At 42.2% G+C, this 60,948-nt stretch overlaps 1 protein-coding gene and 1 long non-coding RNA gene across 2 annotated transcripts; one reads left to right on the top strand and one right to left on the bottom strand.

The window, feature by feature from the left end:
• Positions 1-18,586: 18,586 nt before the first annotated feature.
• LOC119239863 (zinc finger CCCH domain-containing protein 15-like) lies at positions 18,587-19,989 on the bottom strand. The gene has a single exon (XM_037504285.2). It carries the CDS (start codon positions 19,876-19,878, stop codon positions 18,604-18,606), a length of 1,275 nt encoding a protein of 424 aa, XP_037360182.1. The 5' UTR covers positions 19,879-19,989; the 3' UTR covers positions 18,587-18,603.
• A 37,243-nt stretch (positions 19,990-57,232) lies between these two features.
• Positions 57,233-59,712, top strand: LOC119239795 (uncharacterized). The gene is made up of 3 exons (XR_005124008.1): positions 57,233-57,358; positions 59,101-59,246; positions 59,664-59,712. It is a non-coding gene; the product is annotated as an uncharacterized LOC119239795 (long non-coding RNA).
• Positions 59,713-60,948: the final 1,236 nt, after the last annotated feature.

Genomic DNA, 60,948 nt, shown 5'->3' with positions numbered 1-60,948 from the left:
GGGGAAAAATGAAAGAATTCTGTAAAGTGAAAAATTCTTCACTGTTCACATATATCCTAAGTTAGAGCATTTTCCCTAAACTCTCCTCTATAGGAAAATCCACAGCATGTATGGATGAAGGTCGGCAGGGAGAGATGAGAACAAAGTGGGAAGGGAGGCCAATGGACTACAGAGGAGGGCTCTGGGTGTTTTGTTGGTGAAGGTGGCGTGTTAACGACACCTGAAAGGGGAGATCCTAAACATTTAAAATGCAATCAAAGTTGTAAATCAAAGTTACCTCAAAAAATGAAAATTAAAAAAATAACGATGTGGGGAGCACATATTTATTTAGGAGCTGTGCTGATCCTTGGCTAATTGAATATATTCTTCCATTCCTTGCTCTTTTCCTACAGGGTTCTTTATGGCAGATTGCCAACCTCAGCAAGCTATTTCTCTCAGACTGATTTGGGCCAGTGGGAAACAGTGGTGGAGATTAGAGAGACTAAGTCAAAAGGTAGGAAAACTCTCCTCTCTGCATTACAGGTGCTCTAGTTCCCCATGTAGGCCAGTGACTCTAGTTACTACCAGGTAACCAGAGCCATGGATCATAATATACCCACTTCTTCATTTGTCCCTCAGCCTTTGGAGGAGCAACTTCCTGTCACTAATTTCTAGCTTCTCTCAATACGCTGTTTTCTCAGCTCTGGGGATGAAATTCCCTGCATTATTAAAGAAATTAGAGTATTTTCTCTTTTCCTGTTTGGATTTTGCTTTATGCAGGACTTATTGGTATATGTAGATGTTTGCTGAAGTAATTGAATGTGCTTTGAGAAACTAGATGAGGACTGAAAATTGCTGACTGGGGTGGTAACAAGCTGGTGATCTTGATAAGAGCATTTTCAGTGGACTCATGAGGATGAAAGCCATTTTGCATTAGACTTGAAAAATGACTGAGAATAAAGGAAGTATTAGTGCACATTTCAGGTGGATTTTTTTCTTCAAGAAATTTTACTATTGAAGGAAGGAGTGAAGGAGACAGGATAAAGAGATTTTAAAGAGGGCAAAGACTTGGATATGATTAAAATAAAAGATGGAAGAAATAGGGATTAAGAATGGTAAGTGAAAAACACGGGTCCTAACTTTAGAGAATGTCTCCATAAAAGGGGGAGGCGCTTCACAGCACAGTGAATGGGTCCCATTTTCCCCACCTCCACTTAGATGCTATGGTCTTGGATTATAGGCCCCAGAGTGCTATGAATCAGATTTCCTGAATTGGGGTGCTGCTTGAATGGGGGGTGTGTGTGGAGTTGAGTGGTGCATGAAGCTATATAACACAGAAGACAAGTGGGCTCTGGGGCTTTTGCTTCTCTGACATTAATTTGTACCCAGGAACTTGAAGGGGGGGACTTGGAGGAGAGACATGTAGAAACACTGGAAAGAGAAAGGTAGGGAAGCTGGCAATGGCTGCTGTTATCTCGATGTGGTATTTCTTTATTATCCCAGTACTTTGGGATACATCTTACCACTTTCTTGGTATTCCCTGTGAGAAGGTGCCTTAGACTTGGGGCAAGCTTTTGGACCTCATTGGCCCTACTTTGTGCTGACCCTATTTGACTGGTCATTTACCCATGAGGGATGGGGGTTTTATTGGGAAAATGTTATTAGGAATCTCTTCTCTTCCTTCTCTATTACTTTTGTATTAAAGTTTTGTTTTTGTTTTTGTTTTTTTTTTACAGTAAGAGCATGCTTTCTTTGTCTTTGTATACACAGATGTTTGGATCCCATTAGAGTGTGCACTCCTTAACAGCTTGGTTTCTTTGTGCAAAGAAGGATTTTGGAGCTCTGTTTTATAACCTGTTTTCTCAGGCTTTTCATGATAGGGAGTAGGTTTGGGCCAGTTAGTGCTGGGATGTCTGGTTTGGGACCTTGACCTTTGACAGAGAATGTGTCCTGGCCCTGCTTCTGTACTCGTGATCAAAGTGATCAGTCTCATAACCTGGTTCCCACAACAACCTTATCAATTCCCTTTATCTATTTAAGCTTCCTAAACCTTCCTGCTGGGCAAGGGCTGGGGGCTCAGATTGAACCTTATTAAATGTACCCTGACTATTTCAGAATTCTGCCCCAAGTGCCTCAGCCCTTTCCCCATTGCAGGAGATTACTCTGAGGCCCAAAGGCCAGGTGTATTCGGCCTGTGTGTTCTTTAGTCTTTATCCAGTCATGCTACAGCACATAATACTTTATCACCAAAGATCATTCTTCAGGAAAGAGGCAAATGACTTGTATTTGGGTTTATAACATTTCTCATTATACAAGAGTCTTCACTCAAAAGCTTAACTTTGAACAAAGAAGGGAAAGCAATTTACCTCAGATTTCTTTTTCCTGAGATTATCAGTGCTGAATGTTGCCAGAAACAAGACTTCAGATACCACTTTTTTGGAGGAGCCTGGGGTGCCTGAGCCATCCACTCCTCCAGGCCTGAATAGCTAGCATCCCCCCTACTCAAGTTGGATGCAAATCTTACTGCATTTCCTGCCAGGATTGTAACAGTATGATAGCCATAGAAAAGGGAGGTTCCTGGTTCCCTGCCCCACCCACTGAAGGGTGGAGAGAGACATGTGAAGAAGAAGCTATGCTTTCTTCTTGGCTTTTGGACTTGTACCAGGGACTTGAGGGATGTGGAAGTGTAACAGGGTGGTCCCCTGGAAAGGGAGAGTTTCCAGGTACCCTGCCCCACCCAAAAAGAAGGGTGGAGCTGGGCAGGGAGGAGAAGAAGCTGTAGAGGAGACTGAGAAGGAAAGAAGCAGGATGGAGAGCCAGAAGGAGACCTGGAGGAGGCACACGGAGCCGAGAAACACATGAAGAAACTGTACTTGCCTTTTGGTTCTGGACTGGTTGACGCAGATGTGGGTGAGAGACCCGTGGGGAGGTGACAATGGCGGTTTTTGTCTTGATTTTGATTTTGCTTTTTTCCTTCCAGACTTGTCTGGTGGTTTCTGATCGTTTTCTGTGGGTCCCCCCTGGAAGGTGCTTTAGACTTGTGGCAGGCTTTGGGGCCTTATTCTGGGCCAATCCTGCTTGGGTGGACTTTTACCCACGAGGGTATGGGTGACTGTGGGTACTTGATTTAGAAACTATATTCTTTGCCTTTCCTGTATTGTTTCCTAATTGTATTGAAGTTCCTTCCCACTAAAGTCTCATTTGTTTTGTGTTGATGCAGCACATGGCAGAACCCTTTTAGAGTAGACAGGTTTGCAGGGTCTGGGCTGCCCCTCTCCCTGCCCTGTAACAGAAGGAGATACTTAGAAGAGATGTGAGTGAGAGGCTAGTAGGGAAGCTGACAATGGCAGCCTTTGTCTTGACTTGTGTTTTTATTTTGCTCTTTTATTTCCAGACATGCCTCGCCACTTTCCTATGGTTCCCTGCCAGAAGATGCCTTAGACTTGTGGCAAGCTTTTGGGTTCAGTGGACCTGCTTTGGGCCAATCCTGTTTAGCTGGTCATTTACCTAGAGGAGATGAGTAACTTTGGGTTTTCATGGGGAAGCTATTGTAACTACATTTTATCTTTTCTCTATATTTCACACAATCTCTCTGCACATTAATTTTATTAAAGTTATTTTCTATTGAAGGTCTTATGCACTATACTATGTTTGTCTTTATGTAGCAGATGGCAGGATCCATATAGAGCTTGCAAGTTTCAGGGTACTAGGATGCTCCTCATTCTACCTACTAACTGACGACCTGACACTCCCCATGCTGGAGGGCACATCTGCACAGTATCTTGCTCTGAACTCAGTTCCTGATGTTCTGGGGTGGAAGGGGGTGGAGCACAGTTGCCATTTTGGTAATCTTTAAAAGGCACCAGTGCCTGAGGGCTTGCTCTCTTTAGAACTATTGTGGATAGCAACAAGTGTGATGGTGGGGGGGGAGAGCTAGCAGCAGCAGCAGCAGAGTTCTGCCACACCTTGCTGCCCCTGTAGCTGTAGCTCCACCTCTCAACAGTGGTCAGTAACTTGACCTCCCTCTCCTGCTGCCCTGTTGGTTAAAATCAATCATTTTCTGTTTCTGCACCAAACCCCCCCCCTTTTTTTTTAAAATATTTATTTATTTATACAAGTGCTGGGTACAGTCAGAAGCGTGGGATGGTGAGAGACTTTACCAGAGCCAGAGCGGGGAACAGAACAGGCAGACTGACGAAATACACTGCTAAGGGGAGCAGCGGGCACTCCAGGAGAGGTCTGCGCGCCATGTAGGACCATCGCCAGCGGCCGGGGATCTAACTGGCGCTGCAGAGGCTGCCGGCAGCTTCGCAGCCCAGAGCTCAACCGCTGTGCCACCAGGGGAGGCCCAACAACGCCCTTTTATTTGCCTTTGCGGTGGTGGGTTGCTGGGCCCAAAACTCATGAGAGAGTCAGACCTGGTAACAGTCTTTAGACCCTTTTCATCCACAGCTCCCTCCTGTCATACAGCTCCCAGATTGCAGAATTTCCTGAGCCATTGGAGCAATGAGAATATCTTTTGTCATAATATTTGGTCTCTTGTCCTGAGTTCCTGAGAAAACTTCACGCTATAAAATTTAAACAGGTATCTTGTTATTCTAAAGCATCTATGTTAATGAAGGTAACTTTTGAAAAATACCTGAGGGTGGGGTCAAGGAAACAAATAAAATAGAGCCCCTACAGTGGAGAGGGGCTAGAGGTGAAGTTCAATAGCCAATGGCCAGTGATTTAACCTCTCATGTATACCTAATGAGACCTCCTCAAAACCCAGCAGAAGGGACTTCGGAGAACTACCCCATGTGAAGACTTTGGGGAGAAGAGCGAGCACAGAAGCTCCGCACCTTTTCTTCACCCCCAGTCCTATCTCTCTTCCATCTGTCTGTTGATTCATATCCTTAAGTGTTCTTTGTAAACAGTGATGTAGTGAATAAACAGGTTTCTTAGGTTCTTTGTGCCATTCTAGCAAGATACTTGAAACTGAGGCGGGTGTGGTAGGGAACTCTTATTTACAGCTAGTTGGTGAGAAGTACAGATATTATCTGGGACTTGTGACAGACACATGAAATCTGAGGGGGACCTATAGCTGGTTGGGCAGATGCATGGGCTTGTCTGGGGCTTGCAGCCAGCATCTGAAGAAAAAGATGGTCTTGGAAGACTGAGCCCTAAGCTTGTGGAATTTGATGCTATCTCGAGGTTGTGTCAGAATTGAGTTGAATTCTAGGTCACCCTGCTGATGTCAAGAATTATTTGTTAGTGTGGGGAAGCCTCAGGATCCAAGCTTGCAGAAAACTGGCCTGCAAGGACACACCACCAACAGAACATCTTACAAAGCAAGATCATGTGTGATCATTGTGTGGAGATCGAGATCAGCAAATGAAATATGCACCCCAACAGGTTGCCAGGTGCTATGATTGCTGCTGATCCATGTACCACACTTTCATTTATTTATTTTTTTTTAAAAAGATTTATTTATTTATTTATACATGCACTGGGTACAGTCAGAAGCGCGGGAGGATGAGAGAATTCACCAGAGCCAGAGCGGGAAGCAGAGCAGGCAGAAGGACCAAAGTACGCTGCTGAGGGGAGCAGCGGGCAGCAGGAGAGGTCTGCGTGCCATGTGGGACCCTCGCCTGGTGGTCGGGGAAAAGCCGGGGATCGAACCAGCACTGCAGAGGCTGTGGGCAGCTTCGCAACCCAGCGCTCAACTGCTGCACCACCGTGGAGGCCCATGTACCACACTTTTAAAAATAAAAAACATATGCAACAAACTTGTCCCTGAGCAGTGTCCTCCTTCATACCTTCCTATTCTTGACCCTGTTACCTTTTTTTTGCATTAAAGAAAGCCAATAGGATGCTTGCCTTGGCTCCAATCCTCACTTGCAGGACAATATCACTATAACATGAAGCACCTGAGAGCCAAGGCTTCCTTTTCCCCACTCCCAGCAGTGTGTGCTATAGTTTTCAGTCTCTCTGAAAAATGTCTGGAGAATGTTTGTGGAGTGTTACACTCTAATTTTGTCAAAATGTGAAGGGAATTGCCCCCTATCAGGTTTTAAGCCAAGGCTTTCTGTGCCTTGCAGACTACATCAGGGTCATCAGCATAAAACGTGGTTAGCCACAGACAACAGGAAGGGCTCCTATGGTAGTGACTACAAATCTGGGCATTCACTGTTTAATTTCTGCCCTGTGGTATTCAAAGGGAACGGGAATAAGATCCAGTTCTTCTGCTGCAGCATTGAGAGTGCTTATGTATTCCTGTGGGTCATGGGGGCAGGGGGTCATGAAGAGGAGAAATTCCTGAGAGATATCTCATCTTAAAGGTGTATGCTATGATCTGAATGTTCGAGTCTCCCTAAATTTCCTTTGTTGAAACCTAACCCCTAAGGTGATAGTATTAGCAGGTGGGACCTTTGGGTGGTGATTAGGTCACAAGGCCAAAATTCTCAGGATTGGGATTAGTGTCCTTGTAAAAGATGAATGAGACAACGCTCTCACTTCCTCCACCACATAAGGTTACAGTAAGAAGACAACAGTGGGCCTCACCGGACACTGAATCTGCTAGTGCCATGATTTAGGACTTTACAGCCTCCAGAAATTGTGAGAAGTGTTGGTCGTTCATAAGCCACCCAGTCTATAGATCTTTTGTATAGCAACCTGAACAGACAACACAGACTGTATTTGTGTGTCTGTGTGTGTATGTAAACTTCCATTTAGCCGGATCGACTTGGAACACTTTATTTATTTATTTATTTATTTATTATTAATCTTTTTTTTAAACAACATTTTCTTCCCCCCACCCCCTCAGGTTGTGTTCCCCATAGAATTTCCTTCCCCAAGGCACCCATGCACCATCACTAGTCTCCTGTTCTCCCTCCTTCCCTCTGATCCCTCTCCCACCTCCTCCCCTGCATTATGTCTTTGATTTATAATTGTTTGTTTTTGCTTGGTTGTGTTTTGTACTGTTACTATTTTTTTTTACACTGATGTCTTATTGAGTTCCCCTATATTCCTGTTATAAGTGAAACTATCCAATATTTTTCTTTTTCCTTCTGACTTATTTCACTGAACATAATTCCTTCTAGCTCCATCCATGTTGCTGTGAATGGCATGATTTTATCTTTTTTGATTGCTGAATAATATCCTATTGTGTATATATACCGCATCTTCTTGATCCAGTCATCTGTTTTTGGGCATTTGTGTTGTTTCCAGGTTTTACGTATTGTAAATAGTGCTGCAATAAACATAGGTGTACAGGTGTTCTTTTGAATCACTGTTTTTGTGTCCTTTGGGTAGATCCCTAGGAGTGGAATTGCCAGGCCATATGGTAGCTCCATTTTTAGTAGACTGAGGAACCTCCAGACAGCTTTCCATAGTGGTTGGACCAGTTTGCACTCCCACCAGCAATGTAGGAGAATGCCTTTTTCATCACATCCTCCCCAACAGTTGTTGTTGCTAGTTTTTTTGATATGTGCCATTCTCACTGGTGTAAGATGGTATCTCAAGTGTGGTTTTGATTTGCATTTCCCTGATTATAAGGGATGTTGACTGATAATTCTCAGTCCCATGATATTCTCCTACTGCTGATTCCCTGAGTAAAATCATTAATGCTCTCCCTGAGAATACAATCATCTTGGAAGTATGACCCACTCAACAGCTATGCTTCACCAGTACCCTACCCAGAAGTTATGTGATAGGTTAAGCACGCTCTTAGCAGTTCTTTAAACTCAGGAGAAAGGTTTATGGGAAAAAGTGGGGAGGAAGGTGTTGGGTAAAAAATATGGCAGACAAGGGACCCTTGTGACGGAATTGTTCTGCATCTCGTCTGTGATGGTACTCATATGAATCTACACATGTGATAGAACGCCATAGATCTAAAGACACACACACACACACAGATGACTGCATGTAAAACTGGTGAGATCCAAATCAGGTGTATTGGATCAATGGCAATATCTTGATAATGATATTGTGCTACTATGACCTAAGAAGTTACCATTAGGGTGTTGGGTGACAGGCATATAGGATCTCTCTGTTATTTCTTACAACCACATATAAATCTATACTTATCTCAAAAAGAAAAAAAAGCGCATCAGGGAGGTCAGATCTGGCTGAGGTGAGAATTCAGAATTCTGCACATCTGTGGGAAATCAGGAATCCAAAGAGGAGAGGACTGAGAATTAAAGGGAATATGGGGAGTGATCTTAAGGAAAACTTATTCTTTTCCTGCCCTTACATAATATCACAGGGAGAATATAGTCTCTCACCAAATCACAATTTCTAGATGATCATCCAGCAGCTGCTGAAAGCAACAATAATAATAGCTGACACTTATTAAATGCTGCCAGGTGCCATAACTATACATAAGTTATCTCCTATGATTCTCTCAATTGTCCTATGAGATAAGTTCTGTTACTTTATCCAGTTTACAGATGAAGAAACAGAAAGATGAAGAAACAAAAATGGCTAAGTTGGTAATTTTTTAACAGCAGCAGCCTAACCAATACCCGGTGCTTCGTATATGGTTATAATGTTTTTCTTTTCATGAGGAAGACGTGTCTATATCTGTAGGGTAAGGTAAAAGTATCAGGCTTTTCTGCCCTTTTGCCATTAGGATAGATGACAGAACCCTGTGGTCCCGAATGCATGCCTGATGGTGGGCACTGGAGTAGGGTGTGGGCATATGTAGATGGGATTCACCTGGGCTAAGATTGGGCTTTTAAGGGTGGCATCTCGGGGACACAGGCGGAAGCCGAGAGAGAAGCAGAGAAGCTGAAGCATAAAGGACCATGAGAGAAGCAGAGAGAACACCGGAGAGCCCAGATAGAGTGAAGACTTGCTGGGGGCTGGGAGGCCTGCCTGCCATGTGCCTGGTAAATCCCTATAAAAGCCTGCAAAAGTGACTGAGGGCTCTAGGACTCTCTCCTTCTTTACCCCGTCTGCATGGAATCATAGAAAACCTGCTCAGTGCCATTTCTGCCACTACAATATCATTCTTTAAAAGTTTTCATCATGTATTGGCATCACATAACTAAATTTATGTGTGTGCTTCTGATGTGTCTGGCATTGTGTGTAAATTAGCTCACTTAATCACAATAAATCTAAAGAACAATTCCAGATATATTGACTCCACTTCATTAGTAAGAAAAAAGAGGTGTAGAGAACTTAGCTTCCAAAGTCACATAAGCAATACACACACAGGCAATAGAGACACTCAGGTGGGCTGACTGAGGAGCTATCATTCAACCTCTGAGCTCTACTGCCTTCAACCCAGAAACCACGAACTCAAAATTGTTTAATTTTCCCCAACACCAGATGCTTTTCAATCTCCTATCCACCAACCAGACATTGAATCTGTTTTGTTTTGTCTGCTGTGCAACAGATATAGATATTGCATATTCATCTTGCAAAGCTAACTCAGGGAACTTTCTTTGCTATGTTACTCTATCACCACCGAAGGCCCAGACAAGTTCTTTTTAGTAACATGGTTCCACACACAAGGTGCACAATTCAGTGTTTAAGAGGCCCTCTTCAACCATGGTGATGACATTTTGCTTGGCAGGTCTGCAGGTAGCAATCAGTGTCTCTAACTTACAAGTTATCTGTCTACCCCTTCAGTTGCTTTCACTTTTGTTTCAGAGCACCCCATAGGGATCCCAGACTTCGATGGTTATCTGCTGGGTCCCCTCAGTTAAGGGGACACATCTTCTGATACTTACTGCCCTGTAATCAGAGATCGCACAGGCAGGAGTTGAAAGGACAGAGGAATTTCCTGTTGGCTGATGGAATTAATCAAATGAATTCATAGCATCTAGCCGCAGGCTTCGGGTTACCATGGGATTCGCTCCTCTGCTGTGGGCCTCATACACTTTCACTTTTGGGGTGCACGCCCACTCCGAGCAGACTCCACGTCCTGGTTTTCCCGCTTGCCTGCCTCCCGCGGGCAGCCGGCTGCCTGTAAACACACGGGGCTCTCAGAAACCCCGCAGCCGCGATTGGAGGAGCCCAGCCTGGCCTCCTCTACGCCAAGCTTTGGAGCTGTCAGTTACTTGTACAGTGTGAGCTAGATTTTGGCGCCACAGCTGGGAGTGAGGCTTTTGTTCCATAACAAAAACAAGCGCCTGAATGGCAGGGCTGCCAGCGCCCAGCCTGGCGAGGCAGGCAGAAAGGAGCCCGCCTGGTGAATGTTTGTGACCTGTCATTAGAGACAGCTCCCTCTGCTTCCAAACGATCGCATGGAGACAATGTGGCAAATTATGTGTGTACCAGTGAGCTGCCGACACTGCTCAAGTCAAGCAGGTGAAAATCATGCACCCGGTTCTAATAACTGGCCTGTTAGCTCAGGTGGAAATGCGCATTGTTGGTAACAACTGACTCATTTCCAGCGCTTTGGCCTCCTCTGTCAAAGAACTTGTTTTCCCTCTGCGACTGAAAGGCTGTCCTAACTGAAACAAGTTAAATGATGGGTTCGTTTATTCCAGGAGGAAAAGCTAGGTATTAATGTCATCATGAAGTTCACTGGATTTTGTGGGCTCTGGTAGTAAATACATAAAGACAGTTTCTACTGTATGATTTGTTTGAATTTGGTAAATGTGGTGCTAAGTTAGAGCACATGCAGATCCGGTTGTCACCTGCTTTGAGAAGAATATGTGAGAGTCATATGTGAAAATCAGAAACCAGATAGACTAGAGGTGGGTATTCTCATCTCAGGAAGTGATTCTTTAACTTTCAAAAGCATTCAGACCTTACCACCTCCCTTCTCCTGGTGGGGTGGGGAACCCACTTCAATCAGCGGTACTGATATCTAAAGTGACACAATTAAACATTTATTCCTTCAGTTTTAGACTCAGTCTTGTTTGAGGAAAATATGAGATTAAAAGATAATCATTTACACCTCAGTATGAATGAGTTTAATCACTTCCAGAGAACAGGTTTTCAAGAATAGAGACTAGTTGCAGCTTAATTTCTGAAAAGAGAACAATATGGGTGGCAATAAATGCAGAAAAAGAGAGTCTGGGCGCCTTAGAAACAGGTGTTTGTTGTGTCACATTTCTGGGAAAAGACAGCTTTTTGAAGAGAAGTGTTTTTCATTTTGTTGTTTTTACAGTACTGTCCAGCAGGCTTTTCTGTGATGATGGAAATGTTCTATATTTGGAGTACTGTCCAATATGTAGCCACTAACCACATGTGGTTATTGAGCTCTTGAAATGTGACTTGTGTAAATGAGAACCGAATGTTTAATTTAACTGTAATAGCCCTGTGTTACTAATGACTCCCATATTGGGTGGTGCAACTTTTAAGTCATGTTAAACATTGAATATACCCACAAATCTTCAGGAATAAGCAACTTCAGCAAACCCTCTTCCTGGTATTCATGATCCTGAGTGAGATCCCTGCCACTGAGCATAGGCTAGACCTAGTGTCTTCCTTCCAGCAACTGAATATGGCAAAGTGATGGGATGTCTGTTCCAGATTAGGTTGTGAAGAGGCTGTAACTCTGTCTTGAACACTCTCTGGCTCTCTCACTCATCATGCAGTTTTATATTGGGAAAGTCAGCTGCTCTGCTGCAAGTTGCTCTGTAAGGAGGCTGCTCTGGCAAGGAAGTAATATCTCCAGCCCATGGGCAATAAGGATTTGAGGGCCTAAGGCCAATGACCCTCAAGGAATACCTGTTGCCAACAACCACAGGAGTGAGCTTGGAAGTGGATCCTCTGCTAGATAAGCCTTGAGATGAATGCCACTCTGGTTGACTCCTTGACTGTAGCCTGATGATTCTGGGGGCTAGAGATCCCCAACTAAGGCATGTCGAAATTCCTGACCTACAGAAAATATAGCATAATAAATATGTGTTAAGTCACTAAGTCTGGGCATAAATTCCTACAAAGCAGTAGATTTTTACATGTTTAGACTTATTTAAAAACACTTAAGCAAGTTAGGAGATCACTAGATCTGCAGAAGTCTCCAAACAGCAAATGTCTGAAAGCAATAAAAGTTCTGTTCTTTTAACAGTTCAATGTAGACATTCTTCTCAAGGTGAGTCAGGAACTTGGCCCCTTTCCTTTTTGGCTCTACCATCTTTAACTTACCGCAACAAAAGTTTGCCCAGGAAGTCATTTTAATTGCAGCTGTCTGGAAGGGAAAGTAGCAGAGTAGATACTGTGGGAGAGTATCTTGGAGGGGAACAGACCTGGAGAGGGAAGCATTTTCACTCATAAGCTTTCAGATCCCACCTAACTGTAAATCAGACTGGGAGACAGTCTAACTGCATATCCAGGATGAGAAGAAGCAGATTTGGAGATATCAGCTGGCAGACTTTGCTACAACATAGTATTCTTTTGGGTGGTAAGCTCCTTGTCAAAAACAGTCCTTTCGTGTCTTGCCAAACCCCAGAAGCATGCAGACAAAGATCTCTTCACAAGTAACAGTAATGGTGATGACAGAATGGGAAAGATTGGGATTCACCAAAAGTTTCAGAATGTACTAGTCCTATATATGTCCATGATTCAGCCAAAAGTTAACAAGATCAGACTTGCTTAAAGAAAGCATACGCATAGGGCCTCTCCGGTGGCGCAGCGGTTGAGCGCTGGGTTGCAAAGCTGCCCGCGGTCTCTGCGGCGCCGGTTCAATCCCTGGCTGCTCCCCGGCCACTGGAGGAGGGTCCCGCATGGCGCGCAGACCTCTCCTGCCGCCCGCTGCTCCCCTCAGCAGTGTACCTTGGTCCTTCTGTCTGCTCTGCTCCCCGCTCTGGCTCTGGTGAATTCTCTCACCCTCCCGCGCTTCTGACTGTACCCAGTGCATGTATAACAAACAAACAAAACAAAATAAATAAATAAATAAAACATGCCTCTATTAAAAAAAAAAAAAAAAAAAAAAAAAAAAAAGAAAGCATACGCATAGTTCTGGAAATAAGTATAGAAGAATCGGGAAAAGATATCGGTGCATGTTCAGAGGGAACTTGTGAACTATAGAGAGGGACTCAGGGTGGAGTTCCATGAGCTGAGATATCCCTCAGACCTCATTCCAGCGCTATCTGACCAATCTCTTATGGTTATATGGCCAATTGATTTTTCCAGCTGCTGCCCCCAATGTTGCTATCAGTCCTATGGTCTATAGATAAAGAAATGATTGGTCTGCTTGATCTTGTTTTATTTTTTTATTTTTTTTATGTTTTTTTTTTTTAATAGAGGCATGTTTTATTTATTTGTTTGTTTGTTTTGTTTATACATGCACTGGGTACAGTCAGAAGCACGGGAGGGTGAGAGAATTCACCAGAGCCAGAGCGGGGAGCAGAGCAGGCAGAAGGACCGAAGTACACTGCTGAGGGGAGCAGCGGGCGGCAGGAGAGGTCTGCGCGCCATGTGGGACCCTCCTCTGGTGGCCGGGGAGCAGCCGGGGATCCAACCGGCGCCGCAGAGGTGGCAGGCAGCTTCGCAACCCAGCGCTCAACCACTCCGCCACCGGGGAGGCCCCTGCTTGATCTTGTTTTAAATTGAAGTGTTATTGTTCATACATCAATACATTTTTTTAAAATGTCACTTCTCCTTTCATCTCCCTCGCCCCTTCCACCCACCTTCTTAGAACTTAACCTGTGAGCTTGTTCTCCATAAGTAAGTCAGTGGAGATAGGGACTTTAACATAATGAGCACGTATCTGTCAACATTACTTAAATAATGTTTTGGCATCCTGAAGTAGTCAATAAGAAATGTGGGGACAGTGGGTGGGGGGTAGGGGTTAGGGAAAGAAACAAAGAAAGAAATGGGGAGGAAGGGGGTGAGAGAGGGAAGGAAGGTAAAGAAAAATCTTCAGAGCATAACCAAAAGCAGATTTCCTAGGGCCTCCCCTGGTGGCGCTGGCGGTTGAGCGCAGCTCTGTGAAGCTGTCCGCAGCCTCTGCAGTGCTGGTTTGATCCCCGGCTGCCAGTGAGTGTCCCACATGGCGCAGCAGACCTCTCCTGTTGCACCTGCTGCTCCCTCAGCAGTGTATTTCTTCAGTCTGGCTGTTCTGTTCCCCACACTGTCTCTGGTGAATCCTCTCACCCTCCCGCACATCTGACCTGCGCCCCTGTTCTTGCATAAATAAAATAAATAAATCTTTTTTTAAAATCTTAAAAAAAAAAAAAAGCAGATTTCCTAGGAGCTAAGGTAGTTTAAGTTTCAAGGGTCCTGACTTTCAGGAACCCATTCCTAACCTGTGTGCTATCTCCTAGAAAGGAGAAGCAGCAACTATTATAGCATGTGGCTGCATCTAGGAGTGTTGCTCTAGCCTGTATATTCACAATTTTCAACAGATTTATTGGGGATATAATACAAAACAACATAAAACAACCTCATTTAAACTGTACATTCTGTGTTCTTTAGTATATATATGTCCAACCATCACCAAATCTAGTCTTAGGACATTTCTATCATTCCAAAAAGAAACTCTGGACCCACTAGTAATCTCTTTCTATTCATGCTCCCATTTCCTGAAACCCAGGAAACCACTAATCTACTTTCTGTCTCTACAGATTTGTTCATTTTGGACGTTTCATGTAAATGAAATCATATGGGTTTTTGTGATTGACTTTGTTCAATCAGCATTGTGTTTCCATATTGTAACATATATCAAAAATCTCCTATTGTCAAATAATGGTCCATGGTATGGCTCTGTTACAGTGTAATCTCCATAAAAAAGGAGGTTCCAAGTTCCTTGCCCCTCCTAATGAAAGGTGGAGCTGAGCTGGGAGAAGCTGAGGGAGACTGGGAGAAGGAGACTTGGAAAAGACTTGGAGGAGGCACGCGGAGCAGAGAAACATGTGAAGAAGTCTTGCTTGCTTCCCAGCTTTGGACTTGCTCTGAGGACTTGGGGGCCATGGAAGGAGACACATGAAGTGAGACACCGAGACATGGGTGAGAGACCCATGGGGAGGCTGACAATGGCAGCCATTACCTTGATTTGTATTGATACTTTCCATTCCAGACTTGCTCGGCTCCTTCTGCTCTTTTCTTATAGTTCCCCACCATAAGATGCCTTAGATTTGCAGTAAGATTTTGGGCCTCATCAGCTCCACTTGGGCCAATCCTGTTTGGCTGGGCACTTACCCATGTGGGGATAGGTAACTTTGGGTGTTCGCTGGGAAAATGTCTTTTTTTCTTTTTTCTTTCTGTGCACATTAATCCTATTAAAATTCTTTCACACTTAGAGTTTCACTTTGTCTTGATGCGGTGAATGGCAAACCCATTTAGAACATGCAAGTTTGGGGGTCCCAGGGTATTCCTTAGCTCTGCACACTAACAGATGTATCACACTTTGCTCATCCTGTCATCAACTGGTGCACTTTTAGGTCATTTGTATACTCCATTTTGTAAGTGCCAATGGTCCTAGAGTTGTGGGTAGGATTAGTAGACTACCTTCACATCTCCCTGGCCCCTGTGACAATTTGCCTCTGGCAGTTGTCAGGGAGCATTTGGACCTTATCTTTGATCACTGTAGAAAGATCTCAATTTCAGGCCTCTCTGTGCCCTGCTGAGGGCACACAAAGACCCAGCCTTCTAGGAGTCTTCCTCTAATCCTAGAGCCAGAATAATATGAGCAGGAGTTGGGAGAGAAGAAGAGGTGCAAAGACCTGGCCAAGCCTACCCAGCTGTTAAGGTGCTAGTTGCAAGGAGCCACACCAATTAAGATCAAAGAACTGGTATTCTCTGAAGGCTTGTTCTAGCAAGAAGCCCTGCCTGCGCAAGAAACTGGAGGAACTTACAAATGTGGTATTGCTCATAGCTGTAAAACATTTTCTAAACTGTCCATTTTTTTAAGTTTAGTCACACATGCTAAAGGAAAGACTGAATTACCCTTCTATTTTTCCAATGGAAAATTATATTTCAAAATTGTCATCATATAAAATGCTATAAGAAAATATAAAAAGGAGTTATGGGCCTCCCTGGTGGTGCAAGGGGTTAAGCACCGCACTATGAAGCAATCCACAACCTCTGCAGCACAAGTTCAATCCTTGGCCGGCCAGGGAGCAACCCACATGGCACGGCAGACCTCTCCTGTCTCACCTGCTGCTCCCCTCAGCAGTGTATTTCAGTCAGTCTGCCTGTTCTCCTCCCCACTCTGTCTCTGATGAATCCTCTCATCCCTGCCTCCCACCCCCCGCATGTCTGGCCTGTACCGCAGCTCTTGTATGCATAAATAAATAAATCTTTAAAAATACATATATAAAGAAGAGTTAGATTATGAAAATGGTACATAAATATTGCAAATATTCGTCTCTTCATACAAGCAAAGAAAAAATTGACAAACTGTCAGAATCAACCTTTTCAGAGTCCTGGAAATTAACTAAAGGCTTGCAGCAACCTGGGAGTGCTTATTCAAGGAAAATGCTGAATCACAGTAAGAACTGTGAGCTTTGTGGCATTTTAACTTAGCCCAGGCACATAGCCTATACTCCAGCTCAGAGATAGCCTTGAAAAGAGCAGCCTGCATTCCCATTACTAGAAGGACAGAATGGACTTCATTTGCAAGAATTAAAATTATTTTCTTTTTACCTGGTGGCCCTATGGAAGATCAAATTAAAAGGCTGGTCTTTATTTGCCCTGATTTAGAACTGCAACAGTTCAAAAGCTGCTGGAAAGGAGGGAGAATTTGTCCAAAGCATTTATGGGGAAATGTTTCACTGCTGTCTGGGCTACAGATAACAGCATAAACCAAAAATCTTGGGAGTAAAATCTGGGAAATGGGATGACCGTATAGCCTTTGAAAAGCTCACACATATTCCTGGGATATGCTCACAAATGACATGAAAAAAATCGTAGGATTGACCTCAAGTGACCTTCAGGCTCTGCCCAAGAAGAAAAGCTGTGCACAAGAAGGCTAAGGCAGAATTGTGAACTGCCTGGTTGAGTGTTGAAGGCATGCCTCAACACACAGACAGCCCCTTGGCAAAAACTTTAAAATATTTCTGGTTCCCAGTATCTAAGGAAATATCTGTCCAATGATTAGTTGACCACATACCAGCAGAAAGGTACTTAAATGGTAACACATTAATAATACAGATTTCATAAAATTTGCTCATAAAAAGTCATTAAATAAATAACAATAAGTTAAAACAAGCAGCAAAACAAGTAACTGGAGAGAGGAATCTAATTTTCAGAGTTGTCACATTATAATATTCAAAATGTCAAATTTTCAATAAAAATTATGAAGCATGCAAAGAAATAAGAATGCATGATCCAAACACAAACAGAAATATGTAGAAGTTGTCTATTAAGTCTATTGAACTTAATAGAAAAGACTTCAAATGAACTATTTCAAATATGTTTAAAAACTAAAGAGGATGTCTCCCTGGGGGTGCAAGGGGTGAAGTCTCAGCACAATGAAGCTACCTGCAGCACAATGAAGCTACCCTGGACAGGGAGCTACTCACATGGCGCAGCAGACCTCTCCTGTCTCTCCCGCTGCTCCCCTTAGCAGTGTTTCAGTCAGTATGCATGTTCTGATCCCCACTCTGTCTCTGGTGAATCCTCTCACCTTCCCCCACACCTCTGGCCTAAACCCCAGCTCTTGTAGCTCCCTGGCCAGGGATCGAACTCGTGCTGCAGAGGCTGTGGATTGCTTCATAGTGCGGTGCTTCACCCCTGGTGCCACCAGGGAGACCCTGATATCTTGAGTTTTTCATTGAATAATTTCTTTACTTCCTTGGCTAAGTAAATTCCGTCTGAAGGAATTGTGAATGAAATTGTTTTCTTAATTTCTTTTTCTTCTCTTTCATTGTTTGTATGAAAAATGCAGCAGATTTTTATATGTTAATTTTGTAACCTGCCACTAAGCTGTATTCATTGTTTCTAAAAGCTTTTTGGTAAAGGCTTTAGAATTTTCTATATATAGTATCATATCATCTGTGATAACTTTTTTTTTTGCATTAAATGGAGGGTATTTAATTTTAAATTTGTTGTCCTTAAATAACACATGCCCAATGAAAATCAAAAGCTGGTAAAGCAGTTACACTTCCTACTTGAGTGAACAGTTACAACAATCAATTATTTTCTGTAATGACCATTATATTTTGAATTTATCATGAACTACTCTGAACTTACTATGAGATGCAGCCAAAGTCAGAAGACAAGACGTAGGAAGAATATTCCTTTTTTGGAGGAGAGCAAGCCCTCCAGAATCAGCATGGGAAATAAACATCCTGTTTGAAGAATTCTAGGTGGAAAGAAATTATTATTTTTTTTTTAAATTTTTTTTTATAGAGGCATGTTTTTATTTATTTATTTATTTATTTGTTTGTTTGTTTGTTTGTTTGTTTGTTTGTTTTGTTTGTTTATACATGCACTGGGTACAGTCAGAAGCGCGGGAGGGTGAGAGAATTCACCAGAGCCAGAGCGGGAGGCAGAGCAGGCAGAAGGACCGAAGTACACTGCTGAGGGGAGCAGCGGGCGGCAGGAGAGGTCTGCGCGCCATGTGGGACCCTCCTCCGGTGGCCGGGGAGCAGCTGGGGATCGAACTGGCGCCGCAGAGGCTGCGGGAAGCTTCGCAACCCAGCGCTCAACCGCTGCGCCACTGGGGAGGCCCAGAAAGAAATTAATGTAGTCAATTTCAACTCATGCTGAGCTGACTTAATTTTTTCATTGACTTGTTTGATGTCATTCTTCTACGTCAAGTGTGTTTAATTCTTCTTCTAGTTCATCCAAATCTTCCCCAGTGAAAAGATTTTCATCAACAGGAACAGCATCAATGACTCCATTTTCCTGTCCCTCCCCTTCGTTGTCCTCTTCCAAATCACTTCTTTCACCATTTTCAGCCCTACCACCAGAAGCTTCACTTAATTTGTTTTCATCCTTTTCTGAAGTATATGTGCTGAATCTTTCAAGACTGGCTACAGTAATACCTGTCTCATCTACAGCTCTTGGGATGTACAGGCTTAAATCTATGTCATTTACGTTCACTGAATCATCAGCCTCATCACCACCTGTTCCCTGGGTGTAACGGGTATCATTTGCTTCCTCATCATCATCATCAACCAGTTCAGGTCGAAATTCAAACACCTCACGACCACTGATCACTAGAGCTTTCCCTGCTTTGAAGTCTGCTTTCCTTCTTTCCATATCTTGCTCAAGTTTATCAATCTTTTCTTGTCTTTTCCTTTTTTTCCATGCAAGAAAAGATTCTAGGGTGAGTTTGGTTACATTTGGCCCTAGGGCAGAACGCTCTCTTTCAATTAGATCTTCTAATGAAATTTCATCTTCTTTCTCTTCTTTCTTTTTATCCTTTTTCAACACAAATCCAGGAGGAAGTGCATGCCGATACATGCAAATATCACCCCCTCCAGGGCATACCCAAAACCAGCCATATTTATTGTTTTCAATAGCTTCAAGAAAATGTTTGCACACTATTTGAGTTTTTGGTTTTTTCTTTTCCGCCTCACCGTGCTTCTTGTTCACTACTTCTTCCAGTTTTTTCTCATCCCAATTATCCATAGTATCTTTTTCAAGTTCTTCATCTCTTGCATCAATGTAAACACTTTGCTTTTCACACTTTCTCTCCAGAGTCAAGTCATGAGAAAACTTACACTTATCTCCTTTAATACACTGTCCCTGCTTGAAAAACGCACACACCACAGATTTGGGATCTGCACCTTTACTTATTTTTTGAGCAGCAACTACAGGTTTGAATAGCTTGTTTAACTCTTGTAATTCTTTCTTCTTATCATCTTTCTTCAATTTCTTTTCAGCTTCACTTTGTGCTACCTGACGAGGATTTTGTTGACCAAATTTAACTTGATGAGTAACAGCCTTGATAAACTTCTGTTGCTTTGCTCCTTTCTTATTCTTGAGGCCAAAGGTTTTGTCTTGGATAATCTTCTTTTTCTGCTCCGCCTTTTTGCTGCCCCCGGCCTGAGCCTGTTTCTTGGGGGGCATCGCGGAGACAGGTGGCACCGGCCAGGCTTAAGCGCAGCTGGACACCGTCAGGGGAAGCTGGCCCCTGGCAGGAGGTGCAGGAAGGCGCGGGCCGCGTCGCCGCCGCACCACGGGAAAGCCAGTTGCTCACTCGCCGCCGAAATGCGGCCTTTGCCACAGGTCGCTGTCTCATCTGTGGATAATTATAGTCACTTCTTTTCCAACCTGGACTGAAAACTGTGCTAAGTGAAAGAAGTCAGTCATAAAAGGATACATATTGATATTGATATAATTGATATGAAATGACCAGAATAGGCACTTCCACAGAAAAAGAAAATAGATTAGGGTTCACAGTGGATAGGGAGGTAGGGAAATTGGGACTGTTAGTCATGACAGGGGACCTTTGGTATGATAGAAATGTTTTTGCATTTAGGTGGTGGAGCTAGCTGCATGATGCAGTGAATATGCTAAAAACTACTGAATTGTATACACTTTGAATCAATGAACTTTATATGTATTAAATCTCAATGAGAAAAGAAAAATGTATACCGAGAAAAGCTATGTAGGGAAAAAGTGTGGCAGTGTTTCAGACAGTTAATTGATATTAGTTCTAATAAAATTATAATTCCATGTTTCTGAATATTTGTGGTGCTACTCAGCTTTTTATTATTTGCAATTTTCTGTGGTTTCTTCTCTTACTTTAAATGACTTGATCCCTATTTTGTAGTTACTTATTTTGAATTTTCTTCTCTAGAGGGCTCTTAAAGTTGAAACATCTCTCACAAAATCTGAGTGTACCCTAAGTGTTCTGGATCTATTGTCAAAGTGTGTGTGAAGGGATTGTGGGTGGGGCAGGGAAAGAAGGGTGTTACCATACCAACAAGCAACTGTTGTCAGACACCAATTGTGTGTTCTTCAATTCAGTGCAACTCTGACAGTTTTTACCTGGAGATTCCAAAGATTAAAGGACTCCCTGTACACCTCCCTATGAACCAAATGTCAGTCACAAGTCCAGATTGTCACCTGTGCTTCTGCCCATGTGGCTATAGATTAGAAAGTCTAACAACCTCCCTCCTTGGATTCATGGAATTTTCTAGAGTGGTTCACAGAACTCAGAGAAACATTTTACTTATCAGACTACAGGTTTATTATGAAAGGATATGACACAGGCACAGCCAGATGGGAGAGAAGCCTTGGGTGCTCCATTTGGAAAGAGGCTTTGAGCATATATGCTCACTCTAATCTTTCCAAATCTCCAGGTGTTCACCAACCTGGAAGATTCCCAAGCCCCATATTTTTGAGGTTTTATGGCGGCTTCACCATAAAGATTAAATAATTGCCTATTGGTGACTGAACTCAATCTCTAGTTTCTCTCCCCTATTTGGAGGTCAGGGGTGGGACACCTTATAGCTCTACAAGTTAGGAGTTCTGTCACCAAGCGCTTGGCTGTGCTTTCCACGGCAACTTGCTGTCATCTGATCCACAAACCTCTGCCTGTCCCACGGGACCTCAGTCCTCCTTTGAGATGACCCTCCCTCTATTTCCATTTCTTGCACTGCCACTACCTTCACTTTTGTTATTGTGTCTATGCAGACTTGACAATCACCTGAATGTTCTTTAGTTTCACAAACCACTATCTGGAATCTTCCTGAAAACTGATGCCAAGATTTTGCCAAAAGACATATTCTCTCCTTTCTTACATCTACCGAGAAACCTTCCAAGGCGCCATTCAACACAAGACCCCACCGGCCCTCCTTGTTTCCCAGAACCTCAAGATCCTTCCTGATCTTTTTATATTGTACGTTCTACCTTCTGTAGGGATCTTCCCTCTCTGAAGATGAGTTCTCTCCTCCATTCCTTGGGAAATTTTTCATCTGATTGTGCCCAGCTCAAGAGTTATCTCTGGAAAATTTCTCCAAACTTCCTTTGCAGGCTGAATGATCTCTCATTGTAATTATTGGTAAAGGTGCATGTGCTTTCTGTATTTATAAATTAAGCTAAACAATATCATATATATCCTAAAGAACTAGGTATCCAAGGCAGAGATAGTGATACATTTATTTATTTATTTATTTATTTTAATAGAGGCATGTTTTTATTTATTTGTTTGTTTTGTTTGTTTGTTTTTATACATGCACTGGGTACAATCAGAAGCGCAGGAGGGTGAGAGAATTCACCAGAGCCAGAGCGGGGAGCAGAGCAGGCAGAAGGACCGAAGTACACTGCTGAGGGGAGCAGCGGGCGGCAGGAGAGGTCTGCGCGCCATGTGGGACCCTCCTCCGGTGGCCGGGGTTGCAGCCGGGGATCAAACCGGCGCCGCAGAGGCCACGGTCAGCTTCGCAACCCAGCGCTCAACCGTTGCGCCACCGGGGAGGCCCTACATTTATTTATTTTTAAAGATTTATTTTTATTCATTTATGCATACAAGAGCTGGGGTGTAGGCAAGGAGTTCAGGGGGTTAGAGGATTCAACAGAGACACAGTGGGGAGCAGAACAGGCAGATCCACTGAAATACACTGCTGAGGGGAGCCGTGGGTGAGACAGGAAATGTCTGCTGCGCCATGTGGGTTAGTTCCCTGGCCGGTGATGGAACTCATGCCACAGTGGTTGTTGATGGCTTGACAGCACTGAGACTTTAACCCCCGTACCACCAGGGAGACCTGATACATTTATTTTTTAAATACTTTCCTCAGTTACTATATTTTCTGTGCACAGTATGCACTTATCCATTTGCCAGGCACTGATACATGGAGTAAATGCTTTCTGAATTTGATTCTCTATTTACTCCCCAAGAACATTTTTGATTCCTTGCTGAGTGGGCAAATACTCACATTTTAGGGAGTGGGGGAAGAGGCACATGGGGCACCACATGTGGTTTTAGTGATTCACCACCAGTGTTCTCAAGGAAGAGGGCTGGCTGGCCTGACTCTCCCTGTGTTTTTTACTAATAGGTAATTATTCATCTACATGTTCTTTTTTTTTTTTTTTTGAAAAGATTTATTTATTCATACAAGCACTGGGGTACAGGCCAGAGGCATGGGAGTATGAGAGAATTCACCAGAAACAAAGCAAGGAGCAGAGCAGGCAGAAAGACCGAAATACACTGCTGAGAGGGGCAGTGGGTGAGACAGGAGAGGTCTACCACACCATGTGGGAGTCTCCCTGGCCGGCCAGAATTGAACCTGTGCTGTGGAGGTTGCGGACAGCTTCACAGCGTGGTCCTCAACCTGCTGCGCCAACGGGGAGGCCCTCATCTACATGTTCTTATGTAGAGCTCTAACACTGATTTTAAAAAATAGTCATAGCAAGGGGGCAGTCTATCACCCTAAGACAGAAGTCACCAGCCACTTGGCAGCATATTACTTGTGTACTGGACGCTGTGGTGGGTGCTGGAGAAACAAAAATTGTTCTAAACCACAAATTTCTCATTTCCTATGTGAGAGAACAACAGTCCTCTACATCTTTGAACACTTTCTAGAATGTTTCCTCATTTCAGTTACCATATTATGGGTGCTTTGAGAAGGAATATAAAGATAAATGACTAGATTCTGTATCCCGGAAATTCAGAGTCCAGAAAGGGAGAAAGACGTATTGCCAGTGCAGAGTAATAAGTCAAAACTTGATGTATTTCAAAGATTTACAGGCAAACAAGAGAGAAGATTATTTCCCCACCCCACTCCCACACTGGGACAAAATAATTGCAGAAATATTTGTGCAAGAGGTGACAATACTCTGGGCTGTGAAAGGCATTTCAGGCAATGGGGTTGGGATACAAAGACCTAAAATGATATTGCTGGAGGGTGAGGTGACAGTGGTGGAGGAGAGTGAATAAGAAGGTGGGGAAGGCAGCAATGGTGAGACTGTGAAGGGCTTTGTGTGCCATGATCAGGAGTTATGCAGTTGTTGGGGCAGCTAAAAAAGACCACATGAGGGCCTCCCTGGTGGCGCAGCAGTTGAGTGCTGGGTTGCGAAGCTCCCCGCGGCCTCTGCAGCACTGGTTCGATCCCCAGCTGCTCCCAGGCCACCGGAGGAGGGTCCCACATTGTGAGCAGACCTCTCCTGCTGCCCGCTGCTCCCCTCAGCGGTGTGCTTCGGTCCTTCTGCCTGCTCTGCTCCCCGCTCTGGCTCTGGTGAATTCTCGCACCCTCCCGCGCTTCTGACTGTACCCAGTGCATGTATAAACAAACAAACAAATAAATAAACAAATAAATTAAAAAAAATAAAAATACATGCCTCTTAAAAAAAAAAAAAAAAGAGAGACCACATGCACAGTAGAAGCACTGTAGGAGGAAGACAGAATCCTGATGAAGGGGAGGCCATGCTATAGATGAAGAGTCCAGTTGTCAGGCTGTGACAAGAATTTGGATGAGAAATGAAGACCTAATGAAAAATCCATGGCATTAGAGATGAAATGGAGAGACTAGACGTGTGGAAGTTTCAGGAAAGAACTTGAGGATACCAGTGGCTGGTTGTATTTGCAAGACTAAGAGACACCGTAGAAAGAAGTCCAGAATTAGCTCAGGTGTCTGTCTCAGGAAAACTGGAGATATGGTGGTGATTCTGTAACAGGGTGGTCCCCAGGAAAGGGGAAGGTTCCAGGATTCCTGCCCCACCCAAAAGGAGAGTGGAGCTGAGCAGGAAGAGAAGAAGCTGCAGAGGAGACTGAGGAAGGAAGGAAGCAGGATGGAGAGCCAGAAGGAGACCTGCAGGAGGTGTCAGGGGGAAAGGATGTCCTGAGCTAATTCCATACAGGCTTTGTGGACTCCATCCCCTCTCCAAACCAAAGCCATCAAGACATTAGGAAAGACAAATCTCATAATCACCAAAGCTGCTGGGACCTGAGGGTGGAGTTAAGCAGTCAGATTTGGTATAAAAACCAGACACATGGGCCTTGGGGGGCTCTCGCTCTCGCCTCTTGGCTTCACGGCTCCTGGCTCGCGGCCAGCTCTCAGAGTGCCATTTGGGATTCCTGATCCGCGGATCGGGTATGACGCATTTAAAACTTTTGTCTCCCACTTTTCTCCCTGAGTTACACATTTCCTAATTTCCCTTTCCCCCTGTAAATAAACCTTTCAACCTTTTGTATGTGCCTGCAGTAGAGTATTAATAAGTCTTTTTAAGCACACGGATGAGGAGCCACAGTCAGGCAACCAGTTTTCTATCTGGGCTGCCCTGTAACAGAGGCACTTGCAGCCAAGAGACACGTGAAGAAACTGCATTTGTCTTTTGGTCGTGGACTGGGTGACACAGATGTGGGTGAGACTTGCGGGTAGGTGACAATGGCGGTTTTTGTCTTGATTTTAATTTTGCTCTTTCCCTCCCATACTTGTTTGGTTGTTTCTCATCCTTTTCTGTGGGTCCCCACTGGAAGGTGCTTTAGACTTGTGGCAGGCTTTGGGGCCTTGCTCTGGGCCAATCCTGTCTGGGTGGACTTTTACCCAGGAGTTAACGGGTAACTTTGGGTGCTTGATTTAGAAACTATATTCTTTGCCTTTCCTGTATTGCTTCCTAATTGTATTAAAGTTCCTTTTCATTAAAGTCTCATATGTTTTGTGTTGATGCGGCGGTTGGCAGAACCTATTTAGAGCAGGCAGGTTTGCGGGGTCTGGGGTGCCCCTCTCCCTGCCCTGTAACAATTCTACTGGCAAGAGAGAATATAGAAGGAAGAGGGGAAATGGGAGAAACAGGAGAGAAAAGGAAATCATTTAAATTGGAAGTAGTTAAAAGAAGGTTTAAATGGAGATTTTCAGAAGAAAGGAGACTGTACATGTCTGTAGCAGGAGGAAAAGGTCAAACTGAGTGTAAATAAGAAAGCTTCTGGAATTTAATTGTCAGAACTAAGGGAGAGATTAAAATCTCTTAAGCAAAGAAGACGGGAGAACCCAAAACAGAACACAGTAGGCCCCTCCTAGTGTGAACACATGGTGGTGAATGGTCCTGCTGGCCAGGTCACCAGGCATAGGCAACTTTGTATATGATCTTCTCCTTCTTTTTAAAAGATTTATTATTTATTTATGTATACAACAACTGGAGTACAGGCCAGAGCGCGGGGGCGTGAGAGGATTCATAGGTGGTGTTGATTCTTCCATCCTAGGAGGATGGTTTATTTGTTTTTCTGACTTTCCCTTTTAGCTCTATACCACAGTTTGATGTTCAGCAGAAAGAAACACACAGTGGGCACGCCACAGAATGGAGATGACACATGGTACTTTGTTTTTCTTTGTTTTAGTTTTTACCTCCCTGTCTGGTAGAATGGGCACATTAGAAGTAGCTACAATATAAAAATAATCTGGACATAAAAGCAAAATAGGTTATAAGTAATTATTAATTGTGCCATAGCCCCATCAAAAAAAAAAAAAAAGAAAAAAGAGGAGAGAGATTCATAAACCCACAATCCTCTATCCAGTCTTGTTGGTTATCTCTAGCTCGATTAAAGGGAATGATACTCATTTGTAAATGCATTTGGCAAACTTACCCTGCTATTGTTTCCATTATTTTGCAAATTACAGACATTGAGATGAAGGCTCTGTAATTTCCTAGCGTTCCCTTTATTCCTGCTTGGAAAACTGGTATTGCCCTGGCATACTTCCACTTTGCTGTTGTTTCATTTGAATACAGCAAATTCTTTATTATGATTAACAAAGACTTCTGCTCCATTCCTCTTTCAAAATCAGTCTGCTCATGGAGATGAGTTGATTTTGAGGCCTGCTGTCTTCTTGAATCTCTCTGCTTCGCTGATCTCAAAGATGTTCAAGACAACAGACACCCAAGCACTCTTAAATGACATGTTTTTTGTGTGTTCTCCCTTTTGAATTTGTTATATGTTTAGTAATTTAACCATCGTCTGGAACTTTTTTCTCTTTTTTCAATTGTCTGATTCTAAACGTCTCCTTCACTCATTACTTAAAAGCCTGAAAATATGCAAGCAGTTGGGCTTGGCAATCTTGCTATTTTTAAGCTTCTTTCTTTTTTAATATTTCATTTTTTCCTTTCCCTCATACATACATTTCTCAAGGTTTTACAATATTTTGTAAGTAGTCTTGATACGAGGCATTCTGGGGCATCTTGAATATATCGGTGTTTTTCTTTGAAACTATACATCCCTGATATATTCAACTATTATTGCATTGAAATCATTTTTCCCAAAATCAGGCTCTCTTCTCTTAAAGTTGTCTGGATATCCACCCAATAAGATGCCCAAGTAGCAGTCATTTAGAGTACTAATTAGATATTTGCCTTCTAGTATCAGTTCCATACAGAAGAACTCACATTGAGAGAGCTCTTCTTGACCATGAGGCTTGACAGGAAATGCTGGAGTCAAATTGGGTGCCTGACTGACTTGGGAGCCCATCTTTCCTGATACATTACCCATGTGCAAATGTCTTCTTTTACCCCTCTTCCCTCATCTCCTCTTATTTTTTTCTGCCCCCTCTCCTCCATGGCGTCAGCATCTTTGGTTATTCATGTTTGCTTTATTTAATTCAGTAGAACCAAATGTTAAGAGAAGAGGGTTGAAGAAAGGGCAGTGAGTTCCTTTCTTTGTATACAGTATCAGTGTTGTAGTGTTAGGGGGAAAAGGCAGTCCCAAAGCAAATTCCATACAGGCTTTGTGGACTCCACCCCCACCCCAGGTCAAAGCCAAAGACACTGGGAACTCCAAATCCCATCACCACCAAAGGGAAGGTGGCTGGGACCTGAGGGTGGGGTTAAGCAGCCAGGTGGATACAAAAGGCAGACACGTGGGCTTTGGGGGCTCTCTCCATTTTGGGGCCCTCGGCCAGCTCGCGGCGTCCGTCTAGCTCTGAGAGTGACTTTGGGGTTTCCAGGTCGTCGGATCGGGTAGGACGCATTAAAGACTTTATTTCCCTATTTTCTCCCTGAGTTGTACATTTTCCTTATTTCTTTTTCTCTTGTAAATAAACCTTTTATTAACCCTTTTGCGTGTGTCTGTAGTAGAGTATTCATAAGTCCCTTTAAAGCGCGCGGGTGAGGACCCACAGCCAGGAACCCGTTTAATATCGGGGTTGCTCTATAACAGTAGGAAGTGAGGAAAACCACAACAGTAACATCTCACATGTAAGAGGGCTTAGTATATATCAGGTATTGTTCCTTCTGCTCTATGTGTTTTATCTCAGTTAATCTCAATCATATGAGGGTAGTAATAGCACATACGTGGACTCTGACAACTCAGAGAAGCTGAGGGATATGCCTGAGTCATCAGCTGACTACTAAGTAGAAAAGGTTGTAGAATTTGAACCCAGGATGTCTGGCTGCAAAGCTGGAGCTACACTGTGTCTTCACAGAGGAAGCTCTCAAAGTGTTATTAGCATTTTATGGTGATTTTTAAGTATTTATTGTCTATGCAGTGAGCACTGCATGTTAGGCAATGATTGACTCTCTAATTTTCACAATAACTCATGGAATTATGGTTTCCATTTTATAATCAAGGAAACCCAATCTCAAAGACATTCTGTAATGAGTCCAAGATTTCTTAGCTAGCAAGCAGGAGAGACCCTGAACTCTAGCCCTAATCCCTGTTTTTGTCCTTCCTCAGGAGAACACATTAAATTTTCCCTTATCGTGCTGCAGATTCTAATGTAGTCACATTTATGATAATAATTTGGACATTGGTGGCTGGTGTTCCTACTTACTTAGGCACACAAAGGAAATCATCCTGTTCTGCTACACCTTGGTTGAGACACATGATCTCAGCCAGACTCTTGCTTTTATGCCCAGGAAGATTAAGGGCCAGGACCACAGAGAATAAGCTCAGGAGGATTTATTAGTGATATAAACAGCAACCTGCAACAGGGAGGGTGGCCTGAAAAGGGGTTGCATGCTTGCAAGTCTAGGTGTTGGGGTACTTACACTGCTTGCTAGGGAAGCTGGCTCTGCTAAGCTACTATGTTGTGTGGTTGTTCCTCTACCCACATCCTCTTCTTCCCCTTCTTGCTCAGGAAGGGGTGCAGACTGCCACAGACAGGTGGTCTTTGCTGAGCTGTTTTGCCAACCTAGTTTTGCTGAGCTGTTTTTCCACTTTTGCAATCTTTTTTTCTTGGTAACTTTCTGCTTGCCTGTACCTGAAGTCCCTTCATCTGCAACCTGCTCTCAATTTCTCTCTGGGTTCTTCTAGTGTGGCTAATAAACAAGTATTAAAAAGATTAATGAGAGAAAAAAAATCACAAAAGAAGTTTCATGGTGGCATGTATACCTCTTGTCTACAAGGGAGAGAACCAGCATGATGAATCACTTGCTCACAGACTTTAAACACCATCTAAAATAGCTTGGCTAAGACAAGAGAGGTTGGGAGACAAAGAGGAAGCACATTTAGGGTGTTTACTAAGGAAGGTAAAACAAACAAAAGGTATGCAGATTTAGTTCTGCATTTTCCTTGGGGAAAAAAATTAAGGAGATTAGGTCTTCTTGGGAGAGGCCCTTTCAGGGAGAAGTTTACAGGTAAATATCAAAAGCAACTTCTACCCATCTTTCAAAATCCTTTGCATGAAGTTAACTTCTTGCCAAAAAAAGACCTATTTTAAGATGGCAGATCGTTGTTCCCTTAGTGAGGAGCCTATCATGGCTGAGTCTTTCTTTTTTTTTGGTCTGTCCAGCATTCAAGCTCTTTACGGAATAGTCTTTTTTTTTCCTTTTGGGAGGATTCCTTGTCCTTAAACTGTGCAGCCTCGGTGGAGGGTGATCTTCGTCCACTAGAGAAATGGAGGGGCTAGAGCCTCTTGCATCTTGCAACTAGTGGCTGAGCATGCGAACTATGAGCATTGAATTATGAGTGAGTGTGGGGCAGTTCGTGATCCCAGTAGAAATTTTACCCACTTCCAGAACACCTCCTGCTATCAGTCCCAAGGCTTGGCCCTCACACTGCCCTTAACATCTGCAGTTTCCAAACTTCTAGCTGATTCTCTGAGCTCCTGGATTATAATTAATGTTCAATGTTAAGTAGCCAGAGTGCATTTCTGTTGCACACTATTAAGAAGTTAGACTGGGGCCTCCCTGATGGAGCAGGGGTTAAAGATAGCACTATCAAGCTACTGCCAGCACAAGTTTGATCCCTGTTCATCCAAGGAGCTACCCACATGGCGTAGCAGACCTCTCTTGCCTCCCCCGCTATTCCCCTCAGCAGTGTATTTCAGTCATTCTGCCTGTTCTACTCCCTAGTCTCTCTGGTGAATCCTCTCACCACCCAAACCTCTGGCTTACACCCTAGTTCTTGTATACATAAATAAATGAATTTAAAAAAAAAGTTAGGGCCTCCCCTGATGGCGCAGCAGTTGATCGCTGGGCTGCGAAACTTCCCGCAGCCTCTGCAGCGCTGGTTTGATCCCCAGCCACGGCGAGGGTCCCACATGGCGCGCAGACCTCTCCTGCTCCCCGCTGCTCCCCTCAGCAGTGTATCTCATCTGTCTGCCTGCTCTGCTTTCCACTCTGACTCTGGTGAATTCTCTCACCCTCCTGCACTTCTGACTGTCACCCAGTGCTTGTATAAATAAATAAATAAATCTTTAAAAAAAAAAAAGAGAAGAATTTAAAAAAAAAAAGGTAGACTGAATACAAATAAATTTACAATGTAAATATAGCAAAGAACATCTTTGTGGCTCTTTTGTCTCTGTCATCTCCCTCCCTCTTAACTGCTTTGTTCCCAAACCCTCAGGGGTCTGAGCTGCTTCACTGCACAGGCCTCCTCATGCTGTTAATTTTACTTACCCTGCTCTCTTTAGAGCCGAGAGGTCTGGATTTCTTGCTCCAACTTCCACTACAACCCAGATCGCGATGTGTTCTGTGCTTCCTTTAGTAAGGACCATTGTTCAGCACATCTTCATGGTTGTAAAGGGATACCATAAAACCATATATTTTAAATCACAGAATATTGAAACAGTCTTATAGAAGAATTATGTGTATAGACGAAAGAACAGCCTCTTTGGTCCACACTGAAAAACCAGTGTTATAAGCCAGTCCTTCCCCCAAGTGTCCTTCCTGCAAGAATACTCATAGCTAACGATGGTCTGAATGGGCAGCAGAAAGACTATTTCACTGGGCATAAGGAAAACTGGGATCTTCTCGCATCTCTGCCACCATCTCACTTTGCAGCTTGCCACTGAGCCCTTTTTGGTTTTCACTTCTGTGGTTTTGAAAAATAAGGGCATTACTTTAGATTTTCTTTAAGTTCCTTTTCAGTGCTATGGTTTGAGTGTTACCATTAGCATTGCATTTTAATAGAAGACTCTTCAAGATTTCAAACCCTTGAGTTGCAAACAAATAAATTATTACTATCCAGAAATCAAACTTTACTAACAGGCGAGAAGGAGAAATATTTTGGCTTGCTGGATTGGGGGTAGGAGAGAAAGGAAGGAGAAGCAAGGAGAGGTACTTCAAACACTACTGTTCAAGCTTTCTGTCAATTGTAACTCCACACTAATTCCTTCTCTCATTAGTATAACAATGCGAAGAGCCTATTGCCACAGAAACATGGTAGGGGAGGGGCCTCTTGGTGAGCTTCCAATTTGGTCCCAGCACAAGACAGAGAGACAGATGCTTTCCTGGTGCTTGTGTGGCATTATCGATCATTGCTCAAACGCAGCCACACCAACTCCCTTCGAGTCCTCTGGTTCAAAACACAGTAAGTGGATCCACATTTTTCTTCTTGAGTTAACAAAAATCCCTGCTTGCCATCCTATGCAAAGCAGGGCAGTTTTGTTTTGGTGTGGGTACATGTCTTTGTGTTTCTGTCCCTTTCCCAATGGAGATATATTTCTATTATTATTTTACTTACAACTCACACCAGTCAATGGCAGCTTTGGACTCCAGTGGTGGCAATAGTTACTATTTCTTCAATATTTACCCAACAGACACAGTGTTTGTAAAGGCTTAAAATATCCTTTATTTCCAACAATTACATGAGAGAAATATATTTTTATCTTCATTTCGATGAGGCAGCTGGGAAACGAGTGTCTGTAACTTTCCAACAGTCGCCCAGACAGTAAGAGCCAGAACTGAGGGATGAAGATGTGCTCATCTTTCTCAAAGTTCTTCCTGCTAAAAGGAATCTTGAAGGAGAAGGAGATTTTCCAGAGTGTGGGCAGACCACTTCAGGAACTGCAGGCAGACAAGCACCTGTTTATCTCTATTCATTTAGAATCAGGCTTGTCTAAAAGCAGGACGTAGAAGGCACGAGTGAGTGTTCACCACAATATTTGCAGTTCATAAGTTAGAAATTAGCAATCAGCCCCTTTTCACGTAGGACACTATAATAAACACTGGCACCGTCCCTGCAATCTGGTTATGCAAAGAAAACAGGAAATAAGCACATTTTCACTGCAGCTTCAGTCTGAGGAGGGCTGGTTGGCATCTGCCCATGTGCAGGCTACGTTTACTTGTCAATATCTTATTTACTATCCCAGTCACATGAGCTTAAGGAGAGGATGAGTCACAGTTAACTGACTGCTAAATTAGGAAAATGTAATCCATTTGTTTCCTTCAAATTAGATCCCCCCCCAAGCTTTTTAAAGCTTTTTTTTTCCCCCTCAGCAGTCATAGTCACAACCTAAACAGCATTTCCAATTTGTCCTAATCCAGCTCTCTATTGTAAATGAATAAATTATCATTTTGTAACATTCGCTTCCTATGTGAGGGCAAAATTTTCAGTATATTTATCTTCATCTACAAATGCCAAACAGCTATAAACCTTCTGCCTTCACTTAACTCATTTCTACCCTTGATAGTTATACTGGGGAGCCATCAATTTACACTGCATTATGTTGGATGGTTTATTTTTCCATAAAACAACAATGTAGTACTTAACCAACAAGAATCACAGATTAGCAGCTCTGTAAGGAATCTAGTGGGTCATTCAATGTGACTTCCCCATTTTATAGATTAAACTGCAAACATTAAGCAATTTGATGAACTCAGGTCTCTGAATGCCTAGCTCCCCACTATAGTCCCTTCCTCCCAGTACACACCAGCACACCTGAAATTCAGTGCTACATGGGAAACCCTGACTTGGAAATGTGAAACGTGTGACAGTCAAAGCAATCAATCAAACAAAATAGCAGGTCTCCACACTTGCACTGATCAGGCCGGTCATCCGTCGGGAAGAGCATTTAGGGTAAAGTCAGTCAGTGGCCTGGAACTTCTCTATAGAGGGCACTTTAACTTAATCTCCAACCCCACACCCATTAGCTGAATTTCCTTATACAATTTGCTGACTTGGATCAGAGCCTGATTTTTTGTTTCACCCAAATTTAGCAATGAGGTCAGAGAGACCCGGATGCATTCAAGCCTAGACATGGGGCTGCCTGTTTTGATCTTTATTTTCAGGAAGTGCTGCCATTCTTTGGAAATTAAACAACAAAATAAGCAGGGCTGTTCTTCCTGTTGCTGTGCACAGAGGAGGCGCTTGTCAGCTGCGCGGGGCTGCCTGGTGGTTTTGAGGGGCAGGAGGAAGACTCCACTATAAGCTCAGCCCTCCCTGAGATCACTATTATCTGCATCACCTGCATTTATGCTGGGCATTTTTAGGGTCTTTACAGAGTTACCTTAGTTAACATGTAACAGGGTGGTCCCTAGGAAAGGGGGAGATTCCTGGTTTCCTGACCCACCCAAAGGAAGGTGGAGCTGAGCAGGGAGAGAAAAAGCTGCAGAGGAGACTTAGGGAAAAAGGAAGCAGAATGGAGAACCAGAAGGAGACCTGGAGGAGGTACATGGAGCTGAGAGACTCGTGAAGAAACTACACTTGCCTTTTGGTTGTGGACTGGGTGACACAGATGTGGGTGACAGACCCGTGGGGAGGTGACAATGGCAGTTTCTGTCTTGATTTTGATTTTGCTCTTTTCCTTCCAGACTTGTCTGGTTGTTTTTGATCCTTTTCTGTGGGTCCCCACTGGAAGGTGCTTTAGACTTGTGGCAGGCTTTGGGGCCTTGCTCTGGGCCAATCTTGCTTGGGTGGACTTTTACCAATGAGGGAATGAGTAACTTTGGGTGCTTGATTTAAAAACTATATTCTTTGCTTTTCCTGTATTGTTTCCTAATTGTATTGAAGTTCCTTTTCATTAAAGTGTCATATGTTTTGTGTTGATGTGGTAGATGGCAAAACCTATTTAGAGCAGGCAGGTTTGTGGGGTCTGGGGTGACCCTCTCCCTGCCCTGTAATAAACATTCACATGAAATAGTTTCATTAATGAGAAGGCTATTTTAGACAGGTTAAGAAACTTGGCCCAGACCACACAGCTAAAAAGAAACTCCAGCTTCAAAGCAGGAATTAGACATTAGTGGTTGAAATTGCTTTTATGTGTAGTCAGTTCACCCAGGATTTTTAGCATTTTGAAAGAGCTTCTACATGTCATATAGGTCCATGTTCTGGTTCAACTGCTCCTGCTTTCTAGTATGGGTGTGAAAGTTGACTTTTCTGTCTTAATGTCATTTTCTATCTGGTAATATTATAATAACAGGGTTGTTGTAAGAGTGAAATTAAAAATTGTATCATCTCTGCCAATACCTAAAGCAGTGATGAAGGCTCAGCCAATTTCAGTTTTCTTCCTTCCTTCAGGGAGCTGCCTAGACTAACATATAGTAACAATTTTTAATTTTTAATGATGATTTTTAGAACATTGGGTATCAGGGCCTCCCCGGTGATGCTGGTGATTGAGGGCCATGCTGTGAAGCTGTCCACAGCCTCTGCAGCACCGGTTCGTTCCTGGCCGGCTGGTGAGGGTCCTATATGGCGTGGCGGACCTCTCCTGTCGCACCCACTGCTCCCCTCAGCAGTGTGTTTTGTCAGTTTGCCTGTTCTGTTCCCCGCTCTGTCTCTGGTAAATCCTCTCACCCTCCCACGCATCTAGCCTGTGCCCCAGTTCTTGTGTAAAATAAATAAATAAATCTTTTAAAAAATAAAAAAATAAAAACATTGGGTATCAGTCCTTATGGAAGACATTTTTATTTCATTTTTTTAAAGATTTATTTATTTATGCATACAAGAACTGGGGTACAGGCTGGAGGTTTGAGGGGTGAGAGGATTCACCAGAGATAGAGTGGGGGACAGAACAGGCAGACTGACTGAAATACACTGCCGAGGGGAGCAGCGAGCAAGACAGGAGAGGTCTGCTGCGCCATGTGGGTAGCTCTCTGTCCAGGAATCGAACTCATGCTGTGGATTGCCTCAGGTTTCATCTTAACCCCTTGAGCCACCAGGGAGGCCCTGAAAGACATTTTTAAAAAGCACCAGTGTAGGCCCCCTTTTTGCCATTTTAAGAAAGTAAGGATTTTCATAATAAGGAACTCAAGTACAGGAGTTGAATTGCTCAAGAGCCTGACTGGGTTCAAATCTCAACTGGCCACCATTCCCTGTGACCTCCACTCCCTGTAGCCCTGTTTCTCTCATTGAAAAGTAGAGTATGATAATAAAGAAAATCAAACAATCCAATAATAAATAGACAAAGGACTTGAATAGGTATTTCTCCAAGAAGAATATACAAATGCCCAAAGAAGCACATGAAAAGATGTTCAGGGTAGTCATCTGCCAGGGGAAATGAGTATTGTTGGCCAGCACATGGAGCAATTGAGCCCTTTGTACATTGCTGGTGGGCATATAGGATGGCTCAGCCTCTTTGGAAAAGTTTTGTGGTTTCTCAAAAGGTTAAACATAGAATTACCATATGACGCCGTAATTCTACTCTTAGATAAATATTCCCAAGAATTAAAGGAAGGTGTTCAAATAAAAATGTGTACCCGAATGTTTAAAGCAACATGATTAACAACAGTCAAAAAGTAGAAACAATCCAAATGTCCATTACTTGGTAAGTGGAGAATTAAAATGTGGCATCTCTGTTCAATAGAATATTAATCAGCCATAAAATGCAGTGAAGTACTGACAAAGGCTACAAAATGGAGGAATCTTGAAATTATTATGTTACGTATGAAAGAAGGCAAACGCAAAGACCACATATTACATGATTCAATTGCATGAACTATCCAGAATAAGCAAATCAGTACAGAAGGAAAACTGATTAGTGATTTCTAGGGGATGGTTGGAAGGGTGAGGGAATGAACAGTGCCCGCTCAAAGGGTACAGGGTTCCTTTGAGGTTAATAAAAATGTTCTGAAAGTAGATAGTGGTGATTGTTGTACAACATTGTTGTGAATGTACTTAGCACCACTGAATTATATTAAGTGGATAAAAAAAGCATATCATGGTAATATAGGATTAAGTCTTAAATTACATTATAAGCACAAAATAATGTTTGTCACTGATGGTATTAGCAAGAATAAAAGATGGAGAAGATAGAATAGGGGTCAGAGAAATCAGGTTTGAAAAGGTATATTAGGCATCAAGGCCTAAGTGGTGAAGACAAAAGATGAACACAGGACTTGTGTAGAAGGACATGGAAGAGGTAGAGTGGATTTCAAAGGTATATACATGTGTATGTTAAAAAAGAGAGGGAGTTATGGTGACCTTTTCACAAAATCCTAAGCAATTTACAGTTTACCTAAAGGCAGTCTAAAGTGAATGCTTATTAACTTCCATGCACTGGCGACTACACAGCTTTGCAAGCTCTAATTTGTGAAGTAATCAAATTTTGGAGAGAGTTCATAATAAAGGGTCTTATTTATTTATTTATTTTTAAAGATTTATTTATGCATACAAGACCTGCGGTACAGTCCAGAGATGTGGGGGGGGGGGGTGGAGGATTCAGAGACAGTGGGGAACAGAACAGCTAGATTGACTAAAATACACTGCTAAGGGGTGCAGCAGCTGAGTCAGGAGAGGTATGCTGTGCCATGTGGGTAGCTCCCTGGCCCGCCAGGATCGAACTGGGTCTGCAGTGGCTGCGGATAGCTTCATAGGTTGCGTCTTAACCCTAAAGGGCCTTATTTTTTAACCTTTCCTTTTTAACAATTAAAAAGGAGTAGTGAGGGGACAGAAGATAAAACAAATCAAAAGAAGATAGCTATAAAAAGACCTAGAAAAAGTAATAAATATCAAAGACAGGCCTAGAAGATGCAATATATTCATACTAGGAAATGCTTAATAAGAAAATCAAAACAAAGGAACAGAACAAATGTTAAATCATGTAATTTAATGAAAATTACCTGAAAAAAAAAAATAGAAGCAACTTGGTGATGATGGACACCTGTGTTAGGCAGTATAGCAGATTTTAGGAGATGAAGCTATAGTATTTGACCCCATCCCATTAAGCAGCAGCTCCATTCTAGAATGTTCTTGATAAGCACCTTCCAAGGTTTGACTCCAATGGAAAAGAATAACAAGCCCATGGCCAGAATTGCAACCCAAAGCAACTCCATGGATTCTTAATGAAAAGATGCCCACCTTCCACTTTGACATCACTTTTACTTTCCCTCACCCACCAATATCCTGGCCATGTTAGACTAGGTGTGAATTGCATACATCAGACATGGGAAAAAACTTTAATTCTTAGTGTCAAAATTTAGAAGGTCAAAGGAAAAGGAATATGATAGCCATTACAGATCCCAGAGGACTTACTTTTATCTTTTTTTCTATTTATTTATTTTTTTAATATATTTTTTACATCACTTTTCATTTTTGTACAATGTATGCATTTTCACCTTTGTTATAGTCCCCGTAAAATTCCCACCACCCATTCACCGGTGAACTATCACCATGGTCCCTTGTGCTCTTCCCACCCTTGTTTTGATCCTACTCCCTTCTCCCCCCCGTAGCATGTCCCTGGTTTATAGTTGGCTATTGATTTTGATTTTAACTTTATTATAATTAGTTTTTTTTATTCCTTGCTCTGTGGTACCCAGAAGCTTCTTTCTGGTGAAGGCTCCCTTGGAGTGGGGAAATAAAATGTTCTTTTTCATCACACTGAGGTTAAAGAGGCCTGGATGGGTGCTCCAGGATCTGGGAAAGTATGGCATTAACTGTGTTTGCAAGCAGTTCTCCTGCCTTGCAGTGCAGTGGGTCAGGTTATCTGTGGGTGAATGTTGCCACTTTCCTCCCTCATAGTCACTTACCTCATCCATAGAATTTTGCTCTTCCCTTTCCACCTACTAAGTAAAAATCCTGTTGGATTCCTGAGCAGCTTATAAGGCAAAATTGCGAGAAGGGAAGAGTTTTAGTCAGAGAAATGAAAGCGTTGGTGGAAAGGAATTGGCCTGTGGCAAATTACTTAGTGTTGAAATGATCTACATAATGAAGAAAAGGGGAGAAAAGGTGGGTGAGTAGGGTAAGAGAAATACCTAATGGGCTGTGCTGGAGAGGGAAATTTGCATATGAGACCTGAGGGTGGGGGTGGGATGGGAAGAAGGGACCTCTAAATTGGAACTGAAGGAGATTTAAATTCTCTTAAGCTGTTATTTGGCATCTGGGCTGATTCTCTTTGATTATAGAAATGAGACCACAGGAGATCAGCTTATATTTGGGTTCCACAAATATAGACAGAGATGAATACCCTCTGTTATAAATTGTCTTTTTGTTCCAAGAAAGAAACCCAAATGTTGCAAAGATAACAGACTAAAATATAGATTGATGAGAAGCCAACAGTGAGAAGCTATACTTTCACATGAGACACTGGAAACTGTTGTGTACTATTTAGACTGAGATGCTTAAAGGGTTTGTCTGTCTTCCTGGTAGCACCTTCTTTCCTGTAGTTTGATCACTTGGAGCTGTGGCTCTGCAGCTCTGCAAATCATGTCTCTTGCAGGGAAAACCCCCCTTGTCCACCAATCAGAGTTGGAATGTATCCGCAGGAAATATCCTGGGAAGTTGTAAAGTTTAAAGCAATCCTTCAAAGATCTTAAAGCCAATGGAGTCTGGACAATTACATTTCAGTGCTAGGTAGTTTCTTCTTGCCTTCCCAATAAACTTTCAAAGAAATTTAAATTTTTGTTAAACACTAGGTGAAAGTTTCATTTAATCCGCTCACTATGACCAAGTTACAAAAGCTCTCTGGTTATTTTGAAGTATCTGGTTTTTTGTTTGTTAGTTTTCAAAAATAGATGTTTTCTAATCTAAGAAAATAACCCTCTAATTACTGCTTTCAGTCTTTCAAAATGAGACAATGAGTTCATGTTGTTACAGGGCAGGGAGGGGGCAGCCCAGACCAAGCAAACCTGCCTGCTCTAAATAGGTTCTGCCATCCGCTGCATCAACACAAAACAAATGAGACTTTTTGGGGAAGGAACTTTAATACAATTAGGAAATAATACAAGAAAGTCAAAGAATATAGTTTCTAAATCAAGCACCCGAAGTTACCCATCCCCTCGTGGGTAAAAGTCCATCCAAATGGGATTGGCCCAGAGCAAGGCCTCAAAGCCTGCCACAAGTCTAAAGCATCTTCCAGAGGGGACCCACAGAAAAGGATCAGAAACCACCAGACAAGTCTGGAAGGAAAAGAGCAAAATCAAAATCAAGACAAAAACCGCCACTGTCACCTCCCCACGGGTCTCTCACCCACATCTGTGTCAACCAGTCCACCACCAAAAGTCAAGCGCAGTTTCTTCATGTGTCTCTCGGCTCTGTGTGCCTCCTCCAGGTCTCCTTCTGGCTCTCCATCCTGCTTCCTTCCTTCCTCAGTCTCCTCTGCAGCTTCTTCTCTCCCTTCTCAGCTCTACCCTCCCTTGGGTGGGGCAGGAAACCTGGAACCTCCCCCTTTCCTGGGGACCACCCTGTTACAATGTGAGTAACTATTCTGTCTAAATCATTACTTCTTCAAAAATTGTTTGTAGCTCTTTTCTCATCTATCAGAGATGGCTAACCTTTAGTACCAAGGTTAGTGAGAGGGAACCACAAACAGTCCCATAACATGATTGCTTACTGTTACAGAACATGAAGTGGGAGGAGCATGGCAGGACATTACATTCAGTGTCATTCCCTACCCCACCCCCCACTTACATGGACTACAACTCCCAGCAGGCCATTAACCAGACTTCCTTAATGGGACAGCTAGGAAGGAAGAAGGAGGGAAGTGCACACACACACACACACACACATTGGAGGGGGAGAAAGGAAGAGGGAGAGATACATGGAGAGGGGAGAGACAGAGGAGTCCTAGTCCTTGGTCCTGGTCCTGATCCTTAATATTTTGGCAGAGATAGTGGCAGCCATTATCTTGACCTTGTGGTGGATTCTAAGGCACATTTAGAATTTTGGGTCTCTCCTTCTGTCCCAGATCTCCGAGAGCTTCCTAACCCCTTTCTCATGGCTCCTCACCAAAAGGTGCTTTCTGGCCTCAGCTATCACCCTTTGAGCCAAGCCTGTCTGGCTGGATAATTTGCAGAGTTTTATCAGGAGTCTGTTATTTGGAATGCTTTCTTCTCTCGCTCTCCCCACCAATTAAAGATATTTGAGCACACTAAGACTTGACTTCCTTTGCCTTTGTTTGTGCAGATGGTAAGACCCTTTTATAATGGTCAAAATGGGTATTTCCCCTTCATCATTTGGGGATCCTAGATATCCCTCAGATTTTTTGCAGTTTCAATTTGGTTCACGACCAGGAGAGCTTTTCCTGGTATATTATAAAACTTATTAGAATTGCCCAAGTTTAACTGAAAATGGATTACATATGTGGTAACATTTCTTAAACTTTAGTTAAAAAATCAGTTGGGGACATTAAATCAACTTTCCAATCACTCCTCCCTCAGTGCATTCTGAGGAACAAGATCAACCAAACAAAACCAAGCCACCCCTCAAAATTGTGCTATGAGTTCTATTATGTTTGAAAACTTCCAAGTCAGAATTATTTAAAATTATTTACCCCAACACAAATCAATGTAGAGAGAGGGAAAGAAGAAAAACTTACCAGTTCAGATCATTTTTTCCTACTAACTGCTTGATTTTGCTGACCTGACAAATTAAAAGCACAGTATTTCCTCACAGCACGTTGGAGATTCTTGTAATGATGTTTTGAAAGAGGAAAAAAATTCCTGTTTGCTTCCACACACAGGTTTCTTGGACTTTGGCTCCCTGAGAATCAGCCTGGGTTGGGGTTTGGAAACTCTCCAAGTGACAGAAAATTGGCAGGTTCCTCATCATCGATTCCTCTTGTTTCTTGGGGAGGAAATGAGTTCTGCTCTGGACTTCACCAAGTTCTTTTGCTTGGTGCCTCAGCCAGCTACTCAAAGTTCAAGGAACTTGACAGACAGAGGCTTTTTGTGTGGCAAGAGATGTGGGTGGACCAGATCGTCTCATGTCGACACCTTCTTTCTCCTTCCAAGGAAGACTTGTTTCTTCCTGTGCTCATGTTGGCTGTGTCTGTGTGAGAAGACCTTTGCCTGCCCAGGGTGGTATCAGCCCTGCGTTGGATTCAGCCCTGGATCCCTCTGGTATCCCAATCCATACAACCTTAGAGAACCTCATGGGAATAGTGACAGAGTGTGTGTGCATATGTGTGTTTTACTCAAACAGTTAAGGGGGAAAAAAGACAGAAGGCTTAGACAGATTTCCAGGAAACAGGCTGTGTTAGTCTAGACTAGTAAACCCCAGCCAATTTAATTTCTGAATTCGTGATTATTATTTCTGCATTTGTTTTGTATTTAAACTCCCAAAGGAAGAGTTAAGAAATGAGAAAAACTATGTATATGCATTAAACTTTTAAATGACCAACCAGTTCAACCTCTATATTGGCATCAAGTGAGTTAAAATCAAGAATTAGAGATTAGATATTATATTTTATCTATGAAAAAACCTTTGTATAAGACTTTTAAAAAACAGCAAGCAACACATGTCATTGTTGAAGTTTTATAAAAAAACAAGCAAAAAGAAGAAAATTAAAATCATGTAAAACCTTAACAACTACATATAATACTGTTTTGTTAGGTAGCAATCAGCTTTGAGTTAGGGATAAAAGAACTCGAATTATGGGTTTAAAAGCATGATTCAGAGCAAGTTCCCTTTCTAATTACTGATTTATTTTTTGTAAAGTGAGATGCTTATTGCATAGGGATGTTTAGAGGATTGTGGTAAAGTTTTGGGTACAAAAATAATGACTGATAGGTATTACCTGTTTTTATCTCCTGAACTATTGATTATATTTTATTATTAATTTTGTATCACCTATAGTTTCAGAAAAAAAGCTCATTTAATTTGTCTCAAGCTTATTTCTGTCCTATGTTGCTATGATATAAATTTATGGCCCACTCTTTTAATTTGTTGTTTCTATTGTTTAGACTTTCTGGAGACATATATAGAGTCATATTTTATAGTGATCAAGCCTGGTATCATCACAGTCAAGTCCAAGATCAACTCGATTTTCCTCCCTGTATGTAATTTATTTCTTCTTAGTAGATACCTAGAGATTTTTTTCAAGTTCTATAGTGCACTTAAGATAAACGTAGGTGTTTTTATTCTAATTTCATTAACCATAGAATATAGTTTCTTTTCTTCTTCTGCATATTCAGTGATATCTTAAAAATTCATATGATTCTCTTGTACTATATCTTTGACTATGTTTTCTATTTTGAAGTTCTTCAGATTAGATGTATCAATTTTTCTTATATTGGGTGATATTTATGTACAATATATATTATCTTCTATGTAACTGTTTTTTTCCTTTGCATTCACTGGGTCAGCACTTTAATTTTCAACAGTTTTTATTCTGTTTTAATTTTATTGACTTTATAATACTGGTGCTTTGTCCTTTAATTTGTTTTCTTCACTCATACATTGTCTTTAATTTTGTTATTTTTAATTGTTTTGTTTATTATTGAGGTAACATTGATTTAAAACACTGTATATAGTTTAGGTTTTCTTCAGATGTGTATTACCACAATGTGCCCACCACCAAAGCATCCTTTATGCCCCACCTTAGTTCACTGGGCCCCTGCCACATTTGCTCTTTCCTCTCTCCTCTCCTTTTTCTGGTAGCTTCAGTTATTCAGTCAGATTTCTAAGCTGATAGCAAATAAAGAACTAGAAAAGAAAGAAATCAAGAAAAACAATACAATTTATGATCATATCAAGAAGAACTGATTAGCTAAGAATAAACTTAACAAAAGAGAAGAAAGACCTATGCAATGAAAACTACAAGGCATTGTTAAAAGAAATAGAGGGAGATCCAAAGAAATGGAAAAATATTCGCTGTTCATGGATTGGAGGAATTAGCATTGTTAAAATGTTCCTCTCTCCGTGACCAAGAGCACTCTTATTCCAAGTCACAGCACTTGCCATCTTGTGCACCCAGCTTTTTACAGGAGTTCCCACATGGCTCTCAGGCTGTTCTGGGTCCTCTCCAACTTTGGGGTGGGCCTTGTCTGTACACTCTGGTGGCTTCTTTTGCTGTTCCAGAACTACATTGAGTAACACCTGTGTTTGAATCCGTTTTAGCTTCCACTGGCCTCACAAAAGGAGCATACGTTTTCCATGTTTGTCTTTCTCTGTTGCCAAGGCCACGGAACAGCACTGCTTTGTGCCCTTTGTTCCTTAAAAACATAGTTTCTTTTCTTTTCTTTTTTTTTTGGATGAGTCTTGCTCTTCTCCACAGCCCTGTTCCTAACACTTTGGCACAAAGCCCAGAGGGGCTGAACAGGAAAGACACCCAACTGTTCCTCCCCAGGCTTGAGAGTCTTTTTTTCTGCCCTCACCCTTAGGCCTCAGACTGAGCCTGTACCTACTGGATCTCTGTATACTCACTCTACTCCCTCAGGGGATGGTTGCCTTGATCTTCCTTCCCTACTCAGAGTGGCCTTTATTTGCCTAACAGTTGAAGGGAGTTCGTCTTTCTAGACAGGTTCCAACACCAGCTGGTGCAAGTCAAATGCCCCCATGAAACTCTCTGAGTTTTTATGCACAACTATGAAAGCAGTAGAACCACACTGGTTCTCTGGCCAAGTGCAGACAGATCTGGTTCTGACCAGTTTAGCTTCTGTCCAGTCACACCACTACAATAAATTACCATATACTGGGTGACTTATTAACAACAGAAATTGGTACCTCACAGTTCAGGAGGCTGGAAATCCAACACCAGAGTGCAACTCTGTAAGTGTAATTCCTGTAAGTTCTGCTGAGGACTGTCTTCTAGTGGTAGATTATTGACTTCTTTTTGCATCTTCACATGAAAGAAAAAGAGCCAACTCTCTGTTCTCTACTCATAAGGGCACTAATTCCACTCATGAGGGCTTCACTCTCATCATCTAAATAGCTCCCAAATTCCCACCTCCTAATAGTGTTATGTTAAGGTTTTAATATATGAATTTGGGGGAGGAAATACAAACGTTCAATCCACATCAACATCACTCTGAAACCCTGGTACGTTTTAATGAGGAAAAGATGTGGAGGGATAGCCGGTGGCACTTCTGAGAACAGAAACCAGAACACCAGATTCCCAACCCAGTAATGGAGTGGACTCTGGTTTATTGATAAGATAAATCTACTATAGACTGTGTCTGCTACATGTCAAGGGAAAGGAGATATCTGTAAACTTTGTTTCTGGAAATGGAAGGGATACCTTAATAATCTGCTCATAAAACCCTATTATCTCCTATATTCCTGAAATCCCTGACCTCTTTCTTAAATTCCAAATCCCTACCATTTACCACAGATCCTTATTCTTATGAGTCATTTGGACCTCCTCTTTTGGCAAATTGCCCTAGGCTTACTTTGCTCAGCAATCCACTGCTTAAGCCCTCTCATGAGACTTCCCTCCATCATCACTCACCATTTGGCACTCTGTGGGGTGAGCTGTCTGTGTTCCCATTTAGCACTGCAAGACTAGAAAGAACAGGGGACAATTTATAGTACGGTGACCCTCATGATAACCTTATATCTGAACTCCATTCTGTTATGGATCCTCCTTTTCTAGAAGTAGTTTTTTTTAAGCTGGTGTTGCTTATGGTAGTTAACAAAAGCACATTCATTTTATTTTTTTAATTTTTTTAAAGATCTATCTATCTATCTATCTATCTATCTATCTATCTATCTATCTATTTATTTATACAAGCACTAGATACAGTCAGAAGCGCGGGAGGGTGAGAGAATTCACCAGAGCCAGATTGGGGAGCAGAGCAGGCAGAAGGACCGAAGTACACTGCTGAGGGGAGCAGCGGGTGGCAGGAGAGGTCTGTGCGCCATGTGGGACCCTCCTCTGGTGACTGGGGAGCAGCCGGGGATTGAACCGGCGCTGCAGAGGCTGTGGGCAGCTTTGCAACCCAGCACTCAACTGCTGTGCCACCGGGGAAGCCCAGCACATTCATTTTAAATTAAACTTTGTAGATATGGGGGCACCCCAGCCTAAAATGAAACATGACGAGCAAGGTGATCCAGTCATACCTGTCCAAGGTGGGCGGCAGTAAGATGGTAAAAAAAAAAAAAAAATCATGCAACTTTTTGATGCATATACTGCCACTTATCCATTCCCATCCATAGCAGACATCACTCATCTGTCATAATATTTGTTCTTGTCGAGCACAAATTTGGCCTCAGCATCTTTCTCATCTTAGGACTATAGTGACAACATGCCATGAAATTTGGCATGTGAAATAAATCTTATTTTCTAGTCCTGAAATAGAAAGGAGATGGGTTTAATTATCCAGAGTGAAGGAAGTAAGTGAATGGTTGCTCAGAATAAGAAGGAAGAAGAGGAAGAACAGCAAATGAAAGAAAAGAGAACAGAGTTGGACTCTAAGAGGGAGAGAGGATACAAATAAGGAGTAAGAATTCATTTCTGGAGGAAGACATATTTAGAATTCCCGTGAACAGAGTTGCTAAGATAACATGACCTGAAGCCAAAGTCGTTTGATTTTGGTCCTAGTCAAGGAAAAAACTCTTTTCTGAGGACCCAAGAGGCTTAAAAGAGAGGTTAGGTCTGCCGCAAGAAGTGGGTCCAGCAAAGAGGGGAACAGGGGAGCAGAGGGAGCTGTTCAGCTGGAGGTCAGCACATTGAGACACATCCGCATGGGCCTTAAAGGGAGAAACTGTAAGAATGCAGAGTGGATTTTAAGTGCTTACTGAGAAATGTGTCCTTTTATTGAGATTTCACTCATTTACCCATAAAACAAAATTTCTTCACACATCTCTATCCATGTGCTTATTATGTGCTTGGATGGGATTGGCCATGAATCCAGAGGAGCAGTTTTCAAGAATAAAAAAGCATTCCCTTAAATTTGTAGATGGTGACTACCAAACCAATGTCTCATATAGAAAAGTTATGAGTTCTTGCTCACTGGGGTTTCCCTCTGGGTTGCCCAATTTTGTCACAGTTACAGAGCTTGAGATCTTCATTCTTTCCACATTTGGCAGGGGGGGCCACCTTCCATCGCCTTCACCTGTGAATGTTCCAGAACAAGAAGAAACTGTGACTCCAGGCTTGCCCACCTCCTTCCAGTTTAAGCTTTGGTTGTGCAATATTTTGGCACACATGACAGCGTAATTTAGGCCAAGAAAATCTGTCTGCTGGGGTTAGGCCCATATCCAGGGAGCTTTTACATCGCCCACTACTGCCATTTAGATGATAGATTGGTAGGGGAGGATATGGTGTGAAGCCTTATATTTATTGCAGTTAATTAACTGAACACTCTGGGAGTGTTCTTACATGAAAGGTAAATCTGCCTTTGGCCGGCCAGCGCATGGCTAATTTGCTCTGTCTCGTTGATTCAACTCTCATGACGTCTCCCACTCAGCTTCCTTCCTCCTTATTCTGTCTACACCATATTAAGCTTTTGTGGCCTCTTACCTGATCCCTTACAAATTCTCCAAAAGATCTCTGCCTCTCTCTCCTCTTTAATAGGAGGCTATTTTATATATTTCTGCCAAGTAATTATTGTAGCACAATTTTGATCCTTTCATTTTCTGGCTCAAAGGAGAACCTTTGCCCAGCATTCCAAACCCATCAGCATGAGCGCCACACTGGCCTTTACAGACTCTTTTTAAATTAAACTAAAGTACTTGCTCTTCCTCATAAATGATACACATATTCCGATTTCCTCGCCTTCTGTTATTCCCTTCCTTAGAAATGTCCTCCTCCCAACTTCGCCTGCTTAATTTTTACTTGTTTCTTTTTAGACCACTGTTTCTCACTCTTGGTTACATAGAGGGTCTCCTGAGCAGATAAAATTCTCAATGTCCAAGCCACACCCAGACCAATTTATTCAGAACCTACAGAGGCTAGATCTGGGCATCAGAATTTTCTTTTTTTGAGACTTTTTTTCTTGTGCATAATATAAAATTTGCCATTTAAGTCATTTTAAGTTTTGAGGTCATTAAGTCATTCATTTAAGTCCATCTACATATTATGCACCCACCATCATCATTTCTCTTCAGAACTTTCTCATCATCCCAAACAGAAACTTTGTACCTGTTAAGAAATCACCCCCTCCCCACTTTCTTCCCTCGTCCCTGGATCCAATATTCTATTTTCTGTCTCTAGAATTTTAACTATTCTAGGTATCTTATAAAAGTGGAATCATGATAATATCTGTCCTTCTATGCCTCCCTTCTTTCATTTAGCATAATATCTTCAAGGTTCAGTCATGTTGTCATATGTGCAAGAATTCCTTCCTTTTTAACACTGAATATATTCCATTGTTGTATACACCATGTTTTGCTTGTCCATTTAACTGCTGATACACACTTGTGTGTATTGTGAACAATGCTGTTGTGAACATTGATACGCCAATGTTCTTTTGTGTACTCAGAAGCGGAATTTATGGATCATCTGGTATTTCTTTATGTAACTTTTTGAGGGACTACAACAGTATGTAGGTGACTCTAAGTAGCCAAGTTATTCCCACTGCCAGAGAGCCTTGCCTGATTCCTCCAAATAAATGGAACCTCTTCTGATTTCAGCCAGTATTTTAATGAAATTTTCTTATGACTCCTATTAATTTCTGTGTTATTTGTATTGTTATACATAGTACTTGTGTTAGGTGTTGAGTATACAATGACAAGCACAACCAAAGAAAACTGCTTTTATGAAGCTTGCAATTTAGAGGAAGAGGCAGATATTAATTACACGATCAGATAAACGCATAGTTACAAACTGAATTATCTGCTATGAGAAGAAGAAACATGGTTCTATTGAGAACAAATTAACAAAGAAACTGACCTGGACTGAAGATGGGGGTCAGGAAGTCTTCTCTAAGGAGAAGTTCCTGGGGTTTAATTCTAAAAGGTAAAAGGGAATTATATAAGCGTGTAGTGAGAAGGAAGATCGTACCAGGTTGAATAAAAATGCAGCATGTAAAGAGGATCAGTTTGAGTAGGATATGTGGTGCAAGGGGTCAATGCTAAAAGATGACCTTGGCCATTTGTAGGGGACCAATCATGCAAGACCTTGCACGTGTTTAAAACTTTTTGGTCTTTAAGGGCAATGGAAAACCATTGAAAGTTATGATCAGTGGGGCGACAAACTCAGAATGGCATTTGGAAAAGGTCACTCAGTAGTGTGGAGAGGAATTGGATGGGGTTAGAGTGGTTGTGGGGAAATCAGCTGATTATAGTGATTCAGATGAGACAGGATGATTTCTTAGACTGGGGAGATAGAGGTAGAGATTGAGAAAAGTTTCAGAGTTGAGAGATACTTCAAATAGCTGGACTTTGATGATGGATTGAATGTAAGTAAACAGGTACTAATGTTTACTTCTCTGACTTTCCCAGAACTTGGAGGTTATAAATACATTTGGTTAAACTTTGCATGCCTCCAGAGTGCCCTGCACACACATATGCACTTGACTAATTTTCAAATGAATGAATAAGTCACCTACCATTACATTATATTTAACACACCCATATCAAGCATGCTGAGTATTGTTTTCTTCTAGATTATTTTTTTTTCTGCAGATGGAATTTGCATGATTGTCTTAATTGAAATATATTCAAAATGTTTTCTTCTGCCGCTACAGCCAGCACTGTGTTAGGCACTGGTAATGCATACACAAATAGCATAGTTCCAAATACGGTGAAGAAAAAGACATACAAATAAATAATTACAGCAAAATTGTAGAAACAATGCAAACTTTAATTGTAGAGGGAGTAGAGAGAAGGCAGTGATTAATTTTTTTTTCCCCTAGAGAAACGAGGAAGGTTCCCAAGGCAGAAATGTAAGTGCAACATATCCCAAGTTTTTAAAAATGAGTTTTTAAAAAATGCACATTGTTGTTTTAAGAACTGGCAAGCTAATTCTTGTTAGAACATTGGAAGGAGTCACTGTCACCAAGGTGGGGGAAGGAGTTGGGTAAGAGGGAGGAAGAGGCACATTTGTCTGAGCATCATGGCAGTATACAGATTAGGAAAAGCGATGAGGCCAAAGTATTGTCCCCGGTACATTGTCCCTGCGATATTTTGGGAAGTCAATGGATTTCACGGGCAAAATAACTTTGGTAAACATGAGTAATTAGATTTTTTTTCTTAGAGATTTAAATGCATGCTGGAATATTAAATGCTCTCTGGAATAGAATAGGCTTACCTTTACTCGGTGGAGTATTTCTCAAATGTATTTAACTGATGAAACTCCTTTGCTCCCATAAAATGTGATACACATATTGTTATCTATAGGATACAACAGTTTGAAATATGAAATATTGGTCTATAGATCAGAGATGATTTGCATTGTTTTCTGTGTTAGGTCAAGGTGTAGAGTGTGATCTTTGCTACTAGTGAGAACATGTAGTGTGACAATAAATATTTCTGATGAGGCACTGAGCTGAGCCTGACATGATGAAGGACAGGGTTTAGCTCTCCACTAGCAGGAGGCAAAAAAGGAGAGCCATAAACTGAATGCTTATCAAAACACACAAATTGGGGCCTCCCTGGTGGCGCAGGTGGTTGAGCCCTGCACTGTGAAGCTGTCCGCAGCCTCTGCAGTGCCGGTTCAATCCCAGCTGGCCGAGGAGAATCCCACATGGTGAAGCAGACCTCTCCTGTCTCTCCCGCTGCTCCCCTCAGCAGTGTATTTCTTCAGTCTGCCTGTTCTGTTCCCCGCTCTGTCTCTGGTGAATCCTATCACCCTCTTGTGCATCTGGCCTGTGCCCCGGTTCTTGTATAAAAATAAATAAATCTTAAAAAAGACACACACACATAAAATGCCATTCAACAGTAGAAGAGATATTATGATTAGACTCCTAAGTATGAGTGACCTTGTCAGTATTGTTTCATAGATACCGTGAGAGTGTAACAGTGACTGTGCTGTCATGATTGCTCACTTGTTTAGTGCTGTTTTGAAATTTTAATTCTTGAGAGTGCTGCCAAAATTGCTAATATTTGAAAGAATTCCATAAACATAAAAAGCTGAGGCCCATTGCCACTTCCCTGTCACAACGTCTGAGAGACACTAGACTATGAACCCAATTTCCAGTGGCCAGTCAATGTGTAGGGATGGAAATTCCAATCAGATGAGCAGAGCTCAGGGGCTAGGAATGTAGCAAGTGGCAATAGTGTGATTTCTTGGTTTGGCATATCTAGCATCCATTTCCCTTCTAGTAAAATACTCATATTTTCCTTTTAGGAACCATTTCCTGAATGTTCTGGTATATACTTGATTACTAACAGTGTATATTATCCCTCCGTAGTAGAATAGCGCAACCCCTTCTTCCTCAAGCTTCTGTGTTGCATTTCTATTTATAAACTGACTCATGGGTTTCTTCTTGAAGATTTTGACCTACGGAGCAAAGACTTTGTACTTTTGAAGGGTCCTTCCTACAGGTGCTAGACAGCACACATCATATTGCCGGGACTGAAAGTCGATTGAGGGATGTCTAGATCTACCATAAAACATCTCTTGAATGAGTTATAGAAATGCTAAACCATTTCACGCCAATGTAAACAATTATAGGGGTACTGGCAGAGTCCACTCAACTTTTAAATATTCACTGACTATTAATCACGTATGTTCTCCTTTCTTCGTTCCTCAGAATGTACCCACAGGTTTGGATTAGCTGGCACCCTGGCAATCTCATTATTGTTCAAAGACAAAAAATTACTATCTTGTGATTCCATTTGCAAAATTTGCTTTTGCTTTTTCTAGGGTTAAAGTTCTTCGCTTCCAACCCTTAGTGTGGTTTCAGATAGTTTTATTTGATCTTTCATTTGAAGCTCATGTGTTTGAGGTCTAGAATAAATTCTTCCATCTGTTTCTGGAATTCTTTACAAACAAAGCAAAATAAAACTTCATCTTTTAGTCCTTTGTCTCTCCTCTGTCACCAGCTTGGATATGGTTTGGAAACTACCTAGGAACATAAGTTCTCCCTGAAGAATTTGGTTCCCAGATCTACATATTTTTCTTAAAATTATACAAGATACAAATACCACTGTACATTTAAATTCTTTCACTTGGATGAGAAAAGTTTATTCATAATTTTATGTACTTTTAGACAAGTCTTATCTATTTTTTCATGACTTCGGATACTACTGCCTTAATAGAGTAGCAGGAATCGAACCCTACTAGAATTCTTCATGGGGAAAGGCAATTTTCTCCCAAAGTAAAATGCAAGTGAAATGCATTGAATCCTTGATATAACAGAATAGTTCTCATTTTCTCTGTTGGGGGTGGTAGAAATTGTGCAGGGCGTATGTTAGACAAGCATAACTTCTCTCAATAAAACTCACTGAAATTCAAGAAGTGAAGACCATGACTTTATAGATGCCTGGAAATCTTGAAAGGCTTTAGTGCCAGAGTAAACAGAAAGTAGCTATCATCTTCAATTTTTTAAAGGTCTCAGAGAAATTTACCCTTCATGCTTTTGTATTAGAGAACAAGGAAGAAGTTGAGTCTAACTTGGCTATAAATGCAGGGGAACATAGAGGACAGATCACTGGCACAGAAGCTACCCAGACCAAGATTGGATCAAGTAGCATATTAAAATGATATGCTTTATATCAGAAAGCAGGTCACTGGTGATAGAAAGGAAATCGACATAGCAGGTCTAGTAATAGCCCCATTGATCAGAAATTATTGTGGATAAAATGACATCACATTGGCAAAATGTCAAGATAATACCAACTTATTCAATTCTTAAAACAAAGTTATTAGTTCCAACTATGCACCAGGCATTGTCCAGAATGGTGAAGAGACAGCTCCTGCCCTGTGTTCGTCACCTTCCAGTAGACATTCAACATATGTAAATGAAATAGACCAATTTACTCCATTTTTAACAATTCTTTTTTTCTTTGGTATTTCCCTCACAGCAAGTACAGAACATATTATATTCTCTGTTTATGTCCTTAGCCATCATTTGCCACCACCATCACATAGAACCTAGTATATACCTCATCCTGCTCAGAAAGCAGTCACAATTTATTCATATCTATTGTCCTCCCACTTACCTCCCAGATATCAGCATGGTTCTGTGTAATAAGGGGTTACAAACTGAATTATCTGCTGGGGTTTTGATTCAGTTACAAAATGAATTATCTGCTGGGGTTTTGATGGGGATTGCATGAAATCCATAAATCAAATAGTGGAGAACTTACATTTTAGCTGGATTATGACTTCTGATTCACAAATGTAGTATATCTCTCCATTTATTTGGGGCTCCTTTAATTTCTTCAAGAGTGTTTTGAAGTTTTTATCTTCCCTGCCTCACATATATTTTGTTATATGTATTTCATTTTTTATGCTACTGTATATGACCTTTACTAAAAATTTATTATTCATGTTTTTGTTGGCCATTTGGAACAATACAATTCATTTTGAATATTACCTAATATTACACTTAATTTTTATATTAGTTTTTTTTTGAAGTGCATAAGAAAATGTATTAGTTGACCCTATGGTTGTATATGTTTGTAATTGAGATTTTTGTCAAGAAATGAACTATGATGTTCAAGATTCGGCATCTGACCATATCCGGAGGCTCATAGAGGTCCAGTAGGGGTGGGTACACACGAAAGCTAGAGTCCTTCTGGGAAAGGCTGCATCCTAAAAAGCCAACTGATGAGCCAAATTTGATTCAAGGATTATGAGGTTTTGGAATGGAGACACCAATAAGAGGTGAGATCCTTATCTTCAGTAATGACTCTATAAAAGACTATTTTGCTAAAATCTTTCAAGGCATATAATCCTTGGTAAACCACTTGGAGTAAAAAGTAACCACAAACTAAAAGACAAAGAGAGGATTTCATTTTGCTTTTATGGTAATGTGGCATAAGGGAGAAAGAGAGGGAAGGAGAAAGAGGCAGAGAGAAAGAATTTAACTTAATAAGATTTTAATGAGACACAGAACTAAAAATGAATTGAGGTTTAGTAGCTGACAGAAATTCCATTCCTCTATTTCCCTTTCCCCCACCCCACTCTGCAAACATCCCCTCGCCCCCCCGCCTCATACTACAAACGTTCAAATAAAATGTGTTATATTGAAAATACAGAGTTTTGTTGTTGCTATTTGTAAGTTAGTAGTCATGGTTGATTGCAGAGGCATGAGCCAGAGCCAACAGTGGTCATGAAACTAAAAGAAAAACTCTGGCAAACTCTGGACCACTGCAGGGCACGGAAACAGACTTCATCTAGGCTATTCTAACTAACATCTGGAATTCACATGTAATAACACAGGCTACTTCTTTCCTATCTCACTTCCTGTTTTTATAACCGTGTGGGACATTTTGGAGAAGCTTAATTGGGCATAATTGGTATTTTGGAGAAGCTTTGACAATTTGAGATTTAATGCAATTTCACAATCACAGAAACTTAGATTGGCTGGTCCACTTTCTATCTGCTTAAGTAGATCACAAGTCAGAACAAACCAGGTTCCACTAGAATGTGGTTGGGTGGGGCAGAGGATGGTTGGTTGCTAGGTAGTCAACAACTGATAAATGTCTTCTTTTTTTTTTTTTAGAATTTTTTTTTTATAGAGGCATGTTTTTATTTATTTGTTTGTTTGTTTTTGTTTATACACGCACTGGGTACAGTCAGAAGCGCGGGAGGGTGAGAGAATTCACCAGAGCCAGAGCGGGGAGCAGAGCAGGCAGAAGGACCGAAGTACACTGCTGAGGGGAGCAGCAGGCGGCAGGAGAGGTCTGCGCGCCATGTGGGACCCTCCTGTGGTGGCCGGGGAGCAGCCGGGGATCGAACCGGCCGCAGAGGCCGCGGGCAGCTTCGCAACCCAGCGCTCAACCGCTGCGCCAACGGGGAGGCCCTGATAAATGTCTTCTAATCCAACTCTCTTACTTCTTTTTGGTCCTTTGCCTCCTCTTAACTACCTTTTAGCTTGTTAGCTTACTGTATGGGAGCTGTGCCACATCAATTTAGACTGGTGATTGAAGTAGGTTCCTAATTGCTGGGGTGAGTTAGAAAGTGAGATTTTAAGTGTCACTTTGACTCTTTTGCAATTGCCATCCTGATACAGCATACTGGCTGCTGCAAATCTAACCCAGGTGGAATTCTTTAATCAAATTTCTGATTTGTCATGTGGTGCAGATGGGAGGCAAGAGAGTGGACAGGGCAGATGTTGAAAATCACCTGGAGGGAACATCACTTTGGGAACTCCAGTGCCATCCTTGCATGTATGTAGCAATTTTTCCGGTCAGTACTTAATGGCTGAGATTAACTAAATTGGCAGCTATGTTCTTTTGGAAGTGTCAGTTTAACATTATTAATAGGACCAGAAATAGGAAGGGATAGTCACTGGGGCTAAAACTTCACCATCATATTGACTCAGAATGAGAAACAAGATGAAGTATTAAAAGAAAAGTTCTGACCTGTAAAGTGTTGATCTTTGCTTGTCTCTGCAGAGGGGCTCGGTAAGCACACGCATGCGTGCAGAGTGAGGCCACTGGGCCAGGCTGCTCAACTCCAGTTCTGCGCTTGTCCCAAGGTGTTGGTTTTACCTTTTTCTAAGAAGTGCTCAAAGCCAGGGATTTGGCAGTGAAAAGCAACAGTGGTAGCAATCTGTAAGTTAAGATTACACAATTAACTCCTTCATTATCGTCTTAGGATGTATGCAAAATCCTTGCTCACATCAGGGAGTAGGGGAATCATCACATCAAAGAGAAAACAACTCTTCATCAAATGTCCAAATGGACCAAGAAATACAAAGGGTGAGGAATCAGAATGATCGTATGTGTAGAGTGTCATCAGTAAGCTGACGGTGGGCTCTGTCTGTGTGTGTGTCTCTCTTTTTTTAAAGATTTGTTTATTTATGCATACAAAAGGTGGGCCAGAGGTGAGGGGTTGGGAGTGAGAGGATTCACCCAGAGACAGAGTGGGAAGCAGAACAGGCAGATTGACTGAAATATATTGCTGAGGGGAGCAGCGGTGAGACAGGAAAGGTCTGTTGTGCCATTTGGGTTAGCTCTCTGGCTGGGGATTTAACTCATGCTGCAGTGGCTGCGGGTAGCTTATGAGACTTAACTCCTTGCTCCAGCAGGAAGGCCAGTCTATGTCTCTTTAGAAGTTTATGGATGACAGGTACTCTGGAGAGGGGTTCGGAGGCTGTGGCCATTCCTGGTCATATTACCTTACCCTGCTCTGCTTTGTATAGCAGATTGAGGGTGAGGGGCGAGGTAGTTTCCAGACTTCCAACACTCCATGCCATCTTCTAATTTTCCAGTTCATCCTGCTTATAGCCTCGTCTCCACAGTCACTGACTCCTCTAGTCAACACTTTTTAAAATTTCTGCTTCTTTAGTTTCTGTGGCATCATGTTTTGGGTAAATTCTACTCATTCTGATGTGTCATTTGTATCTTTTTATGGTTCTCTCTTCCTTGATTCAACTCTTAAATGCTAATGTCCTCTGAGTTTCACTTATCTTTATCATTCAGCCTAAGTTAGTTAAGTAGCTGCTCTCTGTTAGGGTCATCTCAGAATGAGTAAGCAGTTGCCAGTTGAGATATGTCGTGGGGAAAATAATCAGGTTGCACTTTCTAGAAGATGTGGACCGGGTCTTTCCTGGTTTTTATGGTGGTATTTTAGGTAAAGGCCCGTGAAGTAGACACTTTTCCCTAAAGATTTCCCTAGCCTGTTTCTGGGAACTTGTGAATCTGTTACCTTATTTTGCAAAAGGGACTTTGCAGATATGATAAGAATCGAAGATGTGGTATATATACACAATGGAATATTACTCAGCAATCAAAAAAGATAAACTCATGCAATTTGCAGCAACATGGATGGCGCTGGAAGGGATCATGCTCAGCGAAATAAGCCAGAAAGAAAAAGAAAAATACTGGATGGTCTCACTCATAGCAGGAATTTAGAAGAGCTAAATAAGGGACCAGGAAAAATACTAATTATATAAAATATAATAATTCATAAAAAAAGACTCAAGATGGGAGTTATCCTGGATTATTTGAGTGGGTCCAATATAATCCCAAGGGTCCTTATAAAAAGGGAGGCAAGAGGGTCAGAACCAAGAAGTGTCAGCAGAGGCAGAGGTGGGAGCTGTGCAGCTACAGCCACAAAGGGAAGGACGTGGCCGGCTGTCTCTGGATGCTCCCTACAGCCTCCAGACAGAGGCACAGCCCTCCAATACCTTGAATTTAGCTTCATGAGAGCCACTTTGAACTTCCTAAGATGACAGATTTGTGCTATTTGAGGCCACTGATTTTGAGGCAATTTTTTATCACCCTAGGAAACTGATTACAGCTTCCAGTGCTTAAGACAGCAGTGACAGGGGCGAATGTGCACAGAACTTTCTAAAAGCTAGCAAAACCAGTCCAGAGCTGTCATCCCCAATAGCCTATGAAAGAGGAAGTTGAAGATGTGAAGATGAATGCATTACAGTATTTGTAAGGAATGCTTAGGAGCACAAAGCACTTTGGCCCTTCTCTTGCCTTTCTTATGAGTGCCACAGGAGGCATTTGCTACCCACCTCAAGCTTTTAGGGGAAGGAGACCAGGAGAGAGGTTGGCAAGGAACATGGCAAGGATAGACTAAATTCCCTCCAGCCTCCTTCCTAGCTGCCCCCTTCTGCCCCGCTCCATGACTGGGGCTGCTTGAACTACAGACTCTCAGATGTCCTTCTCAACCTAGCCCTGGGGCAGGGGTGAGTACATTGAGAGTCCTGGAAAGAAGTGACATCATCTCCCAAGAACATGCTTCATCCTGGCCTTGAGAGCTGCAGGCTGGAGGCTGGAGTAGGCTGGAAATATGTGGGGGAGCAGGCAAAGAGAGATAGCAGCTCCAGTTGTACTGTTTGGTAGGACAGGGACTTGCCTATGGCAAGAGCAAGAGGCACCTGAGACCACCACTGAGAACCTAGTTGTGGGACTCAGCCAGCGTGAGGCTGCAGGGCAGGTACTGCAGGTGTAGGTGCTGTGGGGCAGGCAGGGCCCAGGATGGGATTTGCCTCCAGAGCAGTGCAGATGCTCCCTTTGGCCACTTGAAGGTCCAGCTGATTCTCTCCATCAAAGAACCAGCATTTGATACCTGCCACGACAGAGACTGGACAGCCAGCTTCCAGGCATTTCCTTTTCTTTTCAACCTTCTTTTCTGTGTTTTCACTCGCCCCAAAACCTGCAGGGTACTGAAGTAACTAGCTGAAGTGAGAATACGAGAATCAGATGGGGGCTGAGGAGATGGAAAGACCAGACTCTGCTTCCGTGGCTTCTGAACCCTGCAGAGCGCTGCCCCCTTGGGGGTGAGGGCTGCTCGTGAGTATGAAGAGAAACTAGGTGCTAGTTGATACAGAGTTAGGAAATCGTGGCTTAAGTTATAGAGAATAAGAATCTTCATAAAGTGGGGTCATGAGTATATGTATCAATGGCATGAAAATGGTGAACTGTGGCCATATCAATTTCATTCATTCATATATTTATTCATTAAACAAATATTTATTGAATACTTACCAGGTGATGTCCTATTTATAGAGCTGGGTTTTTTTTTATATATACAAATTTTTTTTTTAGTTTTTATATTCCCCATACAATTGCAACCCCCTTATTTTTACCCCAATCCCTCCCCTCCCTGCTCCCCACCCCCCATAGAGTGTCTCTGGTTCATAGTTGTTTGTTGATTTTGATTTTTTTCTTTCTTATAGTTATTCTTTTTCCTGGTCCCTTATTTAAGTTTTCTAGATTCCTGCTATGAGTGAGACCATCCGGTATTTTTCTTTTTCTTTCTGGCTTATTTCGCTGAGCATGATCCCTTCCAGCGCCATCCATGTTGCTGCAAATTGCATGAGTTTATCTTTTTTGATTGCTGAGTAATATTCCATTGTGTATATGTACCACATCTTCTTGATCCAGTCATCTATTTTTGGGCATTTGGGTTGTTTCCAAAGCTTAACTATTGTAAACAGTGCTGCTATAAACACAGGTGTAGAGCTGGGTTTTCTGAATGTAGCTTTGTGGAAGCATCAAGCCCTTTCTTGACTGTAGGTAGCTATTTAAAATAAGGGACCAGGAAAAAAACTAATTATAATAAAGTAAAAATCAATATCAGCAAGCAACTATAAACCAGAGATACACTATGGGGGGGAGGGAGAGGAGGAGGGATTAGGGTCAAAATAAGGGGAGTGGGAATTGTATGGGGAATATAACCAAGATGAAAACGCATAGATTGTGCAAAAATGAAAAATGATGTAAAAAATATATAAAATAAAATAAAATAATAATAAAATAAAACATTCCGCAAGAAGTTCTCAGAAAGATCCATCTTGGTGAAGCCACTAATGTATCATCATCACTATCAGCATCATTTAATCTTAAACGCACACAGCATAAATCAGCTGAATGATTCTGTATTGAGGAGGGAGTCTCTTTTATTTGGAAAACATTCATTTTCCAAATATTTCTAAATGAGTCAAGTACCCAGAAGTGGTGAATAGTTAATCCCTACAAATCCTCCCTGATAGTTTCAGACATATGAACACCACTCACCACTATGCCCCTGCCCTCCATCCCTGGGAGAAGGGACTCCCTCTCTATGGCTAAATTAGAAGTTAACCACTTTCTATAGCTGAATTAGAGTCTTGTACTGCAGCCAAAACACAGTGTGGATTAGACAACTAAAGATGTCTTTTCAAGTGAAACAAAGAAATTAATTAAAGCCAGACAGGATGCGTCTCTGGTGTGGTGTCTGGCTTTGTACTCGCTCTCCGGCCCGCAGGCACCAACAAGGAGGGTGCAATGTGGCAGGTGGTTGTTGTGAGTCTAAGCCAGACCTAGAAGTTAAAAGAGAACCCCTCGTGGAATCTGGGCCTGCCACCACAGTTCGTGCTGGTGAGAAGGCTGAGTGGCCCATGCCCTTAGGGAGGCAGACTGTATCATATGTGTGTGTGTGTGTGTGTGTGTGTGTATGTGTGCACTGTACACATGGACCTGAGAAAGGGCAGGGAAGAAGGACATCGAAAGAGTGATAATGGTGATAAATGGGCATCTGTTCTTTTTTCCAGTGTAAAAGGACAGGGCCTCTAAGGAAACAATGAAAACCAACCACACTGGGAAGTGGTGATGATCTGACCGAGGAGAGCAATGTCCTGTCTTGAGATGGGTGGAATGTGGTAGACAGAGTGGCTAGTTAACCCAACAAAGGTAAATGGTGAGTAATTGGCATTATTGGCATTCGAATTCTGATATTTGATACTAAAACAAGCTGGAGACATCCCTTAGCCCACACTACCTCTCCACAGCCCCCTCCTGGTGGTGTCTTCCAAGAAAAATCCTGGTGGTTTACTAAATGGAATTCTAGAGGGAAGTGATTCTGCCTTTCGAAGCTTCTGTGTCTTCAACTGTAAAAGACGGCAGATTTCCAAGATTCCTTCTAGCTCTCACATTCTGTTTGTGGGGCCTGAAGGCTTTCAGGAAGTGGTGGTGGTGGGGGTAACCCAAACCTTAGACTAAACTGGTTATGTTAGAAATCTTAGCTAATCATCAGACCCAGACATTCAGAATAGCATTTAGTTTCTCAAAAGCTGACTTGCAATTGGACACTAATCCCTGCTCTCTTCAATTGCAGGTCTACTGTTTTCAGTGGGAAATACAGTGGCTGGCACGAGGAATACACAGTAATCATTTGATGAATGAATGAAAGCTTGAATGTTGCCTTAGGCTGGGTTGGCCATATGTCCTCTATAGGAAGGAACCTGAAGAAGCTGTGTGTGGAGGTCCACAGAGACCTGACCGTACATAACAGAACTTAGAAAGATGTTTACTACAAGGGCCACATGGGGAAGTCTGGAATTTTTTTTTTTTTTTTTTAGGCAAACAAAGATCTCATTTCAGGGAGTTGGTTCAGTGACTTACTTTGATGTGGCTACTTTGTAGACCCAGATCTAGAGCACAACACAGGCTTTTTTTTGTGGGGAGAGAAGAAAAGAAATGAAGCTTTAAAGCTACTGCCTGTTTGTCTTTGCTGCAAAGAGGGACCCACAGAGTAGAGAAACTTTTGTATCTGAGCAGCCTGTGAGTTGGTCTGAGAACACGTGATGGATGGTCTCAAGCTCCGGAGAATGGAGTTGCACGGCCTGTTCAAATGAGGAGATGGGGAGGCCAGTGTGTTCAGGGAAGAACTTTTGGGGAGGGTGTCTGCAGTTCACCTGAGATACTTAATATTCCGTTCTAATTTTTACCTTCAGCAACATCTGTTAACTTCACCAATGCTTTGTGTGAGTAATTTCAAGGGAAATTTAAAAGTTGCGGTCTGGGTAATGACCCAGATGAATGGTTTTGCAAGGAGCAAGGGGGGGTTCATGTTAAAGATCTGGCACTCCACAGGCATCCTCGGGCAATGTGGGACTCCCCACTTCATATGGGAGCCAGTTTTGTTTACGTTTCAAAGGACAATGTGCCCTTAACTGAAGTCTGTGCAGTTGGCTTATAGTCTTGAGTGTCAGGCCTTCGCAAAGGCGAGGGGAGATTTTTTTAGGAAGCACGCAGAGTGAAAGCTGCGACTGCAGTGTCCCTGGCTGCTTTATTTTAGAAATCAGTGGGGAACCACTGGTGCCAGGGGATATGAATATTGAACATTTTCCCCAGGAAACAATCTGTTAGTTTACCCCCTGCCCTATAACAAGATGTAAATGATAAGCAATTGAAAGGCACTGGGGACAATTGAAGGTTGCTGGATACAACTAGTTATGAAGAAGAATGAAGTAAGAAGCACCAAAAGATTGAAGATCACGTAGAAAAAAATGTGAGCAATAATTGTCATTGAAAGCAAGCATCTCTGAATTAAACACATTTCATTTTCAAAAGCTTCCCAGTAATTAGAGAGTAAGTAAGAGAAGAGGGTAGGGATTTTT

The sequence above is a fragment of the Talpa occidentalis genome, unplaced genomic scaffold, assembly GCF_014898055.3.
Source record: "Talpa occidentalis isolate TD23 unplaced genomic scaffold, MPIMG_talOcc4v2.1, whole genome shotgun sequence".
Classification (NCBI taxonomy): domain Eukaryota; kingdom Metazoa; phylum Chordata; class Mammalia; order Eulipotyphla; family Talpidae; genus Talpa; species Talpa occidentalis.
The sequence above is the reverse complement of the archived record's forward strand: the minus strand, read 5'-3'. Positions and strand labels throughout refer to the sequence as shown.

What these genes read in the sequence shown, in the direction of transcription:
- LOC119239863 (XM_037504285.2), bottom strand. Translation starts at nt 19,878, where the DNA reads ATGCCCCCCAAGAAACAGGCTCAGGCCGGGGGCAGCAAAAAGGCGGAG.